Here is a 60948-nt window from a genome sequence, read left to right on the forward strand (position 1 = left end):
ACAAGTAAAACATCTTTTTTGAAAATAGCATGGTCCCGTGTTGAACTTCTTTATACAGACACAAAACTCAATTTCATGCTCCTTTTTGTATTCTATTCCATATCTTATACTATTTTACATTTTCTATATAGTTTTTCCCCTCTTTTAATTTTCTCAATTTTATTTTGATTATCTCATCTCAATTCAAATCATTATATTTATACTTTTGTCTGTTCTGTTTCAATTTCATATTATCTTTTCTCATTAAACAAATTTTCTCCTGTAGTTACTAATTGGCGTATGACACCTTTATATCTTTTAATTACATCCATTAACTCTTATTTAAACTTCAATATATACTTTAAGTTTATGACCTTCAATATAATACATAATACATAACTTCCAATCGAATTCTGCTTGGTACATTCTTATAATACACACTATATTCTTTTTTTTTTAAAAAAAGAAAGATTGTAAATATATGTAATTATAAACCTTCATTCCATTCCAGTTCAGTTCTATCATTCATAATCATTAAAATCTTAACATCTTTAACACTTCTTTTCAATTAAATATCATACTTCCTTAAAAACACATATAATCTCCATAATTATTTTTTCCCTGATTTCTCTTCACGTTTTATAAATCATTAAATATACCTTTTGTTACATTTATTTATTGACAAGCATTCCACTGAATTACGATAGCTATTTTATCAGACAATTTAATCATACATTGTTTCATATTTTCTAAAATTATTTCTGTTTCTAATATAACCATACTATCTTATGTACCTTTGCAGAATCCCTTTTTCCATTAAGTTTTCACCCATTATCTCTAAATAGGCCCTGTTTCTCTATATTTTGCTTCTGTCCTTTATAACTTCTTTTCCTTTCTTTCTTCCCTCTCATCTTCTCCCTCCCCCTTTTACCCCCTTGTCTCTCTACTTCTAATTCTCTCTTCTGCATTTCCCTCTTCTGTTGCTTTCTGATTTTATACTTATTTTTCACTCTATTTTTTTGGGGGGGGAGTTGTTTTTCCCAATCTTAAACTTTCCATTCTCTTTCCCCCCTTTCCTTTTTCCCCCCCATCTAAGATTACTTGTTCATTAAAGATGACTTCTTCTTTGTCGCAATCTTCTTGTTCTGCAGGCATTTCTTGTTGTTTCTCATAATTCCAAATCTCCATTTCTAAAAACTGAAATATGAAGCCAAAAGAACCTCTCCCTTCTTGTGGATCTTCTTTGTACTTTTTAAGTTCCATTTTCAGTTCTTCTAAAAGTGGAGCCATTTTAAACAGTTTTAAACAACCACCCAATTGATTTTAGTCATTCAAAACAATAACCAAGAATCCAGAAATCATCAAGTAATCCAGATAGTCTCGAGTTATATCTTCTTATTTCTTTTTTGACTTTCTCTTCCTTGGGTTTTTGTTGCGATATTTCAGTTAGAATGTATCTTTTGGAAGTTTGTTGAGATTTTGCTGTAAGTTCTTTTTTAATTCCAGGCAGTCTCCTCCCTTCCAGATCCTGCCCTTTTATTCTTTTTCTCTCCTGTTTTCAGAAGCTTTTAATTATCCAGAAATCTTTATTATCCCTTTGACTTTTTATTTTCAGCATTAAATGCCTATTGATGTCAAAGTGGATTTTTTTCCAATTTCTTGCTTAAGTCTCTTAGCTGTCAGTATAGGAAAAGGAGAAAACCAAATCTTTTCCCTTTTCTCTCTCCTTCGCAGCTTAAAAATCTTCTTAGGGAACAATGTTATTGTTTTTTAATAGTTTCAATTCCAGGGTACCTTATTTGTTGCTTTTGCTGTTTGACCCGGTCAACCAAAACTTTCTCTTCTTATCTTCCTCCTGCACATTCTTTTCTGGTCGAGTTCTTCTTTGTGGTGGCCATTTCTGACCACCGCTGCAACCGCCTTTGGGAAAGGAAGTAATGGCCAGCTGGGGAGGAGAGATGCGGCTCTCCTCAACCCTGCAGGCAGTCTCCCCCCTCTTCACCACTTCTACGGGGTGGCTTAGCTCCGAAACCAACCGGCTCGGGACGTTCCAGCGGCGAGCACGGATCGAAGCCTCGCAGAGATGAGGTTTCAGTCTGTCACTGAAGAAGCTCAAACCGGAAGCCTCTAAACTAAACTATTTCTACTGTAAGTTACTGTAATTGTAAATCAAGTTGGACCTGATTTAATGGACCTCATTTTATGGTAATTAAGTGAATTCATGGTCATGAAGTGAATCCACTGTGATTGTAAATATAAACCTATTCTTCTGAATGGGCATTTTGGTGCAAACTGCAACCTTAGGACACCACAACCAATGGTAAATGGCAACCCAAATTGCCATCACATGTCTATGGGGCTGGTGTGATAGTCATAAGTGCAAGTACCAGTCATAAGTGCAAGGAGAGGACATAAGTGGAAGGACTGGATTTTTTTTAGCACTGTCGTAACTGTGAATGGTTACTAAACGAATGATTATATGTTGAAGATACACATTTGATCCAAATATCACATTGTTCTGAAATCCTCAATGGATTTCATTTGTAAAAAAATCATATCATGCCAAGAAAAATCTTCATGAAATTCAGGTTAGTGGAGACTCTATCAGTGCAACTAATGAAGTGAACTGTAGCTCACAAAAGCATAGGTCTTTTAATCACATTTGCAAGTGATAACCAAGTCCTGACTGAACAAAAGAATAACTTCTGATTTTAAGCTGTGCATCTTTGCTTGCCCATCTCTCCTGAGTGCTAAAGGTCTTTTTTCTTTCCACCCCTTTCTCTAGTGATAATTACCTTCTAATATAAATCTGAGGAAAGAAAACAGGAAATAAGATCTTAGTATCTATGGAGATTCTCAGTTATCCAGGTCATGGTTGTCCCAAAGGTGCTTTTTCAGGAGGCAACTGTACTTTCTTGTTTTTTCATTGAAGATGTTTTGCTTCTCAACCAAGAAACTTCTTCAGCTCTGACTGGATGGTGGAGAATGGAGGGATTTATATTCCTTGTTGACAGCTGGTCGTTTGCACTATTTTAGCGAGTCATTGAGGCCACTTGAGATTTGTCTGTATCCTCAGGATCACATCAATGAATCTTTAAAAGAATTCAAGTGACTAGCTGTCTGCAAGGAACAGCTATAAATCTTTCCATTCCCCACCATCCAGTCAGAGCTGAAGAAGCTCCTTGGATGAGAAGTGAAACATTTGTGAAGAAAAAACAGAGAACAGTTGCCTCCTGAAAAAGCACCTTTGGGATAAGCTCTTAGTGGAAAAAGACATTCAGTTATCTTCTGTTCCTGATGCTGTGCCTTACTCCACCTCCACTTTCCTATGTCCCTGGGAGTGGGGGGGGGGACATTAACATTCTCTACAGGCAGAGTCTGGTTGGCCCCTGCAGAGAGAGTGCTATGTGGTATAGATCAGTGGTCCCCAACCTTTTTGTACCAGGGACCAGTTTCACGCAGAAACACTTTTTCAAGGACCGGGAGTCCGAGTTTGGTGGTTTGCTTGCAGACGTTTCATTACCTGACTAGGTAACATCTGATGTTGTTACCTAGTCGGGTAATAAAACGTCTGCCAGAAAACCACCAAGTTCAGGGAGCGCCAATGCCTCCTCATTGCAACCCTGAGCGACAGATATTCTCTTCTATTGGGACATTTAAAACGGAGGGTTTCAGCTGCAGATTCAGGAACTGCGCCTGGCTGAGGAGCGCCTTCAAAACTGAGCGCTGGGCGGTGGCGGCCCACGGCTGTCTCTGTGGCTCAGGACAAGTCCCTGCAGGACGGCTGAGAAGCCCCGCCTCTTGGCCCTGCCTTCCTCAGCCTCATCCCTCAGGTGTCTCCCTCCCTCCCTCAGCCTCATCCCTCAGGTGTCTGCCTCGTTCCTCTCTCAGTCGCTCTCTCGCTCCTCCGCCAGCCCAGGAAGAAACTGCTTCAAAGAAGCCGGCAGGGTGGCTTCCTGTCGGCGCAGCTCCTCCGAGCGCCCGTTCACCCCCACACAGCCGCCGCGGTTAATCCAGTGCTCTGTTCTGCCTACCTGCCTGCCTGCCTTCATTTCTGGTTGTTTCAGAGCAGCTTCGGCTGAGAAAAAGAGGCGAATAGTTATTATTCTCAGCCAAAGCTGCTCCGAAACAACCAGAAACGAAGGCAGGCAGGCAGAACGGAGCACTGGATTAAACCACGGGCGGCTGGGTGGGGGTGAACGGGCGCTTCGGAGGAGCTGCACCAACAGGAAGCCACCCTGCCGGCTTCTTTGAAGCAGTTTCTTCCTGGGCTGGTGGAGGAGCGAGAGAGCGACTGAGAGAGGAACGAGGCGGGAGGAAACCGAAGCCGCTGAGCCGGAGAGCAGGACAGGCTTCGGCTGCTTCCTCCCTCCCCTTTTCTCCTTTGTGTTCTTGATCCCTGATCCCAGCAGCATTCACCAAAGGCGAAGAAAGCCGCCATTTTTATTTTATTTTTTATTTTTATTTCTTTGCGGCCCGGTACAAAGTGATTCACGGACCGGTACCGGTCCGGGGCCCGGTGGTTGGGGACCCCTGGTATAGATATTAATTAAGAACCTCTTAGGAGTCAAGAATTAGATGTCTCTACTTATAAACCTTGCTTCAGCTTGTGGTTTCTTCTCAGGAGGAAAGCAGAGTAATCACTGCACTCCAATGGTAAACGTCTTCCACTCTAAAGAATCATTTATTTGGCAATTGCTTCCTCTATGTATGCCCAGAGTGAAAAGCAAGTACTGTAAAAGAAAAAATGCCAATGAATGGAAGGGTAGAGATAACGAAGGCAAAAAGAGGGTTTACAATCCTCTCTCCAAAGTGTGCGCCTCTTTTGCACTTTTCACACAGAGGTATGACTTGTTGGTACTTTTCTTCACAGAGGTATGTCTGCACAGATGAATAGGTAGCTCACACTCATCAGCTGTCTTCAGATGACCCTGTGATGCTACTATTTTTGACATCATTTCTATCTCACAATAGCTGAAACTTTCTTCTTTTCTGTGTAAGAAGCTAGGCTCACAATGTCTACTTGCCAATATTTTTTTAAAAATGCCTATGGTGTCATATGAGAGCTATTTTATACATAAAATGCTAAAGGCTAATACTTTAATTCCTCTATAATAGCTTAACTAAAAGACTGTAAAACATTGAGCATCAGATGGTGCAGAAGAAAGTATTGTAAAGTATCCATAGATGTTACTTTGCTATTTTATTACTCTGATATTTGATCCCAGATTGTTTTTCTCTTCAGTGAGATGTTTTCCCTTTTGTACACTGATTTTCCCAATGTTAAAAGGATTATGGGGAGAACTAGCTTGTGAAGAAAACAGCTCAGTTCAACTGTTGTGCTGTCCCAGCCAGTCTATGGGAATTGGATAGTTACTTAGGAATTGTGAGCAGTCCCGTTAAGGGAATGCATCATGGGAAATGTAGTTAAAGGTATCCTGGGAAATGTAGTTCATGTCACGTGGCCACATCTGTAATCCCGATTGGTCACTAGGATTGACCCTCGAGGGGTTGAGGGAGGTTTCCCTCCATTTTTGCCTGCACTCATAGACTGATAACATAAATATATACAAACAGTGTGTCGGGTGGTTTACCAGTTTTTGTGCATTCATTTCGTAGTCTCAATTACAGTTACGTTACATAATAACTCATATTATCAATCAAAAATTATATATCCTAGTATCACTATTAAGCAATCATTTGACTATAATTTTATTCATTTATACTTTACGAGATAACTATAATTTACTTCGTTTATTTTATAACAAATCATATAGTCATACCAAATCTATCCTAAAAACATTTTATAGATATGATATCAAATAACAAAGAAAAGAAAAAAAAATCTTTTTATATATTCATTATTATCTAAAATTCTAAATATTCTATTATTATATTTTATCATCCAGCCATTGATAGAAAAGGTCCCAAATTTTATAGAATTGTTTATCCTCTTATTCTCTAATTTCAAATGTCAATCTACTCATTTCAGCACATTCCAATATTTTCTTAATAATTTCTTCCTGCAATGGTATTTTCTCATTTTTCCAATTTTTAGCAAATACAATCATAGCCGCTGTTAATACATTTACAATCAGATATTTCAAGTCTTTACTGTATGTATCAGGTAAGATTCCCAATAAAAAGATCTCTGGTTTCAAATCTATGTGTTTCTTTGTCATTTTTTCCAACCACATGCGAATTTTAGTCCAGTATTTTCTAGCGTCCTCACAAGTCCACCACATATGGTAATATGAGCCAGGTATCTGATGACATTTCCAGCATTTTTCAGATTTATTCTTGAACATTCTTGCTATTCTTGTTGGGGAAAAGTGCCACCTGTAAAACATCTTATACAAATTTTCTTTATAAGCTATTGACATTGTCATTTTATAATTTTGAGACCACAATTTTTGCCATTTCTCTAAATCAATCCCATATCCAAAATTCTTCCCCCAAGCAATCATAGTTTCTTTAACTTGTTCTTCCTCTAGTTTAATTCCCAGTAAATAACCGTATAATTTTTTAATCACCTTTTCATCAGTACCTGTCAAAATCTTATCTAGATCAGTCAGTTTATCATAAAATCCCTCTGTTTTAGAATCTTCATCATACCTTGAATGTATTTGCGCATATGAAAACCAATTCATCTTTATACCTTGTTCCTCTAGATTTTGCATCGATTTAAGTTCACCCTTTTCATCCAATATTTCCCCATATCTAACTGTTTGTTTCTTCTTATAAATTATAGCAGTGATCCCCAACCTTTTTGACGCCGCGGCCCGGTACCGGCATCAACTGGGCGCCGCCATCTTTTTTTGACGAAAAAGTGCTTCCGGTGAGCTTTCTACCCGGAAAAGCTCACCGGAAGCACTTTTTTACCAAAAAAAGATGGCAGCGCCCAGCAACCAGCGGCCCGGTAAGACTTGTTCTGCGGACCGGTACCAGTCCGCGCACCGGCGGTTGGGGACCCCTGAATTATAGGATAGGAAAATGCTTCAATGGTCGATAACCAAACTGGAATTTTCAAATAACATTGTCTTTTGATCGTCTCCCAATTTAGCCACAAAGACTCCCGTATATAATGTCTTCTAAAATAACCCTGTGTTTTAGTTCTCTTATACCATAAAAAGGCATGCCAACCCAACAGCAAATCATGACCTTCTAATGTCAACAATCTGGTCTTTCTTAATGTTATCCATTCCTTGGCCCACATCAAATTTGCAGCTTGATAGTACAACTCCCAATTAGGCAAACCAAAACCTCCTCTAATTCTAGCATCTTGTAAAAGTTTTAGCTTTATTCTCGCTTTCTTACCTTGCCATATATACTTCAACACAATTTTATTTAAGTCTTCAAAATAGTCTTTTCCGAGCCTAACTGCTATTGTTTGAAACAAATATAAGATTCTGGGTCATCTTGATTGTTGAGATTCTCCCTATTAATGACAATTGTAGATTTTCCCATTTCTTCAAATCTAAGGCTATCTGTTGGTAAAAAAATGATTTCTAACCCATCAGAAAAGTAAAAATTTATTAATTTTGGATTTGTGATAAAGCAACGTGATATTGAAGCCAGGAGTGAATGTGCAATGTTGATCTGAACCTGCATGTCTCGCATGTCTCGTCGTCTCTCTCTCTCTCTGTGAGCATCGGAACTCTTTACATGCTGTGGATGTTGGGAGGGGCTGGAGTTTCCCACATGCTACAAACAAAAAGACCTTTCTACCCACCCACCCACCCCTCCTGTCTGCTCAATTTGCCTTCCTACTATCTCAGAGACTCTGTTTGCATAACAAGGAGAGTTAGAAATTTCCCGTTCTCCAAAGATAGTCAAATCTCAGTTGGAAAGTTTGAGAAATCTTGCTTGTATTTTTAAACGGAAACCAGAAGCTGATTTTGCTATCTGCATCATTTGGAAAGGAAAGGCTGTGTCTCAAAGGCGAAGGAAAGGCTGTGTCTCAAATTACACCTCCCAACTGGAAGAGTCAATTTGTAAAACAAAGGGAGGAGCCAGAGTTTACCCATCTGCCCTGCTACAATTTTTAACAACTGAGGACAATCTGCTATCTTTTTCTTCCTTTTTTCCTTCTGAGACAAAGACTGTATCTAGCTCTCCAGATGCTTCAACAGGAAGTCAGTCATTAAAATACCTCATCAGACCCCTTGTCTTAAACTCTCTGCATGCTGTTTGCATGGTGGGAGGGGCTGGAGTTCCCCACATGCTACAAACAAAGAGCTTTCTAACCCACTCCCCTCTTCTCTGCTCAACTTCCAAAGGAAACCATTTGGCTGCTAGGAGGAATCCCTCCCCTTCTTTCTCTATCAACCCACAGATGATCAGGAGTCTGTCTGGATTACAAAGAGGAATTTTAACAGGACTCTGTAAGATTTCTGAATCTGGTACTCAAAGAAAAATCTCCCTGTGTTTCCAATATGTGTTTGCATTGATAACTCCTTTTGAAATTATTGTGAACATTTAATCAATTTAATTCCAATATTCCAAGATTACCTACAACCTACCAGCTCCATCTGGTGGTCAAGAAGAAATTTACAGTGAAGTAATTTTATTTTATTTTCAAGAGTGGGCAAGGGGTCCCCCCTCCTTTTCTCTTCAGCCCACTGCCCCCTTCTGGTGGTCAACAAATTTTTTTTCCCTTATGTGATTCCCCCCCCCCACAATTTATCAAATATTGACCAGGGTGTTATGAAACTATTGTGCACCATTTAACCAACTTACTTCAAAGGTTCCAAGAGTAACTGCAACCTAACATGGGCATAGCAACAGCGTCTTCCAGACCCTCTGCTGCCACCTTGTGAAGCAAGCGACCCTTATAGGCATATTTTTGCGTTCTGCCCTCAAGTCTTCAGGCTACGCTGTGCATATTTCTGCGTTCAGCCCTCTAGTCCTCAGACTTTGCGACGCAACCTCTAGTGCCCTTTTTTGTTGCAAGCTCACACTGCACCCTAGAAGCAGCCATACCATGTGCTGTGCTAGCATCGCCCAGACTCTGCAGTGCCACCTATGTGCTCAAGTATTAAATCCAGCAGCAATTCTACCTTCTGCCAACTGCTTGCAGTGTACCCTATTACAAAAAAGGAATTGCACAAAACCACTAGAACTTTCCAGAATTTTTCCTTTGCCAATTTGAAGCATGGCAACTTCCTCAGCCATGACAGATGTCTCTGATGTACCAGAAGACCTAAATAGTCCACCCACCCTTGATGTAAACATGGAGCCTGGCTCCCAACAACCGCCTTTAGATGTCCAACCCAATGGAGAAGCTGCAATACCTCCGAAAACCTATGACCTCAGAAAGAGTAAGAAGCTTACCAAACCTATGGAAGAACTCTTGAAGAACGATTGGCAGCAGCAATATTGCCGCTATACAGACTCATGGGTGAAACTAAATTGACCCGCGAGGGGTTGAGGGAGGTTTCCTCCATTCTTGCCTGCACTCATGGACTGATAATAGCTTTTCTTTTTATCAGTACGTGATGGGTTAGGAAAAGAACCATTTTTTACTCTGCAATGCTGATATACAAAGGATTGATCATTATTAAAAGAGCTTCGTCACAAATGTGAGTTATGAAGATACCTGATGTACCAATAAATGTACTTTGTTATGGATGTTTTGTGGAATTATCTATCTGCATCTGCATAGCCACAAATCCACCTCATGAGACAGGACAGAAAAACTATAAAGTATAACCTTGACTGAGACAGTTTTTTTTCTACTTTATACAGGTAAGCATTTGAACAAAAGCCAAAAGGCCCTTTGCGACTGACCTGAATACATTGGCTCAATTAATTTATTTTAATAGTGTAAGAAATGAGATTTGAAACCTCTGAAGTCTTTTTAAAGAAGGCTTCAGAATGACAATATTTGCATTCATAGCATCGATGAGAGCAGGAGAAAAGTCATCTCATCACTTACAGAAGGAAAGAGGCGAAAGAAAAAAACACAGTTGATTTTCATAAATGGCTGTGTTGATTTGAATAAAGGAAAAAAGCTTCTGATGTAAATGAACTCTTGAATAACATCTATTTCCTCAGGACCTTGCAATATATATTTTTAAAATCCTTGTTTTCTTTTTTTACTCAAGCAAAACATAAGCAAAAAGCATTCAGGTGAATGCAGCATTTCACACAAAATTGAGGTTTTTTCCAGCAGTGCAATAACACTAAATTAATCCAAATCCCTGGAGATATTAGATTATAATAGCTCCTGGTGCTTACTACTGTATAGCAATAGATTCCAGACTGCATCTATTAACAGATGCCAAAGTTTCTGTTGAGGAGACATCTTTGCAGTGGCAAATACTACTCCAGAATTTTTCCAGTGTTGTGATTACTCACTGAAGCGTAAAGTGCTAAAATACAATACAGCTATCATGGCCTCTCAAGAAAACTTTGAGACCATGAATTACAAAGCAGCCTTTTTTATATAGAAGAGAAAGGTGTGAAAAAAGAGAAGTGCAAGCAATAGATGGAAACTAATCAAGTAGAGAAACAATCTAGAACTAAGAAGAAATTTCCTGATAGTGAGAACAATTAATCAGCGGAACAGCTTTCCTTCAGAAATTGTGGGTGCTCTGATACTGGAGGTTTTTAAGAAGAGATTGGATAACCATTTGTCTATAATAGAATAGGGTTGCTTAGCCTAGGAGTCCTCCAAGGTACCTTCCAACTCTGTTATTCTGTTAAGTTCTGTATCTTCCAAAACTTTTTTATCAATCATGTTACACAATATATTGTCTTAGAAAAGATGAATTATGAAAGCAAATCTGATAGTTAAATATATTACCAAACTGGTCTGCCTTCATGAGCAAAGGTGAGTTTATACCATTACAGGCAATCTCAACTTATAACCATAACTAAGTCCAAAGTTACAGTGGTAAATCATTGTTAAGCGGTCACCACATAACTGGGCTGATTTTACAACCTTCTTTTTTGCAGTGGTAGTTAAGTGAAAGCATTTTACCTAATGGTCATTTTTTGTGGGAAACTGGAAGTAAACACCAGAAATCAGTAAAAAACATCACAATTATTGTCATGTGACTGTGGGATGCTGCAAACAATCATAAAGTATGTCAGTTGCCAAGCATCTGTTGGAAGAAATAGCCTTCTGGGTTTAGTTCCAAGTGGGGAAAAAGACACTGGAAACATGGAGGCTGTTTGGAAAGATGGTTTAATGGTGGACAGGACCACATGGCTTGGAGCTCCAAAGTGAAAAGGATGATCACATGCTTCAAGATGTTAGGTGAAGGAAAAGAAGGGAGGGCTGAGATGCTGAGAGTCCCTTATATACCCTCTGTTGGCATTTGAATTTGAGCTTGTATTCTGATTGGTTGTCAGATTCCCATGGGGCCATGCAGGGGCAACTCTTAGGCTGTCCTGAATGCCAGGCTTGGTTAAGCCTTGCTGGATGATGATGTAATGAAAGGGCTTTGGGCAATTCCTATTATAGCTCTACCTGGAGATCTTTGTTATATAAAATATTCTGACCCAGGCCTTAATGGCCCACCCATTAACAAAGGTGGGGTGAGCTTCTGCTTCTGTGATGAGTTTCTGCTTCTGAGTTTCTACTCTTTTTAGGGGAAATATTCTGCCTTTTTAATATTTCCTAGGATATTTCATTTTTCTAGGAGAGGGGTGGGTGATAACTTCCTACACATCCAAAATCCAATCGCGCGCGCGTGTGTGTGTGTGTGTGGCCATTGTAACTTCAAAATTGTGTGTGTGCCATTCTAACTCCAACCTTTTGGGGGTGGGGTCTATTGTAATTTTGAACAATCATTAAGCTACTGGTCATATTTCAAGGACAACCTCCAGTTCAAATAAAACATTTTAGGAATTGCTGAATCCACTATAGGAAGAAAGTGTAAGAGGGAGTTAATGTTCCTTGACCAACCAATCAGAGGAAAGCTTGGGTTAGATCTGAGATTAGATAAAGGCCCTAGGTTTCTGTATCTAGAAATTTTTATTAATTTTTATTATTCATCTGTTTAGATTTACCTTCACTCCATCTTGACTTCTTGATATATTAGCCCTGTTGTTCATTTATGGAACTGGAATGGATAAATCATTAACTACCCTTAAACTGACCTCTCAAGCAGGTTCTAAACCATTTGATTATATTGCCCCTGGTTAGATTTGAATACTGTTTTTTTAATTCCTTTTCACAGAATGTCAGGTTGTTTTGAACCTTACAAAAGGTTTACAAGAGTTTAAGAATAGAAAAAAAACAGATACCATTACTTAGTTTTGCAATTCCAGGAACACCAAACCTGTTTTACAGCCAGAGGGATTTAAAAGACAGGTGAGACTCTCTCACAGTTTGAGTATTTGTATTTGAATGTTGCCTAAGTCCTTTCTAAAGCAAATGGAAAGCTTCCAAACAAGATTTGCACTCCAGAGTCAACTCTGGATCAAGTACATAATTTTTACAGGGATTCCAGAAATTATTACCTTTCCTTGTATCTTCCCTGCATTTTCTCTCAACTTTTTCCCCTATAAAAATATGCAAGATTTACTAGAAACCCATTAATAATTATAGCCCCAGAAACTTTTATTTTGGAAACAATCTGGGATTATATGATGTTTGTCAGCTTTCCTTACTAGATAAGATGCGTTGGAAAAACTTACTTTCTGGGAAGAACATTTGAAATCTGGTGGATTAGATTACTAAAAGATAGAAAGTGGGAAACCGGATTGGTGAAGCTTGTTTTGGGACAGCAAGCATTATAGGAGCCTGGAAAGATTTCCTAATTGCTTAATGTGAAAAATGACATCTATATGCTACTAAAACCTTTGTTCCTATAATCTTTAACTAGATGAAACAGTGCATCATAGAGCAACGTTTGAACCAAATATCTCAAATGGACTAATTTACAGAATACATTCAAAATCTGAGATCCATGATTCACATGGAAATTTGGCAAATTTCATAAAATATTTATTACACTGGCCTGATTTCCTAGGATTTTGCCTGTGAGGACAAAGTGTTTGTTTAAGGTAGTGTTGTGGTTCAAAAGACCAAGGCTACAATTTCTCAGCCCAATTTATAGAATTTATACCAGTTCTCTAATATAGTTCTTATCTCACCTCCCAATCAAAACCTTATACTGTATAATTCCACCATATCTAGAAGGCAAAGAGTCAAAGTCAAGTCAAAGGTTGTTTTCTAGAGAAACAGGTTGTCGTTTTTTTTGGTTCCCTTCGAATCACCGTTAGCTCCTGACTGCTTGGACTAGTCTTTGCAGTTTCTTGACAAGATTTTGCCTTCATCCTAGAGAGAATAACTGGCCCATGATCACCCAGCTGGCTTTGTGTCTAAGGCAGGACTATTTTTGTCTGATGCCTTAACCACACCAACCTGGCTCTCTTTAGAGTCCTTTAGATAAAATATGAAAACAGCAACTGTTTGCACTACAAAAAATAATATTCGGGCAATCGCAACTGCCTTCATTAAAACGATTCAGATGACTTCTAAAGACAAAGAAAAAAAAACAGGAAGAATAGGAGGGCCAGAACCAATTTAAATGCAGTGTCCCCAACGACTTTATGTTTCCACATTTGCATCCTTTATTCGCACTAAGCGTCCCCGAATAAGCGCAGTAGGGTGGGGAACCCTAAATTTCTGCAGAGACCACTACCACATAATCAATCCCCTTAGGTCCAGACGGCAAGGCTAAAATCGCGTTCTGTGGCTACGAGACTTCATGGGAATTGTAGTTCTGTGAGGTAGTACCGAGAGACGTCGATCGTAAAGTACGTTTATGCGCCCGCGCCCCGCTTGTCCTCCCCGTGAAATGCCTTTCGGGAGTTGTAGTTCTTTCCCTCCCTCTTCCCTTTGCTGCTTCCGTTGCCGGTTTCGCCGCCAGAAACTATGCCAGGGAGCCGGGGTGGGAAGCCTCGGAAAGCCGCCAACCCCATCGTAGGGGTTGGGACGGAATCGGTGACAGAACGAGTCCTCTACGAGTCCCACTCGCTTTATGTGCATCCGAAGCATGGTGAGAGTTGAGGAGATAGGTTGGGGGGGCGGGGAGGGAGGGCCCGGATCTTTCTCTTTTGGGAGGTGAAATAACACACCAAGGTTCAGCCATAACTTTCCCCCTCTGCTTCCAGGTTTGGTGTCCATAGGAGAGCGCCTGGGCCTGAACCTGCTTCCCCCTCGCCGTAGAGTGACTGTCATGGTGATGGGCAACCACAGTGCTGGGAAGAGCAGTTTTATCAACTGGTGAGCTGAAGGGGAATGCCAGAAAATGAATCAAGGGAAGTCAAAACTGGGAATGGCATCATTAGGACATGGAACCAATGGGTGTTGATATTGGTGCAGGGCATTATGGGCAAATCCAAATGGAGAGGGTGATACAGCACATGGCATTCTGGGAAAATCCTAGAAAATTATCTTTAGTACAGGTAATACTTGACTTATGACCACAGTTAAGCCCAAAATTTATGCTGTTAAGTGAGACATTACTTAAATTAATTTTGCCCCACTTTACAACTTTTTGTGCCACTGTTGTTAGGTGAATCACTGCTGTTGTTAGTGATACTATTGTTAAGCAAATCTAGTTTCCCCCTTGACTTTTCTTGTCAGAAGGTCACAAAAAGATAGCAAAATATGACCCTGGGATACTATAACAATCATAAATATGAGTCAGTTGACAAGAGTTTGAATTTTGATCATGTGACCATGGGGATGTTGCAACAGCCGTAAGTGTGAAAAATGATCATAAGTCACCTTTTTCTGTGATGTTGTAAGTTTGAATGGTCACTAAATGAACCATTATAAATCAAGGACTACCTGTACAAGAAATTGCATGTATCCTGTAGGTTATGGAGTTTGGGAGAGTTCAGCTCTTGCAGAAATTGTTGCTTCTAATTTATTTTAACTATAATTCTGGTAAAAAAAATTGTGAAGTTATTGTTCATTTGTTTCCATCTGAAATTAAGAAGGTGTATTATAGAAAGACTTCCATTTAAGTTGGCAGTCTGAAAAGCTGAACTTCTCAATAGCTCCTCTGAGAAAAAGATTCTCCATTCTTACACTTCTGTCCAAGTTTATATCAAAAGAAGTGATTAAAGGCTACTGAGAAAAGATGCATAAACAAAATGAATATAGTTTGTCAATTATACTGAATATGATCTGGAAGATATTAATATTTTTACTGACTAGTTTTAAAACAGGGAGAGGAATTGTAATCCATAGACACCTAAATTATTGTGTCATTGACACAAATGATGCTGTTGTAACAGACAAACAAATGGGTGTGGAGACACTTGTAGCAATTTACCAACCCAGGACATTTCAGGAAATTGGCTCTGAATGTGTAGTAATACTGTACTTCCCACCTTCAGTTCAGATTTGGCCATATTTTGCACACAAAGAAGAGAAAGATTCTACCTTGGTTTTCTTGACATATTTGTGTAGGTATGTGGAGGAACACATCCAACGTACTGGGGTTGCTATTGAGACTCAAGGCTTTACCTTCATCACCAGTGGAAAGAAGCGAGAATCTCTCACGGTGAGATGTACAGAGACACTCATTTTTAATATAACAGTGCATGTATCTCTGTTATGGCTATTGCTATTTAATCAGTAAGACTTGTCCTTCTTCAATATGCCAGCCACTGTCCATCCTTTCAAGCAGTCAATTGTTCTCTCCTCCAGTTTTGTTTTACTTTGCTTTGTTTACCCATCAGCAGCCAATCAACATGCAACTATTGAACAGGCTTACATAAAGGTATTTAAAAGTTCCTCTCCCCACCCTTTTCATTTCCCTCCCCCTTAAAAAAGCTTAGGTTTCTATTAACTGCTGATGTTTTCTTCCTGTGCATGTGTAGTGCAGATTTGGTTGGGGAGCTATAATTTTACGGTAGCTGTCTTAATAACAATAAGCAGTAATAAAGAATGCAGAAAGTTGTGTTTCACAACATCTGGATGGCCACAGATTTCCCTCCACCTATACCGGGTTCTGCAACCTTAAACACTCAAGAGCCATTTAGACCCATTTCCCATAGAAAACGCCAGAGCCACAAAACCTGGATGGGCATGGCCAACTTGACATCACTCACTGCTACCCAGTCATATGATACACACCCCAACCATGCCTACCCAGGTTTTATGGCTCCCAGTGTTTTCTATGGGAAACAGGTATCTGTGTGTATGTGTGTGTGTCTCTCTTTTTCCCCCTCCCCCATCTGTCTCTGTCCCTCCCTCCCTCTCTCTCTCTCTCCCTCTCCCTCTCTCTCTCATGTGTCAGACATGATATTCTTCCGATTAAAATCGAATTCCGATTTTTTTGGAAATCGCCCCCTTTCCCCCCCTTCTTCTCCTCCTTCCCCTCCCCTCGGAGGCCCCTGAGTCAGGAGTTGCTACCTCCGGCGCGGCTCCAGTCCCGTGTTGCCTCGGGAAGGGAAAGGCAAAAGGAAGAGCCGCAGCGGCGCTTTGCAACAGCAGCAGCGGCACCGGAGGCTCAGGCGCAGCAGCTCCCGGTTTTGCCTTTCCCTTCCCAAGGCAACGCGGGACTGGAGTCGCGCGGAGCCGCGCTGACGGTAGCAACTCCTGACAGCCCCAGCCGGACACCTGTGCGGAGCCTGGGCAGTGCGAGCGGAGGCCGCTGAGCAGCAGGAAAAGGGAGCTGGGCAGCCACGGACCATCCGTCTCTCCGTGCAACACGCCACCGCCCGGCCCTGGCGAGGGAAAGCAGCGGACGCTCCCCGGGCGGCGGCCTCAGCCCCACCCGCAGGGAAGCGGCTGCCCAGCCCCGATTTTTTTTTTCAGAGGGGAATATCATGCCTGTGTGTGTGTGTGTGTGTGTGTTCCCTCTTGAACCATTTCCAAAAATAGGTGAAGATTGGGGTTGTTTTTTTTGCTGATGTTATTCTTTCTTCTTCTTTGGGTGCTTTTTACCCTATGATTTAAATCAAGACTCATTTGAGGTTCCCAGACAAATAAAATTCTTTCCTCCCCCTGCTGTGGCTCTGTCAATTGAACCCACCACTGGCTGGCCCCACCCCTCGCCCTTCCCTCTCAGTCACTCCTTGCCTGGCCTGGGAAGGTAAGGGCGACAGCGGGGGATGGAGACTCACTCCATATTCCAGAGCAGGAGCGAAGTGCCCCTGTACTTGCTTCATCTCTTACTGGATCTCACAGGTGCTTCTTCCAGCCCTTGTGGGTGCTGCACCTTGGTCACTCGGGGAAATGCATGACTTGCTGTCTGCCCTAAGACGCATTGTAGTGGGCTCCAGGAGGAGGAGGGGACACTGTCTCCCTCATTGTGAAGCACGCTAAATTTATCTGCTCCGCAAGGCACTGTGAGAGCGCAAATTTAATTTAGCCTGCCCGCTGCTCTCGTGGCATCTTGTGCAGCACAGCTAAATTTAGCAAGCTTCACAATGGGGGAGACAGCGTCCACTCCTCCTCCTGAAGCCCATTATGATGCTGAGCATCAGCCACATCTGGGCCAGGCCAATGTCTCGGGGCAGAAAGCAAGTCATGCATCTCCCTGAGCGACCAAGGTTCACGTAGCACCAACAAGGGCCAGAAGAAGCACCCGCGAGACGAGGCACCTACCAGGGTGCTTTGCTCCCGCTCTGAAATATGGTGTCCCCCACCATCACATTTACCTTCTCAGGCCAGGTGAGGAGTGACTGGGAGGGGAGGGTGAGGGGTGGGGCCAGCCAGTGGTGGGTTCAGCCGACAGGGAGCCACAGCAGGGGGATGAAAGAGTCACATGCGTCTCTGGAGCCACAGGTTGCTGACACCTGACCTAGACTCTGCGGTGAGTTTGCTTGTGGTTTAGAGCAAGCATGTGACTTGCTTCCTAGGGTCACATGTTATTCAGATGTTTAGACTTTCAAACATTACTTTAGAAAGGCATATTTTACGTGTCCAAAAAGGAAAATGCATGAGACACAATAAAATTAATATTTAATTAATTCAGTTGCAATAAGTTGCACTTACTTTGGTCCTGGGCCTATCTAGCTTTTGAGCATACACACTGGCATTCCACATAAAAGATCAAAGGCAGCCATCAGCCTTGAAATAGTTGTGCACAGTTGCTAAATAGAACTTGTCTAATTACTTTAAAAGCCATCTGCTACAGCCATAGTAATATCATGTATGCTAAAGCCTTCTGTTCTTCTACTCCTTTCCTGCAGGGCAATGCTACACTCCACCTCTACCCTCATTTTCAGATTTTGCAGAACTTCAAAGGTTAGTTACAGACTAAAGATAAATCAAGGGTTGGCTTTTAATTCAGAACAGCATTGTGTGGTCTGAATGAGTATTGCCTTTGATCAGGAAGCTGACATTTAAAAGTTGGGGTAATTGATCATTGACAGCTTGCCTGTGATAATTCATATCAGTAATGAAATTTGAAGTATGGCCTCTGGTTTTAGGATTATTAGAAGGAAAATATTGTGTCTGTTATCGGTTAATAGCAAGAAGCTGTTAGTAAATTTTAACATTCTGCTGTTTATCATTCATTTAGGAGTGCCAGAATACCTGAGTACTGAGATTTGTACCTCCAAGCAGAAACAATTTCCTCTGATCACTTTTCTTGATACTCCAGGCTTGGTAGATGGTGATATGAAATACCCTTTTGATGTGGAGGGAGCACTGATCTGGTTTGGTGAGTATAACTTCAGGAAATAGTCTTGGTTCTTGAAGAAGGATTCTATTACATTGGAACCTGGAGCCTCAAGAAGTTTTGAAAACATGTTTCTCAAGTCATCCTAGCCCTCAAAATGAAATAGATGTGCCTGAAAAAAAGTTGAATCAGAAGATGGATTAATATAGGTAACCCAGGAACGGTTTCAGTCTTAGTAAAAATCCTGAAAAAAAATATAGGCATGGTGATGGGAGAACAGAATTTAGCATAGGGCATTTTCTACTGTAGTAGCCCTTAGCTTGAAATAAATTGTCTACTGATTTATTATTTCTGTATGAATTTCCTTCCCGTGTTATATAGCATCCTAACTCCATCCCTTGTAATCTTGTTCAGGCCAACTCTGCGATCTTATCCTGGTCTTCTTTGATCCCATGGGGCAGGCTCTTTGCAAACGGACCTTAAACATAGTGGAGAAGATCAATGAAGAGCACGGAGACAAGTTACACTTTTATCTGAGCAAAGCTGATGAGGCAGGCTCCGAGGGTGACCGGCAGGTAAAAATCTCCCATGGATAATGGGCACAGATTGGGATGGGGAATGGCCCTCTCATGGAACAGAAGGAATTAAGAATGGCAGTTTATAAAATCATGTTTGTATGTGGGTTTTTTTCCTTTTTGTCTGACAGCGGGTGCTGATGCAAATTGTTCAAGAACTTTGTAAACGCCCTGGCCTCAATAAATGTGGGTTTGACATGCCTACAATTTACATTCCCAACTCCAATAAGGTGAGTTACAAGCTTGGAGTTATTTTAGATGTAAGAGTGAAGAAGAAGCCATGATTAATCCAGGCTTCTGGAAGGATGGGTGAGCCTTGGGATGGATGGAAGAGAAGAGCTTGTTGGTCAGCATCCTATGAGGATGCGGAAGAAATTGGGACTGAAAATAGAATGCTGATAGGTTCTCTGAAAAATGGTGATATATGTTTTCACTCGCCCTTAGCCGAGTCGGTGCGTTAATCATATTGAGGCAGTCTGTTGCACAATTGAGAAGACCATCAGCCAGACTGTGCAGAATACACTCAATGCCCTGGAAAGGGATTGCCGGCTCATTGAAGAGGCCACACAGCATTTGCTAGAGAATGACAAGTAAGAACATAGCATTGTGGGAGTGGGAGTCTTGACATCTGAGAGGTCCTATCATTTACAACAAAAGAGGGATGGTAAATCAGATCCCAGGTGGAAAACTGGGTATGTGAATTTGTATATAAGATGGCAAATTGAGTCACCTTGTGGCGAGATGGGTGGCAAATAAATTGAACTAATAATAAAAAATAAATTGAGAACAGAGTGGAAAATCTTGACAGCTATTGAGAGATAAATGATAGATTGCTATGGAAGGAAAATTGAGTAGAAAGTGAGTAGAAAAAGTATTGAAAGCATGCTGTTAAGCTGTTCACTTGACCTATCTCAAAGGATTGTTATGTAATTTATAGCACAGTCTTGCACACATTTACCCGGAAATAAATCCCACAGAAATGGAGCATTGTAATGAATTGCAATGTAGACTAATAATATAGACTTCTTTAAAGGATGGCTGGTCACATATTCAACTATTTCAAATGTAACTAGGATTGGAAGGTTCTGGCTGCTGATCTTTACTTTAAAAGGGGTGACAAGATTACAGTTAGAGAGAAAAAAAAGTCCTAGGAAACTAATATCTGCGAGAGTGCTGAAGATAGGCTATTTCTAGGGGAATGCAGGATTTAATGCTATTTAGCTAAATTTCTTCCCAAATTCCATATGCTGACTTCACTTTTTCACTTTTTCTGTTACTCAGAGAGGCCAGAAACAGCAACTTCCATGCTTTCTTTCGTGGGATACTTCTGGGCATAGCGGGTTGCCTATTGCCTATTTTTCTTCTTCTGGCATTGTTATTTGGCACAACGTTTGCTCACGAACTGTGGACCTTGGTCCTGGGGGAGAAGCAAATCCAGACCCTGGAACTATACACAGTGAGTACTTTTGTGTCTGTTTCCTAGAGTCCCCAAAACACCCTTTTCTCACTTTAAAATACCCCTCACGCCTTGTTCTACTTTGCATAGAAAAAATGGTCCTGGAAATTGAATTCCATAACCTTATAGTCTCAGCTTTCATGCCTTGAGGGTATGGGAAACAGGTTTTTCTAGCCTTACATCCACAAAGCAACAAAAGCTGATAGGTAGGATTTTAAAACATGCAGCTTCTAAAAGCTATAGAACGAGAGAATGAAAAAACAGCACAAAACCCAAGGAAAATGCACCAATAATGAAGAATGGCCTGCTATTGCAAAATTCAGAATCCTGGATTTCTTTTTCTTTCTATCCTGGTGTATTTTTTTTTGTGTGTGTGTTTTTTGCAGAAGAAATATGTAATAATCAAATTTCTAATTCTTACACCAATAGAAATAGAAATTAAAGTTTGCTGTAATTAGAACAGATGATAGGCTAGAGTAATAGGATAAGAATCCAAAGTACAACTTCATTATTCTTTGCATAACTAGCAAAACCACAGTTGAGTAACCTTTACTTCTCTGTCTTCCTTCTCTAAGTTTATAAAGTTTTGGTTATAGCTGGGGAACTTAAGAAACAATCATTTAGAGAATGCCTATTTGTCACAGGTACTTGCTGACTACTTTAATTATAGTTAAAATGTGTGCTAATTATATATACAGGTAATCTGTGACATGACCACAATCAAGCCCAGAATTTATGTTGCTAAATGAGAAATTTATTAAGTGATTTCCCATTTTACTTTCTTGCTACACTTGGTAAGTGAATCACTTCAGTTGTTAAATTAGTAACAATTAATTACTTGAATCTGGATTCCCCATTGACTTTGCTTGTCAAAATGTCACAAAAGATGATCACATGATCCTGGAACACTGCAACCATCATAAATTGGTCATCAACTTTCCAAATGTAAATCACATGATCATGGGGATGCTGCAATGGTTGAGCATGTGAAAAATGGTTATGTTTACTTTTTTCAATGCCGTTGTAACTTCAAACGGTCACTAAACGAACTCTTGTAAATCAAGGATTACCTGTATATTATTGCCATAAAATTTAGATATTGTTGGTAGAAATGTATTTTTTATATTATTATTTTATTAAAAGTGTAAGTGGATATATTTATGTTTTCCTCAGGTAATATCAAGTATACCATTTATTCTTAATCCTACTTTTCAGCAGCCAGTTGCATCATTTTGGAGGCTTGTCCCTGAAGATCAAACCTTTACTGTGTTTTTTGGTCTTCTCTTCCTCTCGATTCTCTTCCTACTATTGGCCAGCTACACTCTCAGGTAACAGCATTTCTGTTTACCAGGAAGGGTTGTTCACTACACTTCTTATAATGTTCCTTTGTGACTTTTGTCCCACTTAGAATGAAGCCCACTCTCTCCAAAAAACAGAAGCAGCAGTTGGAAGATCGACGGGATTACGTGTTGTATGAGGTCTTGGCTAAGAAGGTTAATGCTTTGGGAATTTGGATGGGGAGGTTTGAAGTTGTGCCATAAGGCCTGGTACCTATTCTGTAGGACCCACGTGGGCGGGGACATGAGTCCTGCTTGGATTCTGTGGTGGCCGGGTTGACTAGCGCAGCAAATTAAAAAATTACACTTTTTCTCTGCAGAGAAAGCTCTATGAGGAATACCTTCGACAGAGCATTGGTGAGCAGGACTTGAGCTGAAACCAGCCTATTCTGACGAGATACCATGCCCCCTGCCCACACCCCATCAATACTTAGAGAAGAACATTTACAACAGCAAGCTGTGAAAGTCCAGTTGAACCAATCCAGTTGCTATCTCTTTCACATCTCTTTCATGTTAGTTGGATAGGGATGGCATCCTGGGCCCTTTTGAACTGCGACTAACCATACCTCTGATGTCCTACATCTGAAAGGATTGATTTACTGGTTATATTTTTTTGCTAATCTGTTTGCTGCCTATGGATAGAACAGGGGTGGGCAAACTACGGCCCGCGGGACACATCCGGCCCGTTGGTCATTTTAATACGGCCCGCCTCTGAAAAAAAAATATTCCTCTCTGAAAAAAAAAATTGGGGCCGGCCAAAGAGACCCGCGCCCATGCGCCAAAAATTGCACACACAACACGGAGCTGGGCAGCCGCTTCCTGGTAGCGGGGCCAAGGCCACCGCCCGGGAACGCCCACTGCTTTCCCTCGCCAGGGCTGGGCGGTGGCGAGTTGCCCTGCGCTGCGTGGCCCCGCCTGGCAGCGTGCTTCTCAGCTGGTCTCCTCCTCCTCGGCCATACAGAACAAACAGGCAGAGAAGGAGGAGACCAGCCGGCTGGTTGGGGAAGCTTTCTGCGCCGAAAGAGGCAGCTACTAATCTCCGGCTTTGCTCTGCTTCTCCAATGGTCCGGCACCACCCTGTTCTTGTGCTGCGAAAGAGGCGGCTAATGATCTCCGGCTCCGCTCTGCTTCTCCAACATCCGGCGCCGCCCTGTTCTGTGTCAGGCCCAGCAAGTCCGAGCAGCCGGCGCACAGAACAGGGCGGTGCCGGATGTTGGAGAAGCAGAGCGGAGCCGGAGATCTTAACCGCCTCTTTCGCAGCACAAGAAGCCTCCCCAACTGGCCAGCTGCTCTCCTCCTCTGCCTGTTTGTTCTGTATGGCCGAGGAGGAAGAGACCAGCCGGCTGGTTGGGGGAAGCTTTCTGAGCCGAAAGAGGCAGCTACTAATCTCCGGCTTTGCTCCGCTTCTCCAATGGTCCGGCACCACCCTGTTCTTCTTGTGCTGCGAAAGAGGCGGCTAATGATCTCCGGCCCGCTCTGCTTCTCCAACATCCGGCGCCACCCTGTTCTGTGTCAGGCCCAGCAAGTCCGAGCAGCCGGCGCACAGAACAGGGCAGCGCCGGATGTTGGAGAAGCAGAGTGGAGCCGGAGAAGAAGCCTCCCCCAACTGGCAGCACAAGAAGCCTCCCCCAACTGGCCAGGTGCTCTCCTCCTTCTCTGCCTCCTTCTCTGCCTCTCCCCTCTTGCTCCTCACAGTTGCCCTGAGCTGGTGCGGTTCTTTACTTGGGCAGCCAGACGCCCGCAGCAGCGCCCGCAGCAGCAACAGGCAGTTCTGCCCGGGCTCTGCTCAGGTGTCCAGCTGGGGCTGTCAGGAGTTGCTACCACCGGCGCAGCTCCGCGGCTCCAGTCCCACGTTGCCTTGGGAAGGGAAAGGCAAAACCAGGAGCCGCTGAGCCTGAACCTCCGGTGCCGCTGCTGCCGTTGCAAAGCACCGCCGCGGCTCTTCCTTTTTGCCTTTCCCTTCCCGAGGCAACGTGGGACTGGAGCCGCGTGGGAGCCGTGCCGGCAGTAGCAACTCCTGACTCGGGGCCTCCGAGGGGAGGGGAAGGAGGAGAAGAAGGGGGGAAGGGGGGGGCAGTTCCCAAAAAATCTTGTGCTGACCCGGCCCGTCTGTCAAATTTTAAAAGTGAATGCGGCCCCCCGAGCCAAAAAGTTTGCCCACCCCTGGGATAGAATGATGTTTTCAGACCTTATGAGGGGACTGTAGCGGCAAAGACCAACTCTGCATCCAGCTGAACTTGGCTCCTGGTTTTAGGGACGGTAGAGCCCTGCCCGATGTTAAAATATAAAACTTTATAAATCAGTGGTCTGCTTTTTTGGCTCCTATCATAATAGGCAAGTGTATTTGCATCAAGATGTAACAGGAACAATTTCTGGATTGCTGCCTTAGTCGCTCAGTGATCTAAAGCGACAGTTCACATAAGTTCATTATGCTAAACATAGCATAATTTTATCTGTCATTTGTACGTATATACCTCATACTTGTAAATGTACCCATATGCTACAGGCATGCAGCTGACTGTATTCCCTTCCATTTCATATGAGCAAGTGCCTTTATGTAACCATCTCTTGGGAGTGAAGGATGGGATATGGTTCCTGGTAGCAGTCTCTTTATTGTTTGGCCATAGCCCAACCAATGCCAGTACAGTACTTAACACTGTGAGATTTTCCCAGACCTTCTAGGCTTTATAATTTATTCAGCATCCCCTGGAACATGTTGGGAACCCCAAGCCAGCTTTTCCTCCAATGCCGGGAAATATTCTGAAAAAAGGCCATGTTTTGGCCAGTTCAAGCTAACTTGATCGTACTGCACCGCATGCATCAGTTCTGGGATATTACCATTATCATGGCTGTATCTAGAAACATTTTGCTGGCTCTTCAGAGATGCTGTGTATTAAGTCCTTCTGAAGTTGGACTTCAGCTCCCATCAGCCTTAAGTAAAATAATGTAGCTCATGATGTTTTAAAGGAGACATTACTTTGCAGAATTTTAACAGGGTCCTTTATAGTAAGTGCAACAAAAAAATAAAACACATTAATTTCTTTCTTCAATTTGAGCAATTTGGGGATAGAAAAACAGTTGACCGACATCCTAGCTCTGGTAATCCATTAAGATAATTTTCGATGATCTTTATTCCCTGTTCCCCCTCAAGTTGTTGGGGGGATTGGTTTGCATTATCTTTGCTTCTCTGCAAGCTGTCTTTCATCTTGTTGGCATAAGCTTCTGGAGAATGGCATAGATGAAGGATGAGAAACCAAGTTAAATATTTGCCAGAGTTATTTAACATTTATTAGAATGCATCTCTTCTTGGGGTATCGAACTGACCTGAAATCAAAGAACTTAATTTTTATGCCATGTGCACCAGCAAATACTGCCAAGGTACTTGGGGAGGATAGCAGGAGGGATTTGAGTATTTAATAAAAGCTTATTGTAAAATCTGCCTCAGTTCTTTTCTGTTCTGCTCACTGTGAATATGCTTCATTTCAAATAATTGCGAGAAAACAGTTAAGCTGATTTTATTTAGCATGGAAAAACACAAACGCACATCTTAAGGAACTAAGAGTTGAATATAATGCTATTCTCTCTATCCCAATATAGGTTTTTCTTGATCCACTCTCCTGCCCACTCCCTGCTTCCCCAATTTATGTGAGGTTAACATTGCCACATTTCCCCCATACTATAAAATTTACTATATCTCATTTTAAAGAGAAAGAAACAAATTTGGCTACCATTAATAACAGCATTTATAGATGAATCAATTCCCATTCTCAGGATAACTTTCAAAATGATTTAAGACATCACAATATCCTGACTTTTGGGGAGGAACATTGAAGAAGAAAAAAAGTAAGCCTAGGACAACTATTTGCTTTTCCAAACCTAAGTGTACAATCATTCCATTTGCTTTTCCAGAGTGAATATTAAGGCATGGGTTCTCCCCCCTGATGGTTTTGGGATGAATTGCAGCCTTCACTTTCACTCGTTCCTGATGTGAGCCATAAGGCTATCTACCATCTTCCGTAATTCAAGGAACCATCAAATTACACGGCGTCCATCCGTCTCCGTAGCCTCGTCGACATTGCCATGGTGTCCAGATCCTGAGTAGCGAACCAGATTCAGAGCTAGTGAGAGAGGAAAGAAAATGGTGATTGGTGGGTGCAGCTTCTACGTAGGGAGGGGGAAAATGTTTACACCCACTATGTGAGCTCCAAATGGCTGATAAAAATGGTTTAAGAAAGTGGGGGGGGGGGTCCAATCTTAGCAACTTAAGACTTAAAGACTTCAATTCTCAGAATTCCTCAGCCAGCATGGCTGGTTCAGGAATTCTGGGAGTTGAAGTCCACAAGTCTTAAAATTTGCCACGATTGGATACTCTTGGTTTAAGAGAATAAAAAAATATATTGCAGTTAATATGTGGCTGTATGTCCTTTCTCTGCAAGGAAAGCAGCTCCTCCCAGCTGCTTTTTACCAATTTCTGTCAAGTGACAATCATTTGAGTTAAAACTCTTGACACATCAGTGGAGCTATTTATCGAGCCATACACTGGCTTCTCACCTGCATTTTTTCATTTTTGGGAGGTCGCCTTTCGCTTCTGCTCTGTGCGTTGCAGCTTCAAAACGATCTTGCGCTCATGGCCACCAGGATTTGGGCGATTTGTATGGTCCTCAGCCTCTTTCTTGGATCGGCCTTTGCGTGAAGAGCCACCTAGGGATACCCCAGAACAATGGTTAATTACTTAGGGCCATTGAAACTTGCTCTTGTGTAAATCAAGGAGTAATCAAGAGTTTATTAAATGTTGAACATCAACTTCAGCCTCTCTTGCCATCTATTAAGCAAAGTAGGAGTAGCAAGAAGAGCCACAGGATGTCAAAAAAAAGTTGAGAAGGCAGCCATCACCACATAATCAAAACTTTACATGCATTGCATGCCACCTTTATTCCCTTTGCAATCAGTAACCACTTGAATGCCTTCTCTTTACTGTCTTAGCAAAGAGTAAGAAATGTGAAATTTTGTTTTATAATCTTCAGACCCCGTGAAAAGTATTCTAGCTCAGTAGAAAAACAGAGATACCAAAATCAAATTTTAAGATAATTATTTCTAGGCTATGTGGTTGCCAATCTCTACAAACCAATGGTAATTTGAGGAAAATGTTTTAGAAATGAAAATAATAGTTTGAGCTTTCCACTGAAATGAGTTGTCAGGGCTTGTTTTAGGCATTTGTAGTAGGCATGTGTCTGTAGTAGGCATGTGCCTAGATGAAAAATTTGGCTGGAACTTTCTGATGTGCACTAGAGTTGATATTTCTTTGGCTTCTTTTACAATGCAAAAGCAAATTTGGGAAGCTATAACTTTTTTAAAAAAATTGATGGAATGAAAAAACAGGCTATTATTTTTTGGTTAGGAATTCGTCAACTTGAAAGATGGTGGTTACTGGTTTTTTTTCCAGGCACTGGAGCTAAAACATAAAATTATGTATTTTTAGCAAAGGCGGGTTTGCCAATCATTGTGGGAATCATGTGGCAGGCACACACAGTATACGCAGTACCAGCAGAGTCCCTGATCCTAAGTGTCTGTGGATATAAGACCAATGTGGGATTTTTAACAGCTTGTAGGTGAATAAGAGAAAAACCTAATGAATCATTTGGCTAATTAACCCACAATGCCTAGATTTACATAAAATACTAACCAAATCCAAGAATCTGGAGACAATATCTTTGTTCACAAATTTTGTGAAGCCATGATTTATTTAGCAAACTATACAATTGTCAGATCATGAAAGCTAAGGTACGTTGGCTCACAAGATTTCAGAAATAATTCAATATGGATTATTATGCAAGTACTTTCAACCAACTCCTTGGTGTATAGTAGAGCCAGAAGTATTTTTCACCTAGATTAGTATGTATTAAAGCACTTTTGTAGAGATTCCCATTTCTGTGTTATGGGCGTGGTGGTGTTCCTTACAATACATGTGTGAAAGTGAAATCTGACATCTAATCGGAAAGACAAATTCCGGATTAATAATTTCAGAACAGAACTAGACCCTTCACATTCTGAACAGAACAGAATAACAGAGTTGGAAGGGACCTTTTCCATTGTTAATTTGATTAATTTCACGCTAATACTGTTTGCAAAACAGGCAACCTCGAGTGTGTTTACAATCTAAACACAGGCATGTCTGTAGGGGGCGTGCATAAGAGCACCAACGTGCCTATCGTCCCTGTCCTATTGTTTCTTCTTTATTCGTATCCATTTCAGGCATTCATAGCCATGCTTATACTTATACCTATATACTTGCTTGACAAATAAATAAAATAAATGCAACTCAAGTCACGATGTAATGTACATCTGACGTCACCTATCTCTCCTCCTCCTTGCCACGCCCCACGGGTGTCCTATCCAACATTAAGTGACGTCACATCCCACCTCCTAACGCCCAAAGTGGATTTTTTTTCCCTGTGGCCTTTTTTTTGTTTGTTGATCGGTCCCTTAAAACTTCCGCTTTTTAAAAAATTCTAATTTGCTTTAATTCCCTCTCCCCCCACCTCAATCTCTGGATCCCACAACTGGCAGGTGTGCCAGCGTACCTACCGCTGTATCTGTCGGTCAAGCTGTAGAAATCGTATTGATCAAAGTATTCCACCTCGAAAGCGGTCGGGCGCAGCTTCTCGGCTTGGACGAAGGAAGTGGACATGATGAGGCGTCTCTTGCTCCCAGATGGCAGAGAAGACAAACAGGGCGATGAGGCGTTTTGCAGCGACAACCGATCCTCCAAACTTGTTTGTTTGGGGGAAACTGGATTTCTATGTATATATAATATCTCTGATTTTCCGAGAACGCCCACAATTGCATCAGCCTTTCCCACCCCTTAAAGCTGCAGGCTAGAAAACAGCCCAGCTTATGCAATGGCTGATAAACAAATGCCAAGCCAATACTATATTGGAGTCAGACAATTGTCCACAGCAAAGGATGAAGCAAATAGCTTATTCTTAGCATATGTCTTCAAGGTTGCATTAAAACCTTGCTTGAGAACAACAACAAAAGGCAAAAGATTTCTCTGTAAGGCTCATACAAATAGTGCTGATACTATCTCAAGAGTTTCTGCTTTTGAATTGCTGTGAGCTATGTGGATTTGTCTTGCAAATAAATGAAAACAATCCTCCATGTGCTGTGTGCTTGGGCATGTATGTCTACCTCCTTCAGGTGTTACTGCCTTTGGTGAAAATAGACATCACTCATCACGTTTTCAATATGTATTCACCATTCCTTAGTGTGGGCTACTCACTCGCTAAGGGGAAGGGGCTAGGGATATATGAGGTGGTCTTCCAGAAGGGTAGCTTTATTAGAAACAAATATCAATTTAAAATTTGTGTCACCTTGAGCAAAATTATTCTATTTCCTATACTTTTGAAAACAAAACATGTGAAAGATAGGTTGTGAATTGTAAAAGTTTTTTGCTTAAATGTTATTTGAACTTTTTAAGTTGCCCTGTATGGAATGAAAAGCATTCATTGAATTATCCTTCTGGGCTCAGAGTTTGGGTTTTGAGCCTACCATAGTCTTCATTTCTGTATTGCTGATAAATGATGTTAGTAAATATAAACCATGTATGCATTTTTCATTTTATGCAGAAGGATGTTAATAGCAAAATATTTTATATGTTTACAGACTATGAATGCAACCACCATGTGGCTCTGGAGCACTCTATGATCATGAACTACAACTCTCATCTTCCTATCATGAGTTGGGAATGGGAATGGTGGTACTTTCAATCCAAGTCATCAAATTCCTTGGCATCCTTCAGTTGTCTTCCTTTTATTGTGATAGTCCTGTCACTAGGAATGTCTGTCCCCCTAGACAGGGATCCCTTGTTTGCTGCTTTTTTTTTCTTTTTACATTTTCTATTGGCTGTTAAGATATTTGCCTTGGTCTGGACTATGTCCAAGACAAACAGATGGAATCACAAGGACAAGCTTAGTCAATGTTATTGCTGAGCTCCAAGGTGACTTACTCTGAGTTTTCCTCTCTCTTTTCTTTTCTCACCCCCCTCCATCAGGAACTGTTCAGCAATTTTAAAAAGTTTGTTACTGCTTTCTCTAGTCTAGGTATTAATTTGGGCATATCAAATCTGGGTCATTTTGGGTAGTCCCATGAAAAGATAATTTGTGAGAAATCAGCTTCTGAATTCAATAGAAATCTAGACTCCAGGGGCACATATATTTTGTTCCCAGTGCAAAATAGTCATGATGCATCGATTCCTTTTATTATATAACTGAACAAATAAGCAGTTTGATCAGGACATAGGGAAAGAAGAAAGGGGGACATTCTGAGCAGACTTTATGCAAGAGAATGAAAGATAACTTCTGACACTCAAACATTCTCCAGTTTGTCTAAAATCTCACCTTGAAGTTGCTGTTGCTCACATAATAGGGAAAAAATTGAAAGGTGTTGGATGGCATACCCCTTCCCCATTTTCCAGCTGAGAGGGAGTCAACTTACAATAGATATATTTAACTGCAGAAGAAGAACTATCCCATATGGCTAACTTCATATAGATTGGATCCAAGCAACATATGGCCACCTTCAGTTAGAGATCAGATATGAAGGAAAGAAAAGAACAGAAAAGAAAAGATGAGAGGGGAGAAGACAGTTTGAGAAAGTTTAGTCACGGAAAAGAAAGAAAGCATTAAAATAACATAAAGATTATTTCTTTCCAGTTCATATAATTCTATCAAAAGAAGGAGAGGATCTGCCCTTCTGCAAACTTCTCAGTTGGGCATCTGGGCAAGTCAAAAAATTGAAACTCCACCCGTTTATACATGTGTCACATATGTATGCAAAAAGTGATTGGGCTTCAATTGCAGTTGCGGCCACCATTTTGAATTTTTTGACACCCTGTGGATGCCCACTATGTAGCCAGGTATGCAACTTTGTATGGAATATGGCACTATACATTCACTGTGGGCTTATCCAAAAGTTTTCAGTAGTACAATTTTAAGAGGTTATTACTATTGGTAAACAACTGGTTGTCTGAAATAGGTGTTGATCATGCAGAGATCTGTTGCTAGATGCTGATCTAATTATTACTCACCCCCCATTTAAATCTATACCATATTTGTGTATGCAGATTATAGTGTTGCATCTCCGTGTAGATAAGTTCATCTAGTGTTTTTCAAACTCATCAACTTTAAGAAGTGTGGACTTCAGCTCCCAGAATTCCTCAGCCAGCACCCTGAATCCCACTCTGATTGTGGAAGAGATACCATATAATAATGGAGCCCAGACATAATCAAGACAGTACACAAGATAAGAATTTTAGATTAGCAGTAGTAATCTAAAACACTGACCCAATCAACTAAACAATCGTTTGGATATTTGGCAAGGCATCACAATAGTTTATAATTTTTCTGTTCTTCTCAGAACCTGTGAAAGTACATTAGAGAGACTTTTATAGAAGCTTTTCATGGTATAATATATATACTAACAAAGCAGAATATGAGTGAACCTTCAGATAGTTTAGGCAATAACAAGCCTCCAAAAAAGCAAATCTTTGAAGGTGCTACTTGCTAGTGAGCTTCAAAACTCAAATCTTACAGTGATGGTTGCATTCAAAACTGTTTCCCGCAAATATTCTATAGCAGGAGATTAAACTCCCCCCCGCTTCGCTAAACTGGATGGGGGTGGGGCCAGCTCATGAGGCATCTGACCCGTGGACCGTGAATTTGACACCCCTGTTCTACAGGAACATTTGGTGCAAGTCCAAAGTCCATGGAGCATAATACCTTATTTAAGCAAGATTTTCTACCATTAAAGCTTGAATAATTGAAATGCATTATGAATAACTATCCAAAATCACTGTTACTGCACATTGTATGCTGCTGAGGGGCTCCTGAATGAATGGTATGGAAAGGAAAGCTTGCTGTTAAGCAATTGGTTCTGCAGAAGTCAAATGAAAGCTGTCCTAGAACATAGAACATTGAATAATAGAGTTGGAAGGGATCTTGGAGGTCTGAAAGCAAGCCATGTTTTCTCTGGGTTAGCTTTGCCTAGTGAGAGCATTCATCCAAAGGAATAGTTTGCCTTCAGAAGTTGTGGGTGCTCCATCACTAGAGGCTTTCAAAAAGAGACTGGATAACAATTTGTGTGAAATGGTAGGGTCTCCTGCTTGATCAGGGGGTTGGACTAGAAGACCTCCAAGATCCCTTCCAACATTATTATTCTGTGTTCTATGTTCAAGCTATTCCATTGGTTGATTACTCTCACCAGATGTCTCCTTTCTGGAGACTTGGCAAAGCAAGCCCAGAGAAAACATTACTTCATTTTGTATCACCTAACAACGTTTACACTACAGAGAGATCAAAGCTGCATTTTATAACCAGCTCCTGTAGGGTATTAATATTGGAAGCAGTAATGTTTTGTTTTTTATTGGGCAGCTGAAATTTTTATCAGAAATCATTAATCACCTTTTTTCATTGTTCCTTCTTTCTTTCCCCTGTTCTGGCTCATGAGTTCTGCTTTTGTTTCACAAGAAAGTCATACTGGTATATTAATAGTATACTTACGGTTAGCACTACATTTTCTCTTCTCTAAAGAAAGTGAAATTGCATTTTTAAAGTTTCATTTCCCCATTCTTCTTTCTTGAAGCAATTGTTTTGCTTGAGATCGGTTGAAAAAGGAGTCTAGAGAAAACCCCATACACCAGGTTTTTCATGCAGTACGTGCAATAAATGCATATTTTTGTGCATGGTTTTCACAAGCATGTATGCCCAGTCTAAGAAGGGTGCAATTGATAATCAATGTGCTGTGAAGTTGGCACCAACTGCTAATGACAACATAGATAAGATGTTTTCCAGCACAATCAAGTATAACCAGGTCCTTCAGGTCTTTGAAAGGTATTCTATCATCTTTGTAATCCATTCCATCTTGTTACTGATTATCTTCTTCTTCTTTCCTTCAACCTTTCCCAGCATTAGAGCATTCTCCAGAGAGCTGGGTCTTTGCATAATGTGTCTGAAACAGGATAATTTATGTCTTGAGTGGGAATTCTGGATTGATCTTTTTTTCTGGGATGCATTTGTTTATTTTTTTCTGGCTGTCCTTGGCATTCTCAGAAGTCTTCTCCAAAACCAAAGTTCAAATGCATAAATTCTCTTCCAAGTCAAATTTTTGCTTCCATAGGTGGTCTCAGGGAAAACCGTTGCACAATTCTGATCTTGAGAACCGTGTAATATAATGTAAATGAAACGTTTTCATTCTTGTGAATGCAAACATAAAACATTTATTAACTATACATTTTATTTTAATGAAACAAAGTACAGGCTTAAGTTGCCTCTAATAAAGCCATAATTAGTGCTAATCATCTTATGTAATTATCTTAACGAGGCCATCACAGGTTAAGATCAACATGAAGACTAATTTATTTATTATGTTATAAAATTCATGAAATGCTTCACGAGATGATATTTTAGGCTTTCATTTCACTCCATTTTACTACAAGTCTAAGGTCCGTTAATCAGAATTGAGTACAAAAGACATGCACATTGATCCAATGTTCAGCCAATTTTGTTGTCAAAGCCACAAGTGGATGAGTTCACATATTATATTAAGTTATAATGCAGTTTGTTTGGTTTTAGTTGAGCCAATCATTCTGTTTTATAAATCATTTATAAATCACAAGGACTGGGTTTACATATCACCTTGTAATAAGCAAACAAACAATCCATACTTTGTGTTAATATGAATCTCAAGTTAGATAAGCATGTTGTGAACCTAGGAGCTAATTTTCTGAATCTGAGGTGAATTGAATTCATGCAAATTTTGTTACACAATTGGAAATCAGAAATAACTAATATTCTACTGTATATCACATAAATGTACATACTACAGTTCTGTCTATCTGTTTTACTTCATGAAAATGTTGTTAAAATAATTTTAAGGGAAACAAATATCATTCTATTTCTAGAAAGTTTATGTGAAATCTATGATAATTATCACAGTTAAGGTATCGCCACACTGAACTTTTGGAAGCATGGTTTTATGATGCTTAAGAAGCCAAAATAATTCATCCAAGCAAAAAATCTCAGGAAGATATATATAGTAGGAATGAAGCTTAGATAACATTTAAATTCACTTTAGCTTCTGATGGATGCAGTTATGGCCCCAATAGACAGAAGAAAGGTATAACTGACTAACTGTAGGGCATTGCCCAGAGTTATGTTGTTGTAAGATGGTGGCAAACAAATTTAAATAATATATTAAATATTGTAAGCATATAGCAAAGTTGTGAGGTAGTCTTAGCTAAATATTTTTTAAAAGGCTCTCTGAATTGTATAGCTTCCATCCTCCAGAAAAAATAAACTTAGCAAAATAAACCCAAGTTTATAGCTGCAAAAGTATGTTGAAAAAGGAAATACAGTGAAAGCTGTAGAATTGTTTTTCAAATACCCCACTCCACTTTTCCTTCCTCTTAATAGAGACACCAATATCTCCGGCGATGAAATACTTGACATTTCCCGCATTGACCGAGAGCTCAAAAATAGAGACGGCTCTGTGGCCCCACGCTTGTGCAGGATCATTTGCAAAAATGAATCAAGCAAACGTAAACTCATTTACACTATAAACTCACTCGCCAAAACCAACACCAACCACAAAAACCTCCGTTGCCGCCCTGACTTAACCATACAGCAACGTGCCCGCTCCCGTGCACTCCGCATCGAACTCAAAACCCGTCTAGACAATGGAGAGAAGGACCTGTACATTGACTACCATGCTGACTGCATCAAAAGTAAGACACGCAACCCAATACCCAACTTTTACCCTCAACCACTACCCTACCTCAACCACCTACCACCACCCACCATCACCCAAAACTACCCACCACCCACCATCACCCAAGACTAGGCACGCACGCCCCCAACTACCTCAATCCCAACTGCTGCTGGACTTAAATGCAAACTACTCAATGCAAGAAGCCTCGTGAATAAAATACCTGAATTTCTCATCCTCTTAAATATGGCTAACTTCGACATTATATTTGTCTGTGAAACATGGCTCAATGCATCTCTCCCGACTCCATTACCACAGTAAGAGACTATCATGTTTACCGATCAGATCGTGAAAATCGTCGAGGAGGTGGTGTTGCTATATTCTATAAAAAATCCTTACATCTAAAAAATATCCAAGTTACCCAGGAGCTTGCCCTTCCTGAAACCATCATCTGTGAACTATCCTTAAATATCACAATTCGATTCTTACTATGTTACAGAGCACCTGATTATGACATCGAACATGTAAACAAGCTAAATACACTACTAACATGGGCTACATCCTGCCCATACCCTTTTATCTTTCTTGGAGATTTCAATCTACCTCATATTGACTGGACACTAAATAATTGTACAACTGAAATCATACACACAACCTTCTTCAATGCTATTACAAATCTAGGTCTTGAACAACTAGTAACCAACAACACTAGACTGAACAACTGCCTCGATCTCATCTTCTGCAATAGTTTGAATTTAATTTACCGAATACAAACCAAAGAACCCTTTTCCAGTAGTGATCACAATATGATTGACTTTTGCCTCAACATACGTCCACACAAAAATCACCACAACGATGTCATCCCTAGTTGTAACTTCAAAAAGGCAACTATGATCTTATAGATAACGATCTCTCATCCCTCGATTGGCAATCTCTATTCACTGGATGCAATACTGTTGAAGACCATTACAACATATTTTTACTTGAAGTCAAAAGAGTCATCAAACTATATGTTCCAACAACAACTCCAAAAACAAAACAAAAAAGCAGATTACCCATATCAATAAGGAAACTTCAATCCAAAAAGAGATCACTCTGGCGGAAAAACAAATCTGGTCACGTTGCTAATTTCAAAAACCGATACAAAAATTTATGCCACCAGATAAAGACCGAATGCACCAATTACCACATTAAACAAGAGGAAAACCTTCTAAGCACCAATTCCACCGTGCTTTTTACAATTTTGTAAACAACAAACTAAAAGACTCAAGGTCCATCCCTCCCTTGATAGGACCTGATGGTAAAGACTACAGCGACGACACCATTAAAGCCAACATCTTTAACACATTCTTCGGCTCAGTGTTTGTAAACAGTAATGGATCATGCCCAATGTTTCCTAGCCGTACCACAGACAACAATAATGATCTAATACATATCGATTTTACAGTAGACAACGTTGAAAAAGCACTACGCAACCTAAAACCATCTCTATCTATTGGACCGGATGGAATATGTGCCTACTTCTTAAGAAAACTATCCGCTGCCATAGCCAAACCTCTAAGCATAATCTTTGAAAAATCTTTCAGAACCAGCTCCTTGCCCAACCTATGGTTACAAGCCACAGTCATTCCCATCTTCAAAAAGGGAGACCCAAGCCAAGTTGAAAATTACAGACCAATCTCCTTATGCTGCGTCACCTGTAAAGTCATGGAATCAATTATTAACCAATCCATCATCCTCCATTTAGAGACAAACAACCTACTCTCCAATAAACAATTTGGTTTCAGAAAAAAACTATCCTGTAATCTGCAACTCTTACACTGCAAAAACATATGGACTACACAACTCGACCAGGGCAAAGCAATAGACGCAATCTACATAGACTTCTGCAAAGCCTTTGATTCAGTGGTACACGACAAACTACTCCTAAAAATAAAATCTTATGGTATCTCTGGACAACTGAATAATTGGATAGAAGCATTCCTGTCAAACAGACAACAAATGGTCAAAATTGGGAACGCCCTATCAAATCCAGTACCTGTCAATAGTGGTGTTCCCCAAGGCAGTGTTCTAGGACCAACTCTCTTCATAATCTACATAAACGACCTTTGTGATCATATCAAGAGCAATTGCGTTCTCTTCGCTGATGATGTAAAGCTGTTCAATACCACAGACAATACTACTACCCTTCAAAAAGATCTAGACTATGTATCTGAGTGGTCTAACATATGGCAACTCCAAATCTCAACAAATAAATGCTCTGTCTTACATATTGGTAAAAAAATCAGAAAATAAAATACAAGCTGAATAGTCAAGATCTTGTTGATGACCCAAGCTCTGTAAAGGACCTGGGAATACTCACCTCTAATGATCTAAGTGCTAGAGCTCACTGCAACTACATAGCCAAAAAGGCATTAAGAGTTGTTAACCTAATCCTACGTTGCTTTTTCTCTGGTAATATCTCACTACTAACCAGAGCATACAAAACATTTGCTAGACCAATACTCGAATACAGTTCATCAGTCTGGAATCCTTATCACGTATGTGATATTAACACAATCGAGAAAGTCCAGAAGTATTTCACAAGAAGAGTTCTCCACTCTTCTACCCGTTATAGAATACCTTACGCCACCAGACTCGAAATTCTAAAACTAGAAAACCTCGAATTACGCCGTCTTCGGTCCGACTTAAGCATGGTATATAAAATCATACATTGCAATGTCCTACCTGTCAATGAATACTTCAGCTTTAACCATAACAACACAAGAGCACACAACAGATACAAACTCAGAGTAAACCGCACCAAACTTGATTGCAGGAAATACGACTTCAGCAATAGAGTGGTCAATGTCTGGAATACTCTACCCGACTCTGTAGTCTCTTCCCCAAACCCCAAAAACTTTAACCTTAGACTGTCTACTATTGACCTCACCCCTTTCCTAAGAGGTCTGTAGGGGCGTGCATAAGCGCACCAACGTGCCTACCGTCCCTGTCCTATTGTTTCTCTTATTCTTTTATTTTTCTTATATGTACCCATTTCATATATTCACAACTATGTATACACTTGTACTTATTATCTTGTAAACAATTGACAAATCAAATAAATAAAAAATAAAAGATCCTAGATGTGGCTGATTTACAACTCCTATTGGGGGGTCTTGACTTACCACCACAATTGAGCCCAACGTTTATGTTTCTAAGTGAGAAGTTTGTTGAGTGAGTTTTGCCCCATTTTACAACTTTTCTTGCAACAGTTGTTAGGGATGCCTTTAAATTAGTCACACAGATTCTTAGGTGAATCTGACTTCCCCGTTGATGTTGCTTTTCAGAAGGTTGCAAAAAGGGATCCCATGACCCTGGGACATTGCAACTGTCATAGATATGAGCCACTTGTCAAGCATCCAAATGTAAATCACATGACATGGGGATGCTGCAGTGGTCATGTGAAAAACGGTCATAAGTCACTTTTTTCAGTGCCACTGTAACTTCGAACAGTCACTATATGAACAGTTGTAAGTCAAGGACTACCTGTATATAATTTGTAAGTTAACACAAAAGCACACTAACACTTAATGGAAGTGCCCATTATAAAAACAGACCTCATAGCATTGTTAATCATTTAGAGCAGTGTTTCTCCAATCTTTTCCCCTCATTCTAAGTCTCATTACTGGATATAGACATAGGACAGTAACTGGCATATTTTCTGATGTGAACAAGATATTCGCAGTATAAATACATTTTTCTTTTCTTCCCTTGCTACATGCTATGGGGCCCTTGAAATATCTAGGGCCTCCAGGGAACCATATGGCTCTCAGTTGAGAGCCATGATTTGCACAGAGTTCAACAAGAAAGAGGGTTTTGCTGCCACCTATTATTCAGGTAATCCTCAACTTACAATTGGGACCGGAATTTCTGTTGCTAAGTTGCAATTGTTAAGTAATTGGCACCTGATTTTATGATCTTTTTCTGCCATGGATAATAAGTGCATTACTGCAGTTGTTAAGTGAACCATGTGGTCATTAAGTGTATCCAGCTTTTTCCCATGGCTTGGAAGATTGCAAATGGTGATCACATGACACTGGGGTACTACCACCATTGTAAATGGATGCCAGTTGCCAAGTGCTTGAATTTTGATCACATGACCGCGGGGTACTTGACGGTTGTTAAGTGGGAGGCCCATTGTGCCATTGTAACTTCAAAGGGTCATTAAATGTAGTTGTAAACCAAGGGATTACCTACCTATAAAAGCAGTAGCAAACTACAATACTTCTGATGTGAACTCTGCCTTCCTGTGATTCTGATGACTAGCAGTTTTAGTTCAGTCAGTGCTGTAGCACAGAACATTATCTAGAGTCAATAATGCTGGGCTGGTACAGTTTGTTCCTGAACAAAATGAACTGAGTATGACTTAAGTCAACATGATGCAAACTATCCTGAATGTGGGGAGGGAAGCATCATAGTGGCCAATGAGAGAAATTAATGCAGCTAATAAAATTGTCACTGTAATTTGAGAAGGGTTTCTGCATCTGCTTGTCTATTTTTATTTTTAATGACAAAAACTTTTCCAACTGTTCAATTAAATCTTCAACAAAAACATGATATTTGAGCCAGTCTCTCTCTCAGCCTAATCCACTCACAGGATTGTTGTTGTGGGGCAAATAGGATGCCATGTTTGCCACCGAGTTATTTGTAAAAATAATGAAGGCGGGATACACATATAGTCTGCAACTTTATTTGGCATAAATTCTTGTGGATCACATTTCATTTTATCTAATGCATGGAATATAATCCTGAAAGGCATATGCCAACAATGTTGATTTGTTGATGTTTCAGCTGTTCCACATTATGGTTTGATAGGTTATATGTCTTAATCTTAGTATTTGTTTTTGTTTTGTAATTGCATTAATCCACTGCAATATGCTTGCTACAAAAAAGAAGCATGTTCTCCGCAGGAATCTGTCACTTTTTGCAATTAATTTGCAGCGTTTTTAGGAGATATTGTTTTGATTTTGAGAATGCCTGTTGACTGTAATTGTTTTCGTATCAATTCCGTGTTAGGTTTCATGCTTGCAATTCTGTAACGCTTACTTAGAAGTAAACCTAAATGAGTATGACTTATCTCCAAGTAAACTCCATACGGAAATATATATTCTCCCCCTTTTTACTTTCTCCTCCCGATTTGCACGCGAGGTAACAACTTTTTACAAAATGTTAGTATTGTATGAACCGCGAACGCATCTCAAAAACCTCAAGGTTTGAAAAGATAAGCCACCATGCGCTCTGCAACAAATCCGCGCTTGAAAGTAAACCAAAGAGCATGCGTGGATCAACAAAAACTACAATTCCCAGGAGGCTGTTAGCTTTTGGAAATAATAAATTATTCCACAATCCTGCTTTTTGGTAGATTTTTAATTCTTTATCCCGCTGTAGAGGTCCACTTGGATATATCTTGTTCCTCATGACCATGTTCCAAATTAGTTTTAAAAAAAAAAAGATTGGGAAGAACAACGCAGAAATGGACAGAACAATCTTTTAGAGTGGTTCTTTTTGGGGGGGCTGGGGTGTGTGTGGGGGGTGTGTGTGTGTGCCCGAAGTCACCAAAGCGCATGCGCAAAATAGAGCCCGTGAACGGGAAATTGATTCCGCGGATTGCGCGTGCGTTAACTTCCCACCGCTCACTGCGCACGCGCCAGTCACCTAGCTGTAGGAAGTCCGCTGTGCGAGGTTTCTGCGTCATTTTCAGGCGCGCGTACCGCCTTTATTTATTTATTTATTTATTCATTTATCGTTTATCGAACTTGAGTCGAGCGTTATTCTGCAAACGGACTTTAAACGGTAGGGGATCAAGGGTTTGCCGAGGTAATGGGAACTTACTTGAATAAGGGGGTGAAGAAGTGTATAATTGTACTGATTATAATTGTGTTGTGTCGCCCCCTACTGGTTCCCTTTGCATGTTGAGGATTTATTCTTGTGTTGCGGCGTGCGTGGTCGATCATTCCAATACAGGTAGTCCTCGACTTGCAACAGTTCATCTAGTTCAAAGAGACAACGCCATTGAAAGAAGTGACTTATGACCATTTTTCACACTTACGACCGTTGCAGGAATCCCATAGTCACGTGATCAAAAAATTCATGCTTGGCAACTGATTCGTTTATGATTGTGTCCCAAGACCATGTAATCCGCTTTTGCAACCTCCTGACAAGCAAAGTCAAGGGGAGGATCCAGATTTACTTAACCGTGTTACTAACTTAACATACGCAATGATTCAGTTAACTGTGGCAAAAAAAAGTCGTGAAGTGGGGCACTTAACAAACGTTTCACTTAGCAACATAAATTTTGGACTCAATTGTGGTGGTCGTAACTCAAGGACTACCTGTATATAGTGATGCCCCTTCTTTCAACCAATACATCAAGAGAATCTGTATTGTATTTTGAAGGAGATAGCAGATTCTCCTGTTTTCTTTGGATGTTACAAATGGAAGGTCGTATTCTTCAATGTTCAGTGAAAATGTACCAAGTAACCTGTTTCTGACAGCAAGCGCATGAATTGCAATTGTCTGAATGCATCTTACCCTGTAAATGTGCATATTGGATTTGCAAATAATAGTTGGAAGTCATATATGTATTTATTACTTTCCAGAGGGATGACCTTTACTGTCTGTTGGGGTGTAAGTCTGCTTCCAGAACTTTTAGGCCAGCCAGGGTGGGATGCTTGGTTGATAAGGATATTAAAGTTCTACTTTGTTCATGCCAAGGAGACAACAGTTCTCAGGGTGAAGTTGAATAAAATGAAGCTAAAAACAGAAATTAAAATGGTCAATTTAAACTAGCAAATTCTGCTTTTAAATTAAAATATGCACCTCATATCTGCTGAGTATTCAGAAAATAAGTACATTTAATTCAGTTTATTCCACAAAATATAAGCACAAGAATACAAGATGAAGCTGTTCCTGAGGCTATTTTACCTAATAAAAATAGATGGAAACTTTCCCAAAGATTCTAGACAGACTTTATTTATTTGTTTGGATTTCATGTTTCTAAAGTCCATACTTATTAGATGGCCTTTAATAAGCACACATAATTGTTTTACTGTATTTATAAGCAAGATCTTTGCTATTCTGAAGATTAAAGTTAGTTCTTCCCATGATACAGGAAAACACTATTACTTTATTATGAACACTTATTTACACCAAATGTAGGATATGCTAAAAGTACTGTCTGTGGAGATTCTCAATCATCCTGGTCATAGTTGTCTTAAATATGCTCTTTTAAAAGGTAATGACTGTTTTTTTCAGTTGCCTTTTGAAAAAGTACCTTTGAGACTAGAAGTACTGTATTCCTTTATTAATGGTTTAAGATTTAGCAGTGCATTCTTTCCAGAATGTTATAATGGCAGTTGATTTGAGAGAAATTCCTTTCTTCCACCTTACGTTTCCTTCAGCAACATGGCTTTGGTATCAGCTGATTCCAGAATTGCTGAACTCTTAGGAGAACTGCACCAGCTTATCAAACAGACCCAGGTAATGTGAATTTTCCCCCTGGAATATTTAGGCCTGTATGTGACACAAATCTTACTTAGTTTGTCATAGCCAGTGATGAGGAAAGGAGAAAGCTTTTCTTTTGCTTTCTTAGAAAGGGACAGTATCTTTTCATTAGGTCCACATCTTGTTTTAGTAATGCACCAAACAGTAATAATATAATAATGATGAGAGGAGGGCATGAAACTGCTGTGATAGGATAACTTCAAGGAATGCACTATGTCTGCTAAAATAAAAATCATATTGTCCAAATAATCAACCAGAAACTTTTTTGTTGCTAGGAGGAACGATCAAGAAGTGAACATAATCTTGTGAATATCCAGAAAACACATGAACGGATGCAGACAGAGAACAAGAGTGAGTGGAAAATGCCAGCCTTATAACACTTGTGATGCAACATTTTGAGTCTGTTGTGTTCCCCAAGTGCTATAGAGTCAACGGAGTCAGTGTATTCAATTACCATTACTCTTTAACAACTGCCAATAGTTGCAATAGCCATGGAGGTTCTGAAGCCTGTAGGCAGTGGGAGTGATTGTTTGCTGGATCTAGAAGGCAGCAGGCCAGAGAAATTAAACAATTTGGTGGCTGCAGAAAGAATACTCTGGAGTTGGAAAAGGTTTGAGAGGAAAACTTTCTAGCATTTGCTAGAAAATCTTGAATTGGAAAATGTTCTGGTCAATTGCTTGTGCATATTAAATTATTTGCAGATGATCCTTAGGGCTACTCACTCATTCTGAATTCTACCTCACAAGAGATCAACTTGCAAAGTGTGTTTTGTGAATGAAATACTATGATCTATTTTGAAGATTGAAGATTAATATTCCTTCAGTAATGAATAATGAATGATTATGTCATTGAAATAGATATCTACCGTATATGCCGGCGTATAAGACGACCCCCCAACATTTCCACTCAAAATATAGTCTGTTATATACCGCCTCTTCCGCACGCCTTCCACTTTGCACTTTTTTTTTTTTTTTTGAGGCACTTTTGTCTCATGCGTGGAATGATCCGTGAAGCCGAAGGAGCAGCCAGCCTTCTCCAGCTCCCAAGGAAAGCAGGCCGCATCGCCTGGCTCCGCTGAGTATCCGGCTGGGGCTGTCAGGAGTTGTTACCACTGGCGCGGCTCACACGCCCAGTCCAGCGTTGCCTCGGGAAGGGAAAGGCAAAAGGAAGAGTCGCGCGGCGCTTTTGCAATGGCAGCAGCGGCTCCTGGTTTTGCCTTTCCCTTCCCGAGGCAACGGGACTGGAGCTGCGCGAGCCGCGCCAGCGGTAACAACTCCTGACAGCCCCAGCCGGATACCTCAGCGGAGCTCGGGCGGTGCGAGCCTCTGCTTCCTTGGGAGCTGGGAGAAGGCTGGCTGCTCCTTTCGGCTTCACGTGGGATTCGCTTTCCACGGTGCGCAAAGTGCCTCAGCCGCGGGCAGCCGCAGTGCTTCCCAATTACTATTTGCCGGCGTATAAGATGACCCGGCATATAAGACGACCCCCAATTGGAGGCATCTTTTCAGGGCAAAAAAGTCGCCTTATACGCCGGCAAATACGGTAGTTTAAAAGTGCATTATTATTTTTTCCCTACCCACAACTCAATTATGGTTCTCTCAACCTGCACTGAGTAATAAAATGGTGCATTTTTAATTATTTAAAAAAAAGGAAAACAGACAACAGATTGAATTTATACAGAATTACATATAATATAGAGTACTTCATCTAGCTAATGAATGGGCTTCCCATGACTTGCTGAGTATTGTAGAAAATTAAACTGGTTGGGCTGTTGCTACATATCAGAATAAGTGATCTTATATTTTTTTAGGCCTTAGATCTTTCCCATTTCTTCTATATAGATACCCTTAGTCAAAATAGGATTTTTCCAGTATATGTGGAATATGTGGTATATTTGATTTTAACTTAATATGTCAGGTGAGCCTAATGTCACTTCTAGACTTTAGATTATGGCGTTATAGTGTTGTATTGATTCAGTTTTAATATATTCAAACAAATTTGATGAAACAAACCTTGGCTTAGAACATCCATGGAGATTCTCAGTCATCCGGGTCATGGTTGTCCCAAAGGTGCTTTTTGAGGAGGCAATTGGACTGTCTTGTTTTTCTCTGAAGACGTTTAGTTTCTCATCCAAGAAGCTTCTTCAGCTCTGACTGGATGATGGGGAATGAAAGGATTTATATTCCTTGCAGACAGTTGATCATTTGCATTCTTTTAGAATAGTTGAAAATAAATCCTTCCATTCCACACTACCCAGTCAGAAGTGAAGAAGATCCTTGGATGAGAAGTGAAATGCCTTCCAAGAAAAACAAGAAAGTCCAGTTGCCTCCTGAAAAAGCACCTTTGGGACTTGGCTTAGAAAAATAGGGCAACTAGATTTCTATGGGAACTCAATATTACCTCCCTGTGTTTCTTCTTTAGTCTCTCCATATTATCGGACGAAATTACGTGGCCTCTATACGACAGCTAAGGCTGATGCAGAAGCTGAATGCAAGTGAGTATATCTAAATTTCATGCTTCTGAAAAGAGAAGGCAACTCCTTTTCATGTTGCTTCTTTTCCCTCTACCCAGCATCCTCCGCAAGGACTTGGACAAGATTGCTGAGATAAAGTCTCTTTTGGAAGAAAGGCGAATTGGTGAGTGCTGAAAAACTCTGACTAAGGAAGAGCAAATGGGTTGCTTGAGCTTTTGCAAAAATGTTGGGTGCTATCCCAAGATTTAAAAAGTTTTAATTATTCAAGCAGCCTAAAAAAACAGGATGCATATGCATTTTGGGGGCGGACTTCTCTTCAATTAATAAAGGTAGTCCTCAAGTATAATAGCAATTGGGATCAAAAATTTTGCTGCTAAGCGATGCAGTTATAAATTGTGACTGCATTGCTTAGTGATAATGATCCCTACATGCCAATGTCCATTAACTGAATTGCAGCAGTTGTTAGGCAAGGACATCCTCCCAACAAGGAGACATGGTGGCTCAGTGGCTTAATGACACTGGAGATGGTTCTCAGTTCTGGTAGTATGAGCCCTAGCATTGCATGTCAGGGTGAGTTCCTGTCACTCACCTCGGCTTTTGTCCACTTAATAGTTCGAAAGCATGTTCTATGCAAGAAGATAGATAGGTACCACTTCGGAGGGGAGACAAACTGGTGCTCTGTGCAGGCAGTCAGTTCCTGTGGTTGTGAATCTTCCCGCTTGCAACACCCGCTTATGAGGCAGTTCTGGAAAGGGCCTTGGGTGATGCTGCAGGAAAACACATTTGTCTTTCCAGTGTGAAGCCAGCTCTCCCTCCTGTGGGACACCTTGGGAAGCACCCAATTATTGCCTGTAAGTGGCCTGGTACCTTGGGAAGCCAAACTAGTACCCTGCAATAGCATTGTGGTCTTCTGGCTACTGTAACAACGCCATACACTAATAATAATACTTGCAACTTCCAGTTGGCTTCCCACAACTAAAGTCAATGGGCAGCCCCCTGGGAGTTGCAAGTCACAAGAGGCTTGCAAGCAGGCAGGCAGATAAGTGGTTTTTGCCAGGATGTGAGGGATGTGAAGCTTAGGAGGATGTGCAGGGATGCATAAATGGCCAGGGTGGAGCAAGAGCAGATGGGCTTGGGGAAATGGTGTGGGTGGGAGAGACTTATCCCAGAGACTTGCAACCTTCCTTGCTGGCATTCCCATTGATGGGAAGCCCATCAGGGAAGGTCACACATGGCAGTCACGGCTTGCAGAGCGCAACGACCAATTTTAAGTATCAGCTGGTTGCTAAGGGCCCAAATTGCAACCATATGATTGCAGGGGTGCTGCGATGAATAGAACTTTGAGAACCAAGTCTTAACCACCATTTACTCAGCACCGTTGAAACTTTAGTCACTGAACAAACGGTCATAAGTCAAAGACAACCTGTAGTCAAGTCTAGTCCTTTCAGATCTGGACTGCAAACATTTAGTCAACCACTAAAGTCAACGACTACCAGATGGTAGCAAATAGATGTACAGTTTAATGCTTTAATGCTTTGCTGCCAATTAGTGATTATCTATATTTTTGCAGTCCAGTCCTGGTAATCCTAACCAGGTTGTGCCAGAAAGAAATTGAATAAGAATTCGTTGCTCCTTCCAAGAAATAGGTAGAAAAATTGGGAAAAGATGAAGTGTTATTTTGATGAAGCTAATTGGCTTCTGTTACTGGGTTAAAAAAAATCATTCTAAATCAAAGTTTGTCTTTAAGTATATTTGAGGAACAAACATAGGGAGCTGGTTCATGGCAGACTGTTGTGCCATATTTAACAAACTATGTGCAGCATGTAAACTCAAATAGATCCTGGATAGGTTGGGGAATAGTGTTCAATGTGTTCTTGAATGTCTGATGCATCAGCCCTTTTATTCATTTTCCTAATTTGAATAATTGCATTGGGATGCCTTCCCATCAGTTAAGCATCTGCTAAGCTGACCAAGAGAACCCTGCGGTTCCCAGAAATTGTAGTCAAAATTGGGCAGGAAGTTTTGGGCTGTGCCTCAGAGTGAGTGAAGGTGAGAGTTTGTAACTAAAAGTGGAAATTCTCTCCCAGAATTTGAAGCTTATCCCTCAAAGACTCAATGCTAGGATCAAGAACTCTTCTGAGGTAAACTTAGAAGAAATCCACTGCCATAAGCTGATATCTGCCAGGAGAGTGCAGTACGTAAACAAAAGACAAAATGAGAAATGTGACGTATTGATACATTCGCAATTCCCCGTGACAAAGGAATGAAAAGTCTTTGCAACCTCAGCTCTTCTTTTTTTAAATTTAGATTATATCACTCTTTCCATTCAAGACCTCAAATTTACCTACACAGTGCTCCTTTCTCTTCTGTCATACTGTTGTAGAGCAAGGGTGTCAAACTCGATTTCATTGAGGGCCACATCAGGGTTGTGTTTGACCTCCGAGGGTCGGTGTGGGCGTGGTCATTGTGGACGTGCTCAGGGTGGGTGTGGCCATGGTTGGGGTTTGACACAGGCTCAAGATACATTGTTTTCCCCTTTGCATTCCAAACAGCTGTTCTAGACAAAGGGAGATTTACTTTTTGGCACAAATAGTCTCAATTCCATAATGTAGAGTTTAAAGACATGTAGCTATGGGGCTTGACTCTTATGTATAGAAGCAGATCTTAATATCTGCACAATATTGTCAGAACAGATATATTCAAAAGCCTAATGTAAATTAAAACAACTTAAAGAACATCCAGGATATTATATTTATACTTACTGGGTTGAATGATAAATTATACAGGGATCTTCAAACTTCACAGCTTTAAGATTTGTGGACTTCAACTCCCAGAATTCCTCCTCCAATCATGTTAACTCAGGAATTCTGGGAGTTGAAGTCCACAAGTCTTAAAGCTGTCAAGTTTGAAGACCCTTAGAACCTTAAAATACTTTTAAACAAAACAATTCATTTCTCTTTAATTCAGCCATATCCCCTGTTTTGTCTTCTCCATATATTAATCTGTCTGCCTTATTTATGGCATTTCTCCATCCCCAAATAATACAATTGTACATTCTTTGTTATTGCTTGGGCAATATCAACTCAGGTTTCCCTTTTCCCTGTTGAATCTATCCTTTGAAATATTAACTAACTCTATGTAGAATACTTTAGCTGACCCTCCCATTTTTCATTTTTCATAGAGTTCTTTGAAAACATTAAAATTTTATTCCAGATATCCATTGTAAAGAGGAACACTGTACAACACAACAAAATCATCATAATATGTTGCAAAATGTCTAGAAAGATTCAGAAAATATGCATGCTATGTGGAAACATTTCCAAGTCCATTTGGACTACAACTGGATACATAATTAAATCTCACTGACTTCAGATACCTGCATACCTGACAAAAGCTGTCTTCTGTCTGCCAGATTTGCACCATCCAGTCATAATATGATTTCATTTTGATTCTGTGTGTTCTGTAAATTCAGCCATTTGTGCTTTAAACAGTAAATCACAATTTAGAAATAACCCCTGGACGCTTTCATATGACATACTGCATTAAAAAAAAAATCTTATAGCTTGTGCATACTACCAAATCAAATCAAATCAAACCTTTATTGTCAATGCATAACATGTGTAGAATGAAACTAAATGAGCCTCCCTTGGTGCAGCCCCCTCAAAATACAAAATACACCTCAATAACTCAATAAATGAAAGAAATAGAATCCCTAAACCTAAATAAGTAATAACTAACACACATTCCCATATACCTATATGTATGTAACATTATATTACACCGGTATGAACATGTTGCATGTTGTGCTGACCCTGCAAATCTGTCATATTAAACCTAATTGTGGTGTTATGTTGCGTTCTGAAGTACCATATCCTACATCCAATCATGTTCTGTATTTTAAGTTTTTAGGCTCACTTATCTTGTTTACAAACCATTATGGGGGAGACAACACAATCCAGTTGTAAAGTCAAAACCAAGCAAATTACATTCCAGCCACAGATAAGTGAGCAAACTCTTTGGATTAGGCTTGTTTCATACTTTTAAACTGGATGAAACCAGGAATCGTGTAAAGCAGCCAACAGGAAGGAAGATAGAGTGCATGGGGCTGAGAAAGAAACATATAAAACTTACACCCCCCTCAGTGGCTGCTGTAGGAGGCCATCGGGGCTGAAAACAGACCTCCCACAGCCCATTTTCGGCCACCGGACTGCTGTAGGAGGCCATGAGGGCCAAAAATGACCCACGTGCATCTCCCATGGCCCATTTTGATCAGCAGAGGCACCATGGGCTGGTCCTTTGTTATTTCCAGGCTAGCCCCGTGGGGCCAGATTTAAGCACCCCATGGGCCTTAAGCAGGGGTGGGATTCAAATTTTTTAACAACCGGTTCTGTGGGTGTGGCTAAGTTGGTGGGCGTGACTTGGTGGTCATGTTACTGGCTGGGCGTGGCCAACTCAATATCACTCATCAAGGTACGCATCTCACCTAGCCTCTTATGACTGTGGGAATACTGCAACAGTCGTGAGTGTGAAAAATGGTCTTAAGTCACTTTTTTCAGTGCCCTTGTAACTTTGAATGGTCACTCCACACAAGCAAAGTACCAGCAAAGGAAGGAAAGAAAACTCCAGAGAAGTTCCAGGGACAGGAAGTCTAGTCCTGCCAAGAATTTAATAAGGGTTAACGGAGAGGCAGTTTCTGTAAGCAACACCAGAATTCCTTACAGGATTAGGCCAGTAATTTCTTCTAACAACCGGTTCTCCGAACTGCTTAGAATGTTACAACCAGTTCTAGCAAATAGGTGCGAACTGGTAGAAACCCACCCTTGGCCTTAAGTTTGACACCCCTGTTGTAGAGCATAAAGTTACTGTGTTCTTGATATGGAAGTAAATTTGATTGACAGGTTCATCTAAACGCTGGGAAACTGCCTGCAAAGTTTATTTCCTTGGAATATTGAAAGTGTTTTTTTTTCTTTTTTAAGATTAAACCATAAGTCTGGTTTTGCCTTGGGTTGATTGATTGATTGATTCATTCATATTGCATTATATTGGTTGAGACACTTCCGTCCACAATTATAGTTGCACTTTTCTGGTCTGCTTCCCTCTCTTCTCACAGCTGCCAAGATTGCTGGTCTCTACAATGACTCTGAGCCGCCACGTAAAACCATGCGCCGTGGAGTGCTGATGACTCTTCTCCAGCAGAGCGCCATGACTCTTCCATTGTGGATTGGGAAGCCTGGAGAAAAGTAATTGCTGGGAAGGTCTGGTGGGTTAAGAGCACCTGAAGTCGCTCTTCAGCCATGAATGAGGCCCTTTTGTCTGATTTCTTGTGCAGGCCACCTCCCCTTTGCGGTGCCATCCCTGCCTCTAGTGATTATGTGGCCAAACCAGGAGATAAGGTGGCAGCTCGTGTCAAGGCTGTTGACGGGGATGAACAGTGGATCTTGGCTGAAGCTGTGAGCTACAATCATGCCACCAACAAGTGAGTATACATGGGACTATAATAGTGACATTGAGGGTCTTCAGGCTGTGGTGTTTTAAAAATTTTAATAGATGGAATTTCTACATTAACAGATAGCGTTTTGCTAATTAAGAACAGTGGTTGTTTCTATACCATAGCAGTGGAGAAGGCAATCCCATCTACCAGACCAGCCTGGCGGATGCTGAAAACAGCTGAAAGTGTGGCATTCACACCCTAGAAGTTACAGTAGTTTACAGGGACAGCATTGCCTGCAATTCTCGTTACTCGTTGCTTCTAAGCACACGCTTCCCACAATCTTCCAGGGCTTAGATGCCACACTTTCAGCTGTTTTTGACACTGCTTGGTTTCCCCACCCCTGCCAGTCTGGTCTGGTCTGGCGTGTGGGTGGGGAATTGCTTTCCACCTTCCTTCCACCACACCACAAATGGGAATTGACCATTCCCCAAGCCATGCTGCTGTCAAAAGTAGATCCCAGGTGCTGCTGAACAGAGAAAAAGCGGAGCGAGGGAAGGAAAGGAGGAGCATGGAGAAGAAAGAGGGAAAGTGGTACATACCAGCCAGCCAGGCACCGAAGTACCGCCACTGCAGCAAGAGGAGAGGTGTGTGTGTGAGAGAGAGAGAGAGAAAGAGAGAGAGAGAGAGATCTGATTCAATGTCGGAGAGTTATACCAGGATTGGCGGTGTTCTCTTTCTCTCTCCTCCTCCTCTTCCTCTCCCCCCTCTACCTCCTGCAGTCAGCCTCTGTGCGGTCTCCTCCTCCTGTATGTACGAGGGGTGGAGGTGCCGGGTTGGGCCTTGTGATTAAAAAAACAACAACAAACATACCTCCAAAATAAGCTTAAAGAAGATAAGACCGGGTCTTATTTTCAGGGAAACATGGTACAGTGTGTGTGGATGTGTGCATACATAATGTATATGGATACTTGATTTCCTTATTGATAGGCCTTAGTTTGTGCGAGTTGAAAGAAAAGTTTACAATGCTATCTTGCGTATGCATTCCCCACAGGAATCCATACGCGATGACCCATGACTGCTGTGCCAAGCCTGCTATGAATCATACTGTGAAGTATGAGGATGACACGGCAGTGGTGGGGTTTATCCGGGATGACATTGAAGATTCTTGTAGGGAGGAGGTAAAAGCTTTGATGGAGTGGATGAAATACCTGGCTTTGAATGTTAACAAAACAAAGGAGATCATTGTTGAATTCAAAAAGAGCCAGCATAGTCATACTCTACTTCGTATCAAGGCTACAGCTGTGGAAGTGGTTCAATAGGATCTGGGAGTACAGATAACTAACTGTCTGGTCTCTCGACACATCATCCTTAGTGAAGCATGCAAATCAGCGTCCGCATTTCCTGCATCAGTTGAGGAGAGCACATCTTTCTGCTTCTGTCCTGGCCACTTTTTACAGAAGCATGATTGAAAGCATTTTAACAAACTGCATCACTGCCTGGTTTGATGGTCACAATGCCTCAGAAAATCCCTACAGAGAGTGATAAGGACAACCAAGAAGATTATAGGAAACTCATTTCCTGTTATTCAGGATACTGCTTATAAGCATTATGTGCTTAGAGCTCAAAGCATCGTTAGAGACCCCGCACACCCACCTCATGGTCTGTTTCTGTTGCTCCCTTCTGGGAGGAGGCTTCAAAGTATCTATAGCAGGACTACTAGATTCTGTAACAGCTTTGTTCCTTATGCCACCTGTCTTGTAAACTCAGTGTATTTGTATACACCCAAACTAGATTGTGATGTTTCTCTGAGTCATATATGTGTGTTTGAGTGGGTATATGTCAGAGGTGGTATTCAGCAGGTTCTGACCAGTTCTGGAGAACCAGTAGCGGAAATTTTGGGTAGTTCGGAGAACCGGCAAATACCACCTCTGAGTGGAGATTTTACAGTATCCTTCCCCTGCCACGCCCACCAAGCCACTCCCACAGAACCTGTAGTAAAAAAAAATTGAATCCCACCACTGGTATATGCATAATGATTATCTTTTGAGAGCTGAATGCAACCAAATTTCATTTTAATGTGTGCTGATTAGTGTACATTTAATGCGACAATAACTTTTTTTATTCTATGTGCTTCATGCCTATTGAGCCTAAACTACGACATTAATATGTGCAAGGATCCAAAAGAGATTCCTGTCTGAGAAGTCAGAAATGTGTTGGATTGATTTTGAAAACATGGCAGAACCATCTTTTTCAAAAAGGACTTCATAGACTTACTAGTGTGTAGATTTATATGTCATCCCAGATCCTTTCTTCTTTAGCCTTCAGTCTTGTTTTTCAACAGCCACCATTTTCTCAAGTTGAAATAGAATGGTCCTAAGACAGGATGAGAATAGGAGAAGGCAGAAAAGAGAAAACTAAGCTGGTCAACAGTTTAAAATCATTGATTTCCTGAGATCCGTTTTAGTCAGGGACTCCAATTTTCCTAATTTAAATATTGCTAACGGAGGCTCCAGATTTAGGTTTCAGGGGGTTGTGCAGGGGGAGAGTGTCTAGTTAGTCCTGCTCAGTCATAGCTTTTGGTCTCTCAGTCATGTCTCCCCATGTTAAAGAAGTCCATATTAAACCATTCTGCAGGTTATTCCTACTTCAAGGAAGGTCTCTTTCTTTTCACTGCAGTACCAGAAATGGCTGCAGAGCTTCATTGATATACATGCTAAAATTTAAACAATAGACAAGATTCTGTGCTGGTAATTGTTATTATTGGTTATCTTTGTAGTGTGCACTAACCACATTTTCCCTGGAAGGTTGCAAAGTTTTACTGGTATGCTTTTAACTTTTCATTCTAATCTGAACAAATAAACAAATGAAAGGAAGGTGGATTTTGACTTTTTAACTATTCCATGGATGTATTGTGCAAGAATTCATTTTGGTAACTTTTTCTCTGGGAGCATTCCATTTGGATTGCTTCAAACTCTCATTCACCATTTTCTCTTCTTCAGATACGAGGTGGATGACATTGATGAAGAAGGAAAAGAGTAAGTGATGAAGGGATTGTTATAAAGATAGAAATGCGCCTTATGAGGCCCCAGGTCCTAGAACCTTTGAAAGCAGAGATTTCCAAAATACTTCTCAAAATTTCTAATGTGATTAGGGGAAGATTAAATATATGTCAGTAGTGCATGCATATTTACCTTTTAAACCTTAATTATATTTATAATTAAAATGAAACATATGTATATTTTATTTATTTAATTTCCATAGGCACCTATCTCAATCAGTGACTCTGGGCAGCCTACATCATAAAAACATTAAACAATAAAGAGTAAATATATATGGTTGTCAAGTAAATATTGCAATAGATATTAATATAGCCAAAAAATGGGGCCCTTAACACACTTGGGGACCCAGCCCCCAGCACATAACTAGGTCTTTGTAGCCTTGTAAAAGTCCAGCAGGGTTGGGGTCATCCTGATATTTGATGGGAGAAAGTTCAGAAGAGAACATTGCAAGTTTTGGGGAACCCTGAGTGTTCCCCAGTCTGCTTCCTGAAATTCACCTGTGTCCCTCAGCACCTCCCCCCACATATTTTCCCCTTGAATTATGGGGGTTTATGAGAAATCTGCACATCTTGACTTCTGCTTTTCCACAGGCGTCATACCTTGAGCCGGCGTCGCATCATCCCTCTGCCTCAGTGGAAGGCCAATCCTGAAACAGACCCGGAGGCCTTGTTCCAGAAGGATCAGTTAGTCCTCGCCTTGTACCCACAAACCACCTGCTTCTACCGAGCCCTTATCCACGCTCCACCTCAGCGGGTAAGGACAAGGCCATAAGAGTTTTCCTCAATAAATGGTCCAGACTGTAATATTCTGCAACTGGTGTTAGAATGGCTCATGCAGATCCACCTGATAGAATAGCTGACCTGTCCTTCTGTCTGACCAAAGGCCCATTGAGTCCTGGTCTAAGAAACCTCTTGGTCTGGCCCGTAGCTCTTTCTCCTGTTCTCTAGGTAATAATTACAGAGTAACTCTGTTGATACTAATAGAGCAGGAATCCCTGGTCCGTGGCCCAGTGCCAGGCCACAGCCCATTTAGAATTGGACCACAGAAATGATGGGCGAGTGTGTGCTCACATGGGCCTGTGCCCAAAGCTGCATTCGTGAAAGCAGCACACATGCGTAAAACCATTTCTTCTCCCCCCACCACCACTGCCTCCACTGGTCTGCCAAGTGAGGAAGTTTGGGGAATCCTGTAATAGAGCATCAAACCATAGGTTGCTAGCATCTTATCAACGGAGAAGCCAGCAAAGTAATTTATCTTTCCTGGAGTAACATGTTAAGGACTTTGCTGGTTTAGATAGCACCAGGTGTGGATGGAGCAGGAGTTTTAAAAAAATTAACAGAAAACTATCAACATTATTCGCCAATGTTTAATAGTAATCTAATAGCAGGGAGAGAAGGAGCCTGAAAACTGCACATCATTAGTCAGGACCCTATCTCAGACTCTAGTTTGCTTGGGTGGAGTAGAGCAGAACAGAACAGAATAACAGAGTCTGAAGGGACCTTCAGACAAATGGTTGTCCATCACCCTGCTCAGGCAGGAATTCCTATACCATTTCAGACAAATGGTTGTCCAATCTCTTCTTACAAAATTGGAGCAGTTACAACTTCTGGAGGCAAGGTGTTCCACTGATTAATTGTTCTAACTGTCAGGAAATTTCTCCTTAGTTCTAAGTTGCTTCTCTCCTTGATGAGTTTCCACCCATTGCTTCTTGTCCTGCCTTCAGGTGCTTTGGAGAATAGCCTTTTCTTTGTGGTTGCAACCCCTTGTCTTCCCTCCAAATCAACTACCTCTAAAAATTCTTTACAGAAAATTGCTCTCAATTTATTTATTTTCACCATTTCATTTTGCCAAATTCAAAATCCTTGATGTTTTCTTCAGCACTGGAATTTCACCTGATCAGTGTTACATTGCTTTGCCCCTTAGCTATCGTATTCCTGGTTTAGCAGGAATATCCGTCTCTGTCTTAAATTAGTAATGCAGATAGAAAGGAAATAGATTTGAAAGTCAAGCTTTCTAAGAAAAAAAAGAAGCTAAATAACAATTAGCTGAGGAACAATAATGGGAGATGTTATATTCTGGATCAATAACAATTATTTTAAATGTGCTGAGACATAATGGTGAAGTAGCTAAGTTGCTAGTGTATGGAAGGAAAAATATATCTTATTAGATCTATGAATGCAGAGGCATATAATTGGGGTTGCTACTTCATTATGCATTACATGTTTTATGATTATAATTTATAATTATGAAATTTGAGATATAAGCTTCAAGAGATGGATGGATGGATGGATGGATTAGACAGAGAGAAAGACAAAGAGACAGATGAGAGAGCGAGATCAAAGACAGATTAAAAGTTCAAAGAATTTTCTTCCATCAACAGTTGGCAAATGACTGTTACGAAGATATGTGTCAGTGCATGTTCTTTGTAGCTCTGGATACAGGAAAGCAGGAATCTGTTTGAAAATTTTCCCAATCCATTCATAATTGGGGTCTTAAAAGGTTCTGTGTGTATCAGTAAGATGCAGCTGTCTATTAGTAAGACAGTTTAGTACTGCAGGAGTGAAATGTGGAAATGGCTTGAAAAGTGTGGGAAAGAACAGGAAGAAGGGAGATAAAGAAGGATGGAGAAGCATGAAAAGAAAAGGAAGCTGCTTAATAATCCAGTGGAGAGCATGAATGAATGGCCATCCCTCTGTAGAAGGTAACTAAATCCATTCTTTTTCTTGGCTTCAGCCCCAAGATGACTACTCGGTCCTCTTTGAAGATACCAGCTATGCAGATGGCTACTCTCCCCCTCTCAATGTAGCTCAGCGCTATGTTGTGGCTTGCAAAGAAACAAAGAAGAAGTGACATTGCCCTGCACCAACAGCTTGGTGAGGAACAAGGTCTATTCCAGTGAACTTCTGCAGAAGGACAGTGAATGAAGCAGGAAGCAACAGAAGCCCATCAAGAGCAGGAGTTTATGAATCTAAGAACCTTGCCTTCCAATTCAACACAGTCAGCTTTGTGAAAAATAATTACATGATTACTTCCAAAAGTTACTGTATATACTGAAGTATAAGCCTAGTTTTTCAGCCCAATTTTGTGCTGAAAAAATCCCCTCGGCTTATACCGAGTCAGATTCCCTCTGAAAAAAAATGGTGTGGAGTCGCAAGGCCTCCGGCGGCAGCGACTCCCAACAGCCCCAGCCAGGAAGGGAAAGGCAAAAGCGCTTTGCCTTCCCTTCCCAGGCGGTGGGACTGGGGCCGCGCCGGCGTGTAGTGACTCCTGACTCAGGGGCCTCCGAGGGAGGGGAAGAGTGACTCCTGCCTCCCGCTGTCATCATCATCTTCTTCTTTTGGGTTAGTGAATCAATTAAACCTTTCATGATAGTGAGATCGTTTCCCAAATTAGTTATTTTTATTTTTGAAATTTACCAGTAGCTGCTGCATTTCCCACCCTCGGCTTATACTCGAGTCAATAAGTTTTCCCAGTTTTTTTGTGTAAAATTAGGTGCCTCGGCTTATATTCGGGTCGACTTATACTCGAGTATATACGGTAATTACCATGGCAGGAATCAATAGTTGCTTTCGAAGCAGCCAACTACAATTCTTTGAGTAAAGAAAAGACAATTGTTTGCTATTTGTCAGTGTTGTTATTTGGATTTTTTAAATTTTTCCCTCTTGCAGCTGTTTTATTTTATTTAGGCTGTCCTTTTGATATGCCTCAGATTAATGAAGTATTACTTTAGATTCTTTTCTAGTTATTTTTTCCCCCTGTATTAAGAAGATTGCAAAACATCCTGCCTTGGAGAAAAGATTTGGAATTAAATCCAGCAATTGAAACACAAGGACTTGACCTGAATTTCTAAAGGAAAGTAGGAGGGGATTGGGGAATTTATTTTTATTATGGTGTTAAAAGGATGACTGGTCAGCTATGGAAAATAGTTTTATTGTTTCTTTTTTTTTTTTTTGAACAAATTTTATTAATTTTTTTTAAAAACATACACAAGCAAACAAAACATAGGATGTAGTAACATAAAATATCTTTTTCTAAAAAACACAGAATATCTTATTTAAAAACAAGATAGTTCCAAATTATCACATTTCTATACAAACACAATTTAATATATATGTATTTATCTTATCTGTTCAACTTCATATCCTTTCCCAACTTCTCTTTACTGCTCCCTTTCCTTCTGTTTAATTGTATTTCTTTTGCCTTAAATTATATATATTCATTATATATAGTTTCATTAATTCTCTTCCAACATCCTTTCAAACATAAACAAACATTACACAAAACATAAATACATAAAACTTCTTTTTGGAAAGCGGCTTACCCGGGTTAGATCTTTTTGTACAGACATAAATCAAATTCGTGCTCACATAATATACTATTTCATATCTTATTTAACATTCTATATTTTCTATATATTTTCTCTCTCCTATTCATTCTTTTAATTCTATTTTACATATTTCATCTCAATTTAAATAATTATACTTGCATCGTTTGTCCGTTCTCTTTCAATCAGCTATTTTTCCTTTCTTTCTAATACAATATTTCTCCTGTAACCACTGGTTGAAGTATGACAACTTTTTATCTTTCCCCTAAATTTTACACTAATAATACATACTTTCCATACTGATTGTGCTTCGTACATTCTAAGTACTACATTTCCAAATAATAAAACAAGCCAATAATATTAAATTTAATAAGTAATAGTAAAACCAAGAAAAAAGGAATATTGAGTTTATAATATAATAAGAGTAATATTTCATAGTAAATTAAACTCTATTGTCAAATCTTAAACATTTTCATAGCTTCCCTTTAATACATTATTAATTCATGTAATATTTAAATTTTCTAATTCAATTTCAAATACTAATATCTACCATACAATCTTATGTACCCTGTTTCTCCAACAATATGGCCTCCCCCAATAGGAAGTCCCAGCATGTTTTATAGGCATGAAATGAAATTAAGCCCCTTTCCCCAAATTAAGGCCTATATTTAAACATGCGAAATGGGGGAGGAATGGCAGGGGGCTTGCTGTTAGGAAGTACTTTTGTTGCACACCCGGATATGGTGCTGCCTGCGTTGACCCTGATACAAAGTGCCCCTCCAACGCCCGAGGTCAACATCCAAGCCATTGCCGCTCGCCTGCCCAAAGATGCAAGGGGGGTGTGAATTAAGTCACCCCGAAAAGACAGCCTAGCCATTTTTTCGGGGCTCAAAAAAAAATAAGACCCGGCCTTATTATATGAGAAACACGGTACTTTTGCAGAATCATTTTTATAAAATTATATCTTACCCCTTATCTCTGAAAAAACCTGTTTTTTAACATCTTGTTTAAAAGCTTTTATGACTTCTCTTTCCTTTTCCCTTCCTTTCTTGTCAATTCTAACTTTTTGACCCCCCATCTCTCAAGTTTCACTCTCTTTATCTTCCCTCTCTGTTGTATTTCTCTTTTCTGTTGCTTTCTGACATATCGATTTTTTCATCTAATTTTTCTTTTCTTGGTTGCTTTTTAAGTCCTGAATTCACCATTTCTTTACCCCCTTACGCTTTTTCTTCCTCCACTAAGAGTATTTGTCCATTAAAGATGGCTTCTTCTTCTTGATCCCAGCCTTCCTGTCGCTGTTGTATTTCTTGATAGGTAGAAATCGCCATTTCTAAAAAGTGGAAAATAGATCCAGAAGAGCCCATGCCTTCCTGTTCCTCTTCTTTCAATTTTTGAAATTCCATTTGTAATTCTTCAAAAGATAATGCCATTTTTCCCTTTTTTTGAAACAACCCAAATATCTTTAATCTTTCAAGATCCCAAAGTCACAAAGCAAACCAAATCAAAGCAAACAGTTTCATTTAGCACTTTCTTCTTTCTATATTTTCTCTTCCTAGGGTAGAATTCAAATACACAGTTCCAAAGTAATCTTCTAGAAGTCGTAATACCTTTTATTTCTGATCTTATAAACTCAAAGCAGTCTCCTTCAGTACAATCTTAAAATAAATCTTTACCTCTTCCCTTCCTCTTATAGCAAATAAAAAGAATTTTAAGTTTTTAATTCCAATGTCCAGAAATCCTTTATCCCCTTGGCTTTAAATTTCAAGTTTACCTTCTATGCCCAAGCAGGTTTTCCAGATTTCCAACTGCTGTTTCTGTGGGAAGGGAGAGTGAAAGAAAGTAACTTTCCCTTTCAGCTTTTTTTCCGCTGCTTTTACCATCTTCCTTGGGAGACAATGTATCCTTCAAACGATTTAGTTTCCAGGGTATTTAAAAGTTTCTCCTAGTCCCGGTTCAGCCAAAACTTTCGCCTTCACCTGCTTCCTCCTGCACAAATCTTACCCGGCTGCAGGCTTCTTTGTGGCGGCCATTGCTGACCGCTGCTCCACCGCCTTGGGAAAAAGGGGTTTTGCTGGCTGAGGAGGGGGTTTGCGATACCCCCAAACCCAAATCCGGATCCCCTCTCTCTTCGGCTGCCTCTACGGGGCAGCCCTATCCTCCAGATCCGTCTGGATCGGAGGAACCTCGGCAGCGAGTACAACAGGAATCGCGGAAGATCGCGAATTCCTGCCGCCGCCAAGCCTTGCAAAACCGGAAGCCAAAAATAGTTTTATTGTTTCTATTGCACATTTTCCAATTTCATTCATTTCACCATTTGCAAAAAAAAAACACCTAAATCAAAGGGGTATTGCTATTCTGATGTGACTAGAATTTCAATAGAATCTTTTTCAAAAATTGGAACATTTTCAAAACTAGGGGTGATGATGTGGAACTAGTCTCAAAACAACAGATTGCATAATTTTATTTTATTTATTGCATAATTGTAACATTTAAACCACACAAGAATAAAAATATAAAAAGCAAAGTAGAAAAGAAGTAACTAATAAAAACATGCTATGAAGAAAAAAGTTCATAATGCATTCAATAATAATTGCCTTCAATAGAAATTATACAATCAAAAGTTTTAAGAAGTATGTCAAAGCAGAGCATATCTATATAATTTTTTTTTTAAGTTATTGGTAAGTGCAAAACACCCGATAATGGCAGCTCTCAATCTCTAGAATTTTCAACGGGAAGAATTATGGAGCTAGAAATTGTATTTCCAGAAAGGGGACATTATAAACATTTGATTTATTTCTTCTTTCCCTGCAGTTTTAGAAAGAACCCTTAAGCGACGTAACATCATTCTTCATCTAATGAGACTCACTTTGCATCCTAAAAATGTTCTCTTACTGCTTTAGATAATACTACCTAACAGACCAGATTTTTTTTCTTAGACTTCAAAGTATCGTGATCAAGAGTTCTTAGAAACTTAAAAACTTGTACCTGTGTCATAAAACTTTTTGGCCAAATAAAAATTGTCCCAACGGTGCTTTTTAAAAAGATAACTAGATTTTCTTAGAGGTTTTTTTTCCTTGAAAATGTTTCACTTCTCATCCAAGAAGCTTCTTCAATTCTTCAGAACTGAAGAAGCTTCTTGGATGAGAAATGAAACACTTTCAAAGGGAAAAAAGAAGTCCAGTTGCTTTTTGAAAAGCACCTTCATGACTCGGATGATTAAGAATCTCCATAGACATTTTGCCCAATAAAATATTTATAAACTTAGGGGGAAATGGGAAAAAGGACAGCATTGTTTCTTTGTAAAGAGAGCTGTTTATGCAAATATTCAAAAATAAATTCTAGTTGGTATCAGCTAGAAATGGCTTTTTTACCTACCAAATTTTTGAAGAGATTTATTTTTGTTTAAAAACA

General features: G+C 40.3%; 2 protein-coding genes and 2 long non-coding RNA genes across 9 annotated transcripts; 2 read left to right on the forward strand and 2 right to left on the reverse strand.

The window, feature by feature from the left end:
* Positions 1 to 13814: 13814 nt before the first annotated feature.
* Positions 13815 to 22598, forward strand: LOC113418585 (uncharacterized). Of its 3 annotated transcripts, none has more exons than XM_026677550.2 (12): positions 13815 to 13994; positions 14110 to 14221; positions 15419 to 15512; positions 18151 to 18205; positions 18483 to 18623; positions 18996 to 19156; positions 19288 to 19386; positions 19601 to 19746; positions 20438 to 20612; positions 21828 to 21940; positions 22021 to 22105; positions 22270 to 22598. In XM_026677550.2, the coding sequence occupies exons 1-12, from the start codon at positions 13871 to 13873 to the stop codon at positions 22324 to 22326; spliced, it is 1362 nt and encodes a 453-aa protein (XP_026533335.1). In that variant the 5' UTR covers positions 13815 to 13870; the 3' UTR covers positions 22327 to 22598. The 3 variants fall into 3 exon arrangements, with proteins under 3 accessions (XP_026533335.1, XP_026533336.1, XP_087802652.1); XM_026677551.2 differs by having other exon boundaries at positions 21831 to 21940; XM_087946526.1 differs by lacking the exon at positions 21828 to 21940.
* LOC148129332 (uncharacterized) lies at positions 17906 to 19728 on the reverse strand. Its single transcript, XR_015745826.1, has 2 exons — positions 19595 to 19728; positions 17906 to 18753 (listed from the first exon to the last, which is right to left on the reverse strand). It is a non-coding gene; the product is annotated as an uncharacterized LOC148129332 (long non-coding RNA).
* A 6039-nt stretch (positions 22599 to 28637) lies between the features above and the next one.
* On the reverse strand, positions 28638 to 39092 carry LOC148129333 (uncharacterized). Its single transcript, XR_015745827.1, has 3 exons — positions 38948 to 39092; positions 32506 to 33197; positions 28638 to 31187 (listed from the first exon to the last, which is right to left on the reverse strand). It is a non-coding gene; the product is annotated as an uncharacterized LOC148129333 (long non-coding RNA).
* A 1298-nt stretch (positions 39093 to 40390) lies between these two features.
* Positions 40391 to 56268, forward strand: SGF29 (SAGA complex associated factor 29). 4 transcript variants are annotated; one of them, XM_087948059.1, is made up of 10 exons: positions 40391 to 40567; positions 42151 to 42229; positions 42529 to 42604; positions 44672 to 44744; positions 44822 to 44886; positions 49834 to 49963; positions 50053 to 50199; positions 53154 to 53189; positions 53804 to 53966; positions 55947 to 56268. In XM_087948059.1, exons 2-10 carry the CDS (start codon positions 42155 to 42157, stop codon positions 56061 to 56063), a joined length of 882 nt encoding a protein of 293 aa, XP_087804185.1. In that variant the 5' UTR covers positions 40391 to 40567; positions 42151 to 42154; the 3' UTR covers positions 56064 to 56268. The 4 variants fall into 4 exon arrangements, with proteins under 4 accessions (XP_087804185.1, XP_087804186.1, XP_087804187.1 ...); XM_087948060.1 differs by having other exon boundaries at positions 40391 to 40543; XM_087948061.1 differs by lacking the exon at positions 42151 to 42229 and having other exon boundaries at positions 40416 to 40543; positions 55947 to 56196.
* The last annotated feature ends 4680 nt before the right edge of the window (positions 56269 to 60948 follow it).

The sequence above is a fragment of the Notechis scutatus genome, chromosome Z (assembly GCF_049901735.1).
Source record: "Notechis scutatus isolate UNSWTSFEM ecotype Mainland chromosome Z, rNotScu1.2, whole genome shotgun sequence".
NCBI classification, from domain to species: Eukaryota; Metazoa; Chordata; class Lepidosauria; order Squamata; family Elapidae; genus Notechis; species Notechis scutatus.

Excerpts from the sequence above, each read along its gene's own strand:
- SGF29 (XM_087948059.1), top strand. The coding sequence starts at position 42,155 with ATGGCTTTGGTATCAGCTGATTCCAGAATTGCTGAACTCTTAGGAGAA. Across the intron at positions 44,745-44,821 it reads GATGCAGAAGCTGAATGCAA|CATCCTCCGCAAGGACTTGG; the intron begins GTGAGTATATCT and ends CCCTCTACCCAG. Across the intron at positions 50,200-53,153 it reads TACAATCATGCCACCAACAA|ATACGAGGTGGATGACATTG; the intron begins GTGAGTATACAT and ends TCTCTTCTTCAG.
- LOC113418585 (XM_026677550.2), top strand. The coding sequence starts at position 13,871 with ATGCCAGGGAGCCGGGGTGGGAAGCCTCGGAAAGCCGCCAACCCCATC. Across the intron at positions 13,995-14,109 it reads TTATGTGCATCCGAAGCATG|GTTTGGTGTCCATAGGAGAG; the intron begins GTGAGAGTTGAG and ends CTCTGCTTCCAG. Across the intron at positions 19,157-19,287 it reads GCTCCGAGGGTGACCGGCAG|CGGGTGCTGATGCAAATTGT; the intron begins GTAAAAATCTCC and ends TTTGTCTGACAG.